Here is a 60948-nt window from a genome sequence, read left to right on the forward strand (position 1 = left end):
AAATGAAATGCACGAAGGTGTGTGAGGTATTATATGTGGGATTCTGCAGAGATTACTGAGCAGTTTCTTAATGCTGTTGTTTTACCTGCTTCACAGATACCAGGCTCATTCCAGCCCAGGCATCTTCAACTTTTCTCACATGCTTTGCATTTGAAAGACATAATACGTGGAAAATGAGTTGTGAAAAATTAAACAATGGAATACAGAGGCTGCTGTGGGGGGGGCATGTGTGATGCAATTGAAGGTACCACGCATATGAGTACTGAGATCACATGCCTCTCAACGGTGTCTATTACTGATTTTGTATTCACTAATCAAAAATGCAATTCACAACACCTGGATTCCCAATTCACCATGTGGCTACCATGGACAACAGTAATGTAAACAATCCTGAATGACGCCAATGATGGTTGTAGAAATATATATATATATATATATATATATATATATATATATATATATATATATATATATATATATATAGAAACACAGCAGGGAGGGGGTTAATATCCTCCCCTCATAAAACATGTGCATATTCACATTTTGGTTAATTGTGTAATTATTTTGTTAATTGTTTTATTAGTAATTATCCCCTGCACCTGGTGATCATTGTAAATTAGAGCCAGGTGCAGGGTATATAAAGGAAGCAGCCAGTCTGTTCACGGTTGCTGGTGTGTTTAGAAGCCTGTTTGACAGTGTGCTGAAGCGTACAAAGAAAAGGTAGTGTAAAAACCTTTTTTGTGTTAAACCTGTGTGGTTTGGTGTGTTTGTTTGGCAGGTAAACGGCTTAGCCATCCTGCGAGCTAGTCAGGGACCTGCCTGTATAGTCAGTGTTCCAACAAGGAGCTAGATGTTTATTTTTCTTTGTGTTTTATTTGTTTATTAAAAATAGCGCAACCGCGCTTACAACTCCATTTCCAGGCTTTAAACTTGCTCTACAGCTCAGGTTCTATTCCAGAGTCTACATTCTGAGACATGTATACATCAAAGCTTTGCAAGGGAGGAGAATGTCAGTGCGACCCACTGCTCGATCTTCCTGACAGCGATGGAGACATCGAAACACTTAGAAGCAAGGTGAATCATCTACTTGGTAAACAGGAAAACAACAAGCAAATGATAAGGGGCAGGTGAAATGACTGCTTCCTTCGGTAACCCAACCCAGGCAGGGGGTACCGGACCCTGATCCCCATTGGGGTGTCTCTGCCTTATTAGACACACCTGAGAGATTCCACACCGATCAAGGTGTGGTTTATATATATATAAAACATTTTGTTCCAGTACAAAATGTGCCTAATAAAAATGTCAAAATGAATAAAAGCACTGGGGAGTCTAAACATGGAAGAGAGGGCTGCTCTAAACTAGACATGGAAGAGAGAGCAGCTCTAAACTAGACATGGAAGAGAGGGCTGCTCTAAACTAAACATGGAAGAGATAGCTGCTCTAAACTAAACATGGAAGAGATGGCTGCTCTAAACTAGACATGGAAGAGGGCTCCTCTAAACTAGACATGGCACAGAGGAATGTTCTAAACTAGACATCGCAGAAAGGGCTGCTCTAAACTAGACATGGAAGAGAGGGCTGCTCTAAACTAAACATGGAAGAGGGGGCTGCTCTAAACTAAACATGGAAGAGGGCTGCTCTAAACTAGACATGGAAGAGAGGGCTGCTCTAAACTAAACATGGCACAGAGGAATGTTCTAAACGAGACATGGAAGAGAGGGCTGTTCTAAACTAAAGAAACAGTTTGGTATCAGTGAGGTTCTGGACAATGCAAAATGTATTCTGGTTTATTGGATCAGGCACACAGTATATATACTGTAGGTAAATGCATGACGAAAACTTTGTGTCAAAATGTTTGTTTACCTAAGGATACAGTACAACGAGAAGCAGTGTTCTTTGAGTCATAGAGCAAATATTCAACATGTATTGAATGCATGAATGCATAATTCATCTATGTTTAAATGAATGAATTAAAACAAAATTGTAATTCATTCAGTTGAATACATTAAAACACAAGCATATTTTACACAAAACTTCCACTTCCACTCCTAAGAATCACCCCTTTGTGTGTGTGGTTTTAATTTATTAATTAATGAAAGACAACACCTGTTTGTTAAATAGTTCAAATGAAGACCAAGTTTTGTTCAAAGGTTGCCTTTTGATATTGTCAAAAATGACTTTGCTATTTTAAAAATCGTATGGGGAACGACACAATGCATACCCTCCTGTACAACAATCTAAAAATACACCTGGACAAATACAAACACGTTTTGCACTGCTGCTAACCCCAGCTCAAGCTGGCAATGGATTCCTTATCCTAAGAGTGTGTGTGGGTGTGTGTGTGGGGGAGGATTTTCCATGAATTTCAGGTACAGATTGATGCCATTCACCTGCCAAGAACTGCAAGCAAATAAGGAATAATTGTTTGGAACTGTAACAGAACAGTCTATTTCACTAAGCCCTCAAGTGGGGGCCAGTGCAGTGTCTAAACGAATCTGAGCTAACGTCAATTCACTCAAACCTACCTAGACATCTTTATTACGCTAAGACTTCATTGTGTTGCTCTGCAACGGGACCCGTTGGGTGAAATCACCGATCCTTCCTCCTTCACTGATGATCAATTCATTGTTTATATTTTTCTGCAGAGTTTACACACACACACAGGTTATATAAGTTGTGTATTGCTGATTTTATTTTGACTGTTCTCTTAACAAGCATGCATGCACAATTCAGTTAGATTCCTGGTATGGTATACTGTGTACATTAGCAAAATAAATTAAAATTACAGCTAATTGAGAGTGCATTTGTGATACAGTGAATTAATCAAGCTGTTGTCAGCCAGTGTAAGGGTACAATGGCGTATGAACAACTGGCACTGTGGAGGAGTTTTACACATCCTATTGTGTAATAAGTATACGCTTTTGGTTACCCATGTAAAACTATAACAAAGTGAAGTAAACCACCTCTACAGCATAGCAAAGCACATGCGATGGAGTTAAAGCACAGAGAGGTATAGGCAAAGCATATTAATAACCATGGCAAACCAGGAGCTCTCCAGTAACAGCACCATTTCTGCACAAGGAGGGGATGGTTGAGGTCAACGAATGTCTGATGCTTAATGTGCTTATCTACTAAAACAGTCACAAACAAACATAAAGGTATACCGTGGGTGATCTCGTATAGATGCCCACAAGAAAAATACGGGCTCTCGAGTATGTATCATTACACAGAACAAGATGCCTATTACTTGCTATTTTGAAAGAGTTTGCAGGTCCGCAGCTTCAGAAATGTCTAATTAACTGAAGATCTATAATTAAATGCAGTCGAAACAGCTGAGCAAAGGTTAACTGCCATCTAAATAAAGAACATCAGCCTTCTCTCTGTAGGAATGGCAGTAATAAACTGGGCCCATGGCTAAAGTCAATGAGTCTCCTTGCCCTTGTCTTACTGAGAAAGCACACTTCAAGGCATGTCTACTGGCACCAGAATTGAATGTTACTGGCACTATATGAGGTACTAGAATCTAGCGCCATAGCGCCAAATTTGCACCCCTAGGTGGAGCGGTAGGCTTGTATCCCTGGACCTGAAACCCCCTTAACAAACTGAACTGTCAACAAGGCATGCATTTTTATAGATATTCTGTTGAAGTAAATCTATATTAAGTTTTAGTTAAGCCAGTGTAGAGAAGACAGTCATTCAATGGAAGCACTGCATACATAACTTTAACTAACTTCACTGCAAGGTTTTCTTGGAATGTCTCAGATCATTTTCCTAAGGTTTCCTGCAGTATGGGAGAGGCAGCGTGGTAACTTCCGGTGTTTCCAAGGATCTTGTGTTGCAACAGGATTGTTTCCAAAAACATCACGTTATCATTGTAATTTAGTGCTTATTCAGTGATAGTTTTCGCCTCTGTGTAATTAAAAACTACACTGATAACCAATATTGGGAGAAACACAGGGAAAACGTTTCTTCCTTATTGTGTTTAGAAAGAACTTGTTTTGATAAGCCTTTACACAATGTCCAACAGAAAAATATCTCACACAGACCGTTTTTTAAAACTGTCGATTCTGCCAAATCCATGTCAGGGAAGCAGAACTCTCCACTTTGGGTTTATAAACAGTCACATACCAGGTGTAGCTGATGAAAATAATTACAGTCTAAATAGAGCTTGTTAGCCACACCTAGAATGAGTCTGTCCTAAAACACGGAGTGGAGTTCCATGCTTCCCTGACATGGAGTCTACAAGCAACATGGCAAAATCATAGATGAAGAAAAAAAATAGCAAATATTATTATTATTATTATTATTATTTATTTCTTAGCAGACGCCCTTATCCAGGGCGACTTACAATCGTAAGCAAATACATTTCAATATTTACTAAATACTAAATGATTACTTTTCACAGGTTTTTACAAAGGAGGACACGGACAACATGCTCGACATGTCGACCTGTTCCTATCCAATTTTAAATAACTTTAGCATAACAGAGGCAGAAGTGTTAAAGGGACTAGGAGCTCTTAAAATAAACAAATCCCCTGGGCCAGATGAGATCCTCCCAATAGTACTCAAAGAAATGAAAGAAGTTATTTACAAACCGCTAACCAAGATCATGCAACAGTCTCTTGACACAGGGGTTGTACCGACAGACTGGAAAATAGCAAACGTAATACCGATCCACAAAAAGGGAGACAAAACCGAACCAGGTAACTACAGACCAATAAGCCTGACTTCTATTATATGTAAACTTATGGAAACTATAATAAGATCCAAAATGGAAAATTACCTATATGGTAACACTATCCTGGGAGACAGCCAGCATGGTTTTAGGAAAGGGAGATCGTGTCTAACTAATCTACTTGACTTTTTTGAGGATGCAACATTGAAAATGGATAACTGCAAAGCATACGACATGGTTTATTTAGATTTCCAGAAAGCTTTTGACAAAGTCCCGCATAAAAGATTAATTCTCAAACTGAACGTAGTAGGGATTCAAGGAAATGCATGCACATGGATTAGGGAGTGGTTAACATGTAGGAAACAGAAAGTACTGATTAGAGGAGAAACCTCAAAATGGAGCGAGGTAACCAGTGGTGTACCACAGGGATCAGTATTAGGTCCTCTGCTATTCCTAATCTACATTAATGACTTAGATTCTGGTATAGTAAGCAAACTTGTTAAATTTGCAGACGACACAAAAATAGGAGGAGTGGCAAACACTGTTGAAGCAGCAAAGGTCATTCAAAATGATCTAGACAGCATTCAGAATTGGGCAGACACATGGCAAATGAAATTTAATCGAGAAAAGTGTAAAGTATTGCATGCAGGCAATAAAAATGTGCATTATAAATATCATATGGGAGATACTGAAATTGAAGAAGGGAACTATGAAAAAGACCTAGGAGTTTATGTTGACTCAGAAATGTCTTCATCTAGACAATGTGGGGAAGCTATAAAAAAGGCCAACAAGATGCTCGGATATATTGTGAGAAGTGTTGAATTTAAATCAAGGGAAGTAATGTTAAAACTCTACAATGCATTTGTAAGGCCTCACCTAGAATATTGTGTTCAGTTCTGGTCACCTCGTTACAAAAAGGATATTGCTGCTCTAGAAAGAGTGCAAAGAAGAGCAACCAGAATTATCCCGGGTTTAAAAGGCATGTCGTATGCAGACAGGCTAAAAGAATTGAATCTATTCAGTCTTGAACAAAGAAGACTACACGGCAATCTGATTCAAACATTCAAAATCCTAAAAGGTATAGACAGTGTCGACCCAGGGGACTTCTTTGACCTGAAAAAAGAAACAAGGACCAGGGGTCACAAATGGAGATTAGATAAAGAACAGAAAATAGGAGGCACTTTTTTACACAGAGAATTGTGAGGGTCTGGAACCAACTCCCCAGTAATGTTGTTGAAGCTGACACCCTGGGATCCTTCAAGAAGCTGCTTGATGAGATTCTGGGATCAATAAGCTACTAACAACCAAACGAGCAAGATGGGCTGAATGGCCTCCTCTCGTTTGTAAACTTTCTTATGTTCTTATGTTGTTCTTATGTTCTTAACATAGTTAACCTGGTGGATACACAGCAAGGACCATTCTAGCTCAGATACTTACGAACCAATTAAACCTGTATTCAGGTATTAATCATTCAATTGTCCAATTGATAAAAAAAAAAATTAAAAAAAACCTGATGTGGAATGGAGTTGTATGCCCCTGAGTTTACCCCACAGCAGCTGAAGTGAATGACCCGCCCTGATGCTGTGACCTTACACTGAACCGAGAGCTTGATATCTCACAGGTGTGCCTCTGGCTATTCAGTGTCAGTGTGTGTTTCAGACAGGGAGGGATCTGCAGTCTCTCAGGACCACCTTGCTCCACTGCCTCCCAGTACAACACCATTAGAAAGCCCCTTGTCACTCAGAATGCAGATGTCTTGCTGCCTGTCCAGCTTTCGTAAGGTGACACCGAACATCTCCCCTCGCCGAGCTTAACTGTTCTCACAGCATGTGAACATTACAAAGTAACAATGCGTGTTCAGGCTGAATTGTTTTTACAGGTTAAAGCCTTTAATCGAATGTGTTTGTACAGTAAGGGGCTGTTGTAGGAGGATTTCTGCATTAACCTAATAGAAGACCTGACACATAAAATAAAATACAGTCATAAAAGTAAAAAAAAAAAAAAAACGATCCCATGATAAACAAGTACACATTTACTGCATTCCTCTTCTGCATCCAGCTAAGTGAATGTTATTTGTTATGTTGTCTGGTAGGCTAAAAGGTGCGTGAAATAGCTTATATATTATTCATGTAATAGCTTATTTAGTCGGGCTCTTAGTTTGATAAATTTCGCCTGTGAATAGACAGGGAATGCACTTGCGGTAATTCGCTTTACAAAGAAGGATTTATAGCCTTGAGATCCGTGGAGTTCTGGATTAGGATAAAGTATAAAGAGAAGCTACAGAATCTCCTATTCATGGAGTTCTTATGTTTTACTGTTTATGATAAAGCTTGTCAAAGGAAAACATGAGGCCATTCTACATGCAAGCTATATAACATTTTACTGTCACGTCTGCAAGAAAACAGACTCATTTTTACAATGAAGATTTAACTCAGGGTTGAAAATAAGACTCCGATTGCATAGCAGTTTGTTCCATTCCTCGTTTTACTGTACATTAAGACACACCTGAGCTTGTTACCTACACACTGTGGCTAATCAAGCTCATATTAAAACATGGAATGGGGGAAACTGCTATGCAATAGGAGTCTTATGTCCATCCCTGTAACACAAGAGGTATTTAAAGACTAGTCTGGAATGGGTTCACCAATATCAAATTGTATTTAATACAGAGGAACAGACAAATAATTTGTAAATAGTGTACAATATTTCATTAAAAGAAACTAATACTTTTTCAAATATTTTTTTCTTTTTCATAAAAAAAAACTGAAACTGATAGAATTTTGAAAAGGGGAAGAAATTTAAAATAAGGGTCATTACCTGAAGCGTTCATGGAAATTTAAAACAAAGGTCGTTACCGGAAGCGTTCATAGAAATTTAAAACAAGGGTCGTTACCGGAAGCGTTCGTGGAAGTGGTAAATAAAGAATAGCACAGAGACCAGGCACGGAGCTTTGATGGGCTCACAGTAAATAACTCCTGAGATTTTATTTTTTAATGGAGATAATTATAAGCAATAAATCGACCTAATAAATTAAGCTTTTTACACCTGTTATATATGAGTGGGGGGTTGAATTCAGTTGTCTTTCGTTCATGATCACACTGTATGTTTGGGGTTGTGTTCCTCTTCAAAGCACTTTTTCAATGTTCTTGTACCGGTTAGTATTATTCTCCGATGATGATTATACTAAATAACCACTATCGTTTTCAACCCCAGTGTGCGTCTTCTAGTTACACTGGCACAGTACTCCGTGCACACACAGAAAGATACGTACAGAGACACACTGTGCACAGGCTTATACTCTTTCGGTTTTGTAAATATATATTACTTTGTTGTTTTAGTATAGCTTATTGCTACCGGTATGAAAAATAAATAAATCGAATGCATTTTCGAAAAGAATGCATCAGTTTAAATCCAATTTAATAGAATTACATCTCTATTGAAGTACAAAAAAAAAGTATTGAATTACCTTTGCAATTAATGTCTTTATTCAATTATGTATAGTACAGTAAATAGATGCCATTGCCATTCCCAGAAAACAGATCTCCGCTTCAGACCAAATGCAATGTCATGTTTACGTGCTCATCGGACCAGGGGGCTGGTGCAACAATTTGCAACTTATAAGAGGTTAGCTGAAAAGTCCTTTAACTTATGAAAACGTACAATTTGTAGAAAAGTGGCGACGCATTTTAAAGTTCCTTCTTTTTTTAACGATTGCAGTTTGTTGATTAATGTCACTCTTACAGCAAGCACTACTGCTGCTCACTGTTCAAAGTCTCAGAGTGCACGTTTTAATCAAATATTCAGCAATAGTCTCTGTAAATCGCCTTGGATAAAGACGTCCGCAGAATAATAATAATAATAATAATCATAATAATAATAATAATAATAATAATAATAATAATAATGCGGGTCCTTCAGGACCAGGGTTGAAATATCTTGTCCTGATCAGGTCAGTTCAGTATTTCATTGAGCCAAGATGTTCAGTAGAGTAATTAAAGACCTGCTGGGAACCAGATCCTTGGTTTGTAATTGATTGAAAGAGTCACAAGTGAGGGACCTCTGATCTGGAGCAGGGACGGGCAATTCTGTAGCTTTCCAGACCAGCTATTTGCTCCAGTCGTGTTCCTAACTGTTTAACTGAACCAACTCAATGCCCATCCGGATCCCACCGCTGTTAACGGTCTGGTTATTCCTGCTGTCGAATGGGCAGCAGTTTTATAAGTGTATGGACACAGGGGGACGGCAGTTTCACTTTCGCTTTATTTTATCCATGTATTGAAACACTTTCTAGAACATTAATAAAAGGCATACTTTATATAATCTTCTGAACAGTATTATAATTTCATATCATACTTGTTCTATTAACGGGGTGTGTTCTATACGATTCTGTATTGCTGTTTCTGCTTACCGGGCTTACTAAATAGCAAAAAAAAAAAAAAAGAAAAAAAAAGAATTTTATTGTAAAATAGCAAAAACGGAGCCTTTTAAAAGCTCCTAAAAGGCTGTAAAATGACTAGGGTGTGTCTGTTCCCTCTGAATCGGTGATATTGTGCAGAGGTTTTCCATCTACTAACTCCCAGTTATCACAGGATATACAAGGAAGCCAATTAGGACAAGGTACACAGTTTCCCTTAACTGAGTGTAAGTTAACAGGACATAACCAAAATAATCTTCATTTTAGGATTCATAAACGAAGATTATTATTATTATTATTATTATTATTATTATTATTATTATTATTATTATTATTACTACTTCTAATTCCAACAGTAAGATCAACAGACATGTCATGTCATACCATCGCTGAGTATCGGTTGTTTTTCTTGAAAGAACAGATTGTACACTTTTGTGACGATCCCTTACATACTGTCACAGTCGGTTTTCATGGTGCCTGTAACGTTATGAGAATCCCTCCACTTACACGTCTGATTGGTTGAAAAACGTGAAGACCAATTGTAGCTTTCTGGTAACTGGGAGTTTGCCATATCAATCTGGGAACTGCAGACCGCGAGACGCATCGATTCGCCCCCGTTTGACAAGTGCAGAGAGTTAACCAAAGACTTAAGCCCCTACGTGTTATGAACATATAATTAAGACCGTTTTGAGTGTTATTTAAAACCACCCTGTCTTCAGAACATAACGAGTTTAAGTTAAGGCAAGAAATACAACATTTTATTCCTTAAAAAAATAATTCGATCAAAAGTAATTCAACTTAGTGATGGCTGTAACTTTAAAAACATTTAGGTACCTACAGTAATACCACTTCAGAACTCTGCAGACACACTAGCAATACAGACACTGCAAATAATAAACAGCTGAAACATTGAAAACGTGGATGCTTAGTTAATAAAACTAAAGAATAAGTGAATATGATAGCAAAACGTTTAGAAAATAAGATTATATATATATATATATATATATATATATATATATATATATATATATATATATATATATATATATATATATATAATCAGACATTTTATAACATAAAAACGTTTAGTTTATAGGTCGAAATAGTAATTACCACCGTCTTATATAACAGTAATTGTAATGTCTGTGTATTGGCGTAAAACATTTCCTTTTAATAAAAACGAAATGGTAATAAAGTACAAAAACTGCTGTTGTGTTGGACTTTTTTTTTAATTAAATAAACTGTATATATATACCGCCACTGTCTGCCTCGCTAAGCGCGTAACCAGATATTCAAAAACAATACGTAATCCCACAATGCACTGCTCACCCAGCTAACTGCATTACCTCATCCCATCAGCCAGCGCGCGAGCAAGAATCTTCTGGGTGGTCGTCTAGGCAACGCACCTTATCTGACAACAACGGAACGCCCATCGAATCGTCTTCAGCCAATGGGAGAGCCCAGGCATGACATCATTTCTATGTTTAGTGAGGCAGCACCAGCAGATAAGCTTTGCCTGCACGCTGTGGAAGCTCAGAGTGTAACCGTTTATGGTGGAGAGAAGAGTCTCTTAGTTTGAAAGGCACTCACTACTCATTGAAACGTGAAACTCGCACATTTCTTGAAAAAAAAGAAGAGAAAGACGACACGTTTACATTTGAAAAAGCCTAAAAGGACCTCGCTTCAAAGCTGTCATATGTGACTGAACACAATAATTTGAAACAAGTGCCATAGAAGAATACAAAGTCTTTCGACTCGGGAGGGACTGAGGAGTTGCAGAGGCAACTTGTACAGAAACTGTCTGACGTCTCGTCAAGTAAGAGTTTCTAAAGGATTTGTATTTTCCTTTTACATATTTACATCGGACACTTTGTTTCACTTCATAAGCCGGTCTGTCTGCACAGTTAAACTAATCTGTGTTTATCGCAATCCTCAGAACTGGACTCTCGTTCTAACAGCTGAATTAAAAACGCACACACACACACACGCGTTCTGGTTACTGTTCTATGTCTACCAAGATGGAAACTACTTTCTACGACGATACACTCAATGCCTTCTCACAGCCAGAGTCCTCCGGCTATGGATACAACCCCAAAGCCCTGAAGCAGAACTTGACTTTAAACCTGTTGGACCCCTCGCTGAACTTGAAACCGCACCTGCGGGCCAGGGCAAGCGACCTCCTCACATCCCCCGATGTCGGGCTTCTCAAACTGGCCTCCCCCGAACTGGAGCGGCTTATCATCCAGTCCAGCAACGGCATGATCACCACGACACCGACCCCGACCCAGTTCCTCTGCCCGAGAAACGTTACCGACGAGCAGGAGGGTTTTGCTGATGGGTTCGTGCGGGCACTGGCGGAGCTGCACTACCAGCACAACGGCTCCACCAGCGTAACTTCTGCGACGGAGACTTCTTCGGCCACCGGCATGACACCCATCTCTTCTATGATTGTCAACAGTGTTTTCAGCGCAAACATGCAGCCGGAACCACCGGTGTATACCAGCCTGAACACATTCAATCCAACTAACATCAGCACCTCATCGGCGACGGCGCCAGCACCCAGCTTCAGCAATGCAAACAACATGAACTACCAGCCTCAGCATCACATGAACACCCAGGTGCAGATTCAGCACCCGCGGCTGCAGGCGTTGAAAGAGGAGCCCCAGACGGTGCCCGAGATGCCCGGCGAGACCCCGCCGCTCTCCCCGATCGACATGGAGAACCAGGAGAGGATCAAAGCCGAGAGGAAGCGCATGAGAAACAGAGTCGCAGCTTCCAAGTGCCGGAAGAGGAAACTGGAGAGGATCTCCAGGCTGGAAGACAAAGTGAAAAACTTGAAGTCGCAGAACTCCGAGCTGGCATCCTCCGCCAACTTACTGCGGGAGCAGGTGGCGCAGCTGAAGCAGAAAGTCATGAACCACGTCAACAGCGGCTGCCAACTCATGCTGACCCAGCAGCTGCAAACGTTCTGAGAGCACAACCCCGCGACCGCTGCTCCTCCGAAAAAAGAGACTGTCCGAAAACGGGACGAAGTTTACAAAGTAACGAATGAATGAAGACAATGAAACTAAGTGTCACAGCTGTGAGACTACAGAGGCGAGCCCCTTGGCTACACGCAGGGGTATATATAGAGAGAGAGACTTGTCTTGAGAATGATGAGAAGAGCTGTCTCAAGCTGGGTTATTGACAACAACAATGAAAGCAAAAAGACACAAGCACTTTCTTATTCAAGTGCTGTTTTCTGCTTTTGTGTTTTTTTTAAAAGAGAGACACTATCATTGCGTTAACGTTGACCAAGTTGTGCATGGACCCCGTGACATTCGAAGATCATTCAGTATTCAAACAAAGTTTAAAAAAAAAAAAAAAAAAAAAAACCTCCAATAGATTCTTTAGTTTGCTTGTGTTGTAGCGACGTCATGGGAAGGCGTAGAAAATAAAAAGCCAGGTTGAAAAAGCTGCCTGGCTTGATTGTATGTGTAAATATTGTTCATTATATATATATATATATATATATATATATATATATATATATATATATATATATATATATTAATCATGTCAATGCAGGAAACGTCTCACTCCTTTGTAAGTTATTACGTTTTGTATTTTGCTCTTTGGCGATTAAGCCCAATATTATTTGTAAATAAGAGGAATTTGGACGACTCATAAGTTTGCCATTTGTAATAAAATATATAATTTTTTTATGTTTGTTTTCTGAAGGTTCAGAAACAAAGCGATTATATTTAAAACATGTATAAATAAAGCATCTAAAACGAATGCTCTGGGGTTCTGGTGTGTTTTAATAGATGAACAATTATCTGGGCTTCACACTGACACGCCTGTAAATCGATCACATTTCATTAAAAATTACACTGGAGTACAGTACATTCCGTTTTGGGATTTCCAAAATAGAGCTTTATAAATATAAACATGCTTATTAAGGTTCATTTGTTGTCAACAGTATCACATGTACATTAACCGTTAGTATTGTCACACTTAGAACAGCATATACATGTTTATATTTGGCAGTACTGTAATATCATTATTAACAATGGTTATTATGGTTCCTTCATGCTGGGCTGCACATACAGATATTGCAGTATGGTAGTATTAATGAAATCAGATATAGACATAACAACAGTGCTTTATATACCAGTTTGAGGCAGCGTGATATCTGACGCATCAGGTCTCCAGTGAGAGCTGTTTATTTGATTTCAGAGTATCGGTTTAGGAGCTCTGTAAGGAATACCCTGAGATTGCTCTTCTATTTAGGATTCCAGAAGCCACGTGTCTTCCAAACTCCATTCCAGATCTCTCGTCTGCCCTCTGCTTAGTGTACCGTAGCTGTCCTCAAAACCAAGCGCTTGTGAAATTTGTTCCAGTTATGCGAAAGGGAAATAAAATCAGCAATGTTACAAAACGGTGAGAAGCAGCTGGTATTGCCCATTTCCGATTCTGAAGTCCACCTTGTAGTTGTCTCTCACGAGTTTTGTAACATCACTGGAGTATTTTCCTTTCACTGCAAGGTGCAGGTAAACAGCCCTTGATAACTTAACACCAGTATTGAGTCTAGCATCACAACTATAAACATCAAAACATGTTTTTTTTTTACTTTTCAAACTTAAATGGAAACATACAATAATGATGGTGACATTTCTCTTCACGTGTAATAACACAAACACAACACAGCATTTGTTTCAGGTTGTTTCTAATGACCATGTGTACTCTCAAGGGTTTGTAAAAGACAACAAAACATTTCTCACACAAGAGCAGCTAGTGGCAGTGACGCATTCCCACCACAAGGGAGAGTCATTACTAACTACTAAACCACCGCTCTTGATCAAAGCTGTGCCTTGCAGTTTCTTCTCTCCATGGTCCCTTATGAAGATAATGCTGCATAGCAACTTTTTAAATCTCGGCTAACTATCACTGGGTAGCTTATTAGTTATTTAAGGTAATATAGGTTGCCTCAGTGTATGTGTTTGTGTATGTATGTGTATACAGGATGTACCGTTTGTACAGTGTATGTGTTATTGTGGCTGTATAGTAATTATTTGGAATTTTGTTTTTCTCGTTGCATGCTTATTGTATTGAGTACAGTCTGTGTTGGTCTCTCTTTGTGTTAGTGCTGCACTATTGAGATGTGCCTGTGCTGGCCCTGCCTGCGGGCACACACTGAATAAACTGAATAAACTTAACTAGTATTGTTCTTTTGTCCTGTACAAACAGTAAAAAGAAGTGCTTCCTCTTAAAACAACACCACTATTTATACACTCTCCTGCTTATAAACTTACTAGGGACACAGTGAGTACTATACAACACTGTCCTGTTATAAACTTACTAGGGACACAGTGAGTACTATACAACACTGTCCTGTTATAAACCTTCTAGGGACACAGTGAGTACTATACAACACTGTCCTGTTATAAACTTACTAGGGACACAGTGAGTACTATACAACACTGTCCTGTTATAAACTTACTAGGGACACAGTGAGTACTATACAACACTGTCCTGTTATAAACTTACTAGGGACACAGTGAGTACTATACAACACTGTCCTGTTATAAACTTACTAGGGACACAGTGAGTACTATACAACACTGTCCTGTTATAAACTTACTAGGGACACAGTGAGTACTATACAACACTGTCCTGTTATAAACCTTCTAGGGACACAGTGAGTACTATACAACACTGTCCTGTTATAAACTTACTAGGGACACAGTGAGTACTATACAACACTGTCCTGTTATAAACTTACTAGGGACACAGTGAGTACTATACAACACTGTCCTGTTATAAACTTACTAGGGACACAGTGAGTACTATACAACACTGTCCTGTTATAAACCTTCTAGGGACACAGTGAGTACTATACAACACTGTCCTGTTATAAACTTACTAGGGACACAGTGAGTACTATACAACACTGTCCTGTTATAAACTTACTAGGGACACAGTGAGTACTATACAACACTGTCCTGTTATAAACTTACTAGGGACACAGTGAGTACTATACAACACTGTCCTGTTATAAACTTACTAGGGACACAGTGAGTACTATACAATACTGTCCTGTTATAAACCTTCTTGGGACACAGTGAGTACTATACAACACTGTCCTGTTATAAACTTACTAGGGACACAGTGAGTACTATACAACACTGTCCTGTTATAAACCTTCTAGGGACACAGTGAGTACTATACAACACTGTCCTGTTATAAACTTACTAGGGACACAGTGAGTACTATACAACACTGTCCTGTTATAAACCTTCTAGGGACACAGTGAGTACTATACAACACTGTCCTGTTATAAACTTTCTAGGGACACAGTGAGTACTATACAACACTGTCCTGTTATAAACTTACTAGGGACACAGTGAGTACTATACAACACTGTCCTGTTATAAACTTACTAGGGACACAGTGAGTACTATACAACACTGTCCTGTTATAAACTTACTAGGGACACAGTGAGTACTATACAACACTGTCCTGTTATAAACTTACTAGGGACACAGTGAGTACTATACAATACTGTCCTGTTATAAACCTTCTTGGGACACAGTGAGTACTATACAACACTGTCCTGTTATAAACCTTCTAGGGACACAGTGAGTACTATACAATACTGTCCTGTTATAAACCTTCTAGGGACACATTGAGTACAATACTGTCCTATATATGTATATATATATATATATATATATATATATATATATATATATATATATATATATATATATATATATTCCACAGGTCAATTTTATATTTAAGCCATGATTTATGCTTATAATATAATAAAACATATATTTAATAGCACATATTTGAGAGAGATAATTGCAACATTTCATTAATTTACACTGCCAACAGTAAACATGTTTCCTTACAATATAAGTAAATGGAGAGTAGTTTACTTCAACAAACTTAAAATATTACTACTAAGAGTAAAGCCTGTGTGTTTTAATCTAACCGTTCCCATTTATATCAAGACGCATTGCTGATGTTGTCTTCTGTATCTCTGGGCACTGAAGTTGAAGCTGATGTTGATTAATATCGGTCAAAGCGCTCCCCTTAAACAATAACAAGCGACGGACTTTGCGTCTAATAAATTGCTGTAAATAGAAAGAGGGGCGGTGACATAATGCCGGAAATTGAACACCTTCTTGACCATATACGGGTAACAGCACAGTCGGAAGAGAAACGTCATCAGGAGAGAAAGTGGGCGTGTATTACGAGAATTGAACCTCGCAAAGCACCTTAGCTTGCTATACAGAGAAGCCAGTCAGCCGGGTCAGGAAATGCTTTAGAGGGTTTTTTTTGTATGCGTGTGTGCATTGAACAAATACTGATGGCTCCTAAAACTAGAAAATGCAGTGTACAGATAAATAGGTAACCACAGAAACGCCTTTTGAAGTTAAATAATTGGAATGAACGCTGGGTTGTATAGTTAACCCAATAAACCTGACCTTGCAGCTGAGCTGACGCGTGTATAGAGTTGTAAAATAAAAAGAAATGCAACACACACACACTTATTTGATTTGATTTATTTATTTAAGTGAATTGCTAATGCTAAATGACTAATGTGTTGTTTTTCTTTGTGTGGCACTTAAACCATATGTGTAATACCTGTAATCTGACCTTCCAGTTACCCCCTTAATTCAATTAAGAAAGAAGTTACGTCCTCTCTTTGCACTCTCAGTCACTCAAGCGCTGACTTGTCTTGGATATTCGCAACGTTTGCAATGAACAAATAATGGAAAAAAGCTATCAATCATTAATTCACATAGATAGACAGATAGATAGTAATATCATGAAACAGGGCTCTTCTCATCAATCTACACATTTGAGTATTGCCTTATTGACTTATTTTGTTTATAATATTTAAAGTAGATTAAAGTATTTAGTATGCAGTATTAATATTGTGTATACATTCTTAGCTTTATAAAAGGCCTGCGTGCATATTTTCCACCCCAAACCATTTTACCGTTAAGTAAGACAATAGGAACCAGAAACGCCTTACGCATTTTCCACACTCACAAAGAATATTCACACCGAAAATAGCTGCTTACTCTAACTGCTATTGTGATTGTAATTCTAACAGTATCCATTGCACCTCTGTTTGCTAGTCTGTTAAAAGAAATCTGTAAAATTGCCTAACAATGCAGAGGTGTTACTATAACAGACTTTAAAATCTCAAAATAACTCATTTCAATCAGTTACATAGTTAATAGAATGAATTCAGGAGCAAGCCCACAGTTGATTACGACTAAACTGAAGCTAGGGTTCTACAACGCTAAGTGTCCTGCCACAACTGCCACTCCTCTGCTGTTAATCCCACAACACAAACCAGCTCCAACTAGGATACCTACTTTAAACTCTGCTTTCTAAGGAACGAAGGACAGGAATGGAGAGCAGCAGGTACACCCTGGGAGTGGGGTGGAATTCTCAGAGAGCACTGAGGGAGAGAGGGCTTGAAAACTCAGCTATGAGTCTCTCTCTGTGCTAAAAATCCAGTGCACGTAAATGCTTGGCCTTTTGTGAGTGTGTCAGTAGCAGGTCATATCGATCAGCTACAGTGTGATCCAGGAATCAGCTTCATACCTGAGCTGCAGAAACTGTGCCAGATCGCAGCCTGGACTCCACTCAGCCCGTCAGAGCGCACAGGCTGCAGGAAAAGTGCAACACAAAGAGCAACCTTGATACAAATCTAAGCAGCGCAATGTTACAGCATCACAGACGGTAACCAGCACGCCGTCAGAAGTGGGGTTTGATCTAATCTCAGGTTGTTATTTCATCATTATAAAGTATGAGGAACCATACCCACTTCCCTATTACTCGGGATATTGACTGAAATGCTTTCTTTAACTCTAGCTCGAAGGGTTAAGAGGAAATACAAAGGAACCACATTTTAAACTAATTTTACCAAACCGGATCAGCTGGTGTACAGAAAGTATTATTGTAAATGTATGATAGCGGCGGGAGATACTACGATAATTTGGCAATTTGCTGTAAATTGTGAGGTAAAGTTTACAAAAATGCTGATCTGTCCTGCCAGATATCAAAGCCAGTGCACAGTGGGTAGCCAGGTGAATCTGCAGCATCTCAAACCCTGGTAATGGGGTGCTGGGAAGGGACGTGCCTCGATGGGTCTCACAGCGTCTGCTCATTCCCAGTATTCTACCCCTCAGTCCTTATGTGTTATGAGAAGCTCTTTTTCATATTTGTTTCCTGTCTTTCAGTTATTCATCTGATCTACACTGAAGAGAGACTCGTCCCCTGTTAGGGTTTTATTTTCATTCTCTTGGTATGTTCCTATTTGAATTATTTAAGCTGTGGAGGTATTTCTATAGACCACGAGAGCCCAGCGTATCTTTATCTTTGCAGTGGTGTGTTATGTATTACAACGGCATGGCTTCAGGTTCACTGGCCGAGGCCGTAATGAAATCAAAGCTTATTACAGCGCCATAGTTATACTGGTTATGGTGCTGCCAGCATTCTGATTAATTTCAGGCCTGAGTAACACATTGTGGAGCGCCCTGGTTTTCTGCACTGACGGAGTAGCGCTGAGTAATGACATTGCACAGTGAGTTGGCCTGAGGACATTCTCATTTATTTATAAGCTAGTGAGGCCATCTAATGGTAAAACACAGCATGGCTTTTGTGTACAGTGTACAGTATTACATACAAACAAGCATTCTCACCATTACCCAGTATCTTATTTAAAACACAGCATGGCTTTTGTGTACAGTGTACAGTGTTACATACAAACAAGCATTCTCACCATTACCCAGTATCTTATTTAAAACACAGCATGGCTTTTGTGTACAGTGTACAGTGTTACATACAAACAAGCATTCTCACCATTACCCAGTATCTTATTTAAAACACAGCATGGCTTTTGTGTACAGTGTACAGTGTTACATACAAACAAGCATTCTCACCATTACCCAGTATCTTATTTAAAACACAGCATGGCTTTTGTGTACAGTGTACAGTGTTACATACAAACAAGCATTCTCACCATTACCCAGTATCTTATTTAAAACACAGCATGGCTTTTGTGTACAGTGTACAGTGTTACATACAAACAAGCATTCTCACCATTACCCAGTATCTTATTTAAAACACAGCATGGCTTTTGTGTACAGTGTACAGTGTTACATACAAACAAGCATTCTCACCATTACCCAGTATCTTATTTAAAACACAGCATGGCTTTTGTGTACAGTGTACAGTGTTACATACAAACAAGCATTCTCACCATTACCCAGTATCTTATTTAAAACACAGCATGGCTTTTGTGTACAGTGTACAGTGTTACATACAAACAAGCATTCTCACCATTACCCAGTATCTTATTTAAAACACAGCATGGCTTTTGTGTACAGTGTACAGTGTTACATACAAACAAGCATTCTCACCATTACCCAGTATCTTATTTATAATCCCAGATTAGAACAGCACTACAAAATATCCTTCACTTTTAGCATTTTCTGCTGAGCCTTTACTGAAACTGTGGGACAGGCAGGTGTTGAATATCTCACCCAAAATACTTTATACAGCAGTGTATAAAGTTTTGAGGAGACTCTAATACCTGCAGACCAATGTACTTATTAGGAACAAAAGGTTTGAATGCCATTTTCCTCATGAAACTACTTGTATTTGTGCTGCTTTGGGACGGCGGGCACCTGGCAACTTGGCAAGCACATTTACTCAAATTAAAAATCATGAAGCCATTCTCTACCAATTACGGTACAGTAGACAACCGACTGAAGACATGAATGACCGAACTGCTCAGCCTGGCTCTGCGGTTCTTAAGCCCACCCAGAATGCTCATGAGAAGACACTGCTATACCATGAGAGACAGAGTGGGTAAACTGTACATACGAAATGACAGTGCGTTCTACATGCAGTATCGCAGTCTGAACGCTGCCTGCAGGGTCTGGACAATATCACAACACCTTTCCTGCTGAAATGAAACAGCAACACTGTCCAATTAGATATTGTAATAAGCTGCTGGCTGGCTCGAGTCTGCATGGCAATTTTGGAGTTTCCAATTTCCTTGGCTGGCTCCAGACTACCCTTGGTGCCAGAACCCTGCTCCCCTTCACAAACCCTGGAGCCACACAGCTTCCTTCTTGTCTAATGTTCTCTAATGTTTATGTGGCTCTATGAATCTTGCATCATGCTTTGCCTCCCTTATCCGGCTGTTCCTATTGGAGTCAGAACTTAGTTTAAGGTTTGCAGGATTTGTGGAGAAGTTCTTGTGAAAGTCGGAGCTGATGTTGTCAGTGTTTTATGAACAGGAAGCAAGCCCCTTTATCTTGGTTCATTCTGATGAACCAGCCCTTGATTATTAGTTCTGCACAAGAAGTAATAATCAGTTGTGGTTCTTGTTCACTGAGGTCTATCAAGCCTGTTGTGATATTCACACACCCTAATAAAATACAGCTTGATATTGGGGAAATTATTGAAGGCTGGCTTTTTATACAAAAATCTAGAGATTATGAATGTCACACCAGGACAGTACTAAGTTACAGTGGATACATATTTGACAGCCAGTGATTTAAAGACATTATAGTAATGTAATAATCACTTAACTACTACAGTGATTTAATAAACCTGACCATTTTGTCCTCCTTTCACAAAATGTACATGGGAATAAAACATTTCTGACAGTTCTCTTGGTTTCTAGGAGTCTGTGTGTCATTGATCCTTTAGCATTCTGGTTCATCTATCTGTGGTGTGGTCAACCTGATTCATTTATTCATGCATGTCTATTTATCCTGGAGTAGCTATGCATCTCATGTTCTCAATATAAACACAAAACCTCACTCAAAGTGGAAAGGTACGCTGCTGGCGTGATTATAGCTGGGGTGAATACCTCACGGCACACACTACCACAGAGACACCTGCAGGGCTGTGCTGGAAACCTGTGAGACACACCTAAAACGGACGCATGCGTATGAGTGAATAATGTTCCTGTCAGACAGCAAACAGACTGTCCTGGAGCTTTCCTTGTATTCTAGTGCATACTAATATAGTACTCACCCAGCTAATACACCAGTGAACATCCCCTAGACAATCATGTCTTCAATGTTTAACTCTAAATGCAGTGTTGCTGTAATGTTGTATCAATTAAGATACAGTAGCAGTGTGGAGTAGTGGTTAGGGCTCTGGACTTTTGACCGGAGGGTTGTGGGTTCAATCCCTGGTGGGGGACACTGCTGCTGTACCCTTGAGCAAGGTACTTTACCAAGATTGCTCCAGTAAAAACCCAACTGTATAAATGGGTAATTGTATGTAAAAAATAATGTGCTATCTGGACCATCTCTTTGGCCAAGGCATCTTGCCACTGGAAAAAAAAAAAAACAAGTTCTAGTTATTGAGTATTTGCTCAGCAAAGGTGCCAAGCTGGACATGAGAGACAAGAATGGGAGCTCACCATTGCACCAGGCGGTTGAAAGAGGTCATGCCCCGGCTGTAAAGGTGCTCTTAGAGGCAGGAGCTAACATCTATGCCACGGACAAAAAATCCAAGAGACCGTTTCACTTGGCTGCCCAAAACAACCACCTCAGTATAGTAACGATGTCGGTGGAGGAAGAGACTAAGGAGGCTGTGTGGTCCAGTGGTTAAAGAAAAGGGCTTGTAACCAGGAGGTCCCCGGTTCAAATCCCACCTCAGCCACTGACTCATTGCGTGACCCTGAGCAAGTCACTTAACCTCCTTGTGCTCCGTCTTTCGGGTGAGACGTAATTGTAAGTGACTCTGCAGCTGATGCATAATTCACACACCCTAGTCTCTGTAAGTCGCCTTGGATAAAGGCATCTGCTAAATAAACTAATAAATAAATAAACTATAAAATCCTGAAGAATGTCCTGCACCTGGTGGCCCTCAAGGATGAGAGCAGCCTAGCGCAGATTCTTCTAAAGAAGGGCACCTCAGTGGACGCCAAAGACGAGAAAAAGAAAACCGCCCTGTTTCACGCCGTTTCTCTGGGGTTGGAGAAGACTGTGAAGGTCCAGCTTGAAGCTGGTGCCCAAATTGACTCTTCTGTTATCGACACAGCATTTAATATCAGCGTCGATACAGAGATTGTTATATTGTTATATTTTCTTAGCATTCCTGTTCTGTCATGTACAGTACTAATACATGTTTGTGTATGTCATACAACTAGTGCATGTGATCTCCCTCAGATTGTATTGATAGTTATCTGGTAAATAGCAAAGTTACACAAGACTGGTTGTCTCTGCCACACAGAATGTTTTCTATCATATTTTAAATTCAGAATATATGTTTTAATTGATGTTTGTAAAATATGTCAAAGCAACTTCGATGTAGAGCTGCTGCAGTCTTGAAAATACAAGATTAGTAATAATAATAATAATAATAATAATAATAATAATAATAATAATAATAATAATAACAGTAAGGTGTTAGAAATGAGTCGAGCGAGTGGGAATGCAGTGAAGTGTCTCCTATTTGATATACAGTATTTCTCATATGCCGATGCATATTTATTTATCCTGAAATGCATTGAACCATATTCATAAAACTATGTGACTCGGACACATCAATAAACAGTGACATACTCAAAAGTGTAAGTGCATTGCATCAGGAACTATTTAAATCAGCCTCCAATAAAAGATGAACACAACAAGGGCCTGGCCCAATGGAAAAGCTTGGTGACTATCACCATCAATCCATTTTTGGTCATTGTTTTTTAAAACGGCATTGCTGTCCAGAAAATATGGATGATATATTACACAAGGCTGATTAGACATGCCTCGGTTACTGTTCAATCAATATCTCTATGGATCCTATGAGTCAACAAAACATAAGCCTGTTGATTACACAACCAAAGTGTATCACTCTCAGGAGAATGGCTGCTGATACACTATCCTGCAGTATCAAATTCAGCAGCGGCTTCAAACGCTTCCATCAGAATCGGAGTAATAATGATATCGCAATGATGTACTTACTAATCAACAAGACACTCCGTGTTGCTAAGGCACAAGGGCTATTAAACAGCAGCTCGCTGGTTCACCTGCTGAAACAAGCGTCATCTCAAAGATAGTGTAGAGAGCGCACTCTGGTGGAATGTAAAGGGATTACGCACGAAATACATTTGGGGTGTAAAAACAAGGTTCATACGACTGTTTAGCAGCAGTCAGAATTGTTGGTTTTGTATGTATAGCGCTTATCTGTTTCCTATCTAGACAGATTACGCGCCTCAGCAAACCCAAGTCACGTGGTACTACACACTGGCTTCCTAGAGCATTTCTGTGAGTTAGTCATGTGACCAACTGTTTACTGCCGTGGTAAAAAAAAATGGCTCGGAACCATGAGAAACAGCTGGGCAGATTGAACCGGGTTTGGCTGCAGAGGGAGAGAGAAGGTGATAGCATTGATATTTAAATTAATTATGTCTATCGTACGAATACCGCTGTTGCAAGATTTACTTAAACAAACGAGTAACACAAGAAAGCAATACTGTAATGCAACAAGAGGCGAACTTACTGCTAATTATTCAAACACAAAAACAACACAGCCCTGTATATGTGTTCATTTGGAACGTATCAGTTTGTATTTCGCTAAATCCAACTTTTTCGAAATAAAATAAATACCGTAATAATGTACATATTGATAATACACTGCAATGTAAAATAAGCGTCTGTTGGAGTTGAGTCTGTTCTTTTTTCTATTTATGCTGCCAGAGGGACGACTGAAAGATGTACACCAAAACAGACCCAAATTGGTGAGAGAGAGAAAGAGACAAGCAACACTGTGTAAATGTATTTTAACTACGGCAAGACCCAAGTAGTATTTTTATTTTTGTTTTTTATGAATGAATCATTTGTCATTTTATTAGTGGGGTCGGTTTTATTTACCTTTCAGAAAAAAAAAAAAGAAAAATTGAAAATATTTTATCTGCATAAATATACAGCCCGTATTTAAATGTTAAGTTTTTACAATTCAAAAGTACCTTACACGATGCATTCGAATAGCAAGCTTGTTTTGCTGGTATGTTGTCCACATACAAATTATTTAATTTTTTTAATTGATTTTTTATCTAGTCTTCTCTAAATTCAGCAGCAGATGTGAAGAGGTGGATTCCAAGCATCAAGAATGAGATTGAATATTACTTGCAGGTATGTGTTTGTTTGTGTATTTAGTAAAGCAGTGCCTTGCATCGTACCCAACTGTAAGGTATCCCATAAGTCTGGCGTCACAGGCATAATTATTTTAAAAAATGGTTTCTCTGTATTCTTTTCCAGGTGTAAAATGTTTTTAAGCAATGAGGTACAAATTGAGATCATTTTGATGTGTGGTACAGTTAGTCAGCGAGGTGTGAACATCCTAATCACCATAATGTGTGATATTGCCTATGATGCTTGACTGACGGGACACACTGTAGATAAGCAGCTTATCTGAACGTGTGGGGCAGGGTGAAGTGTTCCCTGTGAAGTTCTAGTGTCTGGTGGATATGCTTGTGGCCCCACACTGGGTTAGAGAGTCGTTTGACTGAATTGTCTTGGTCTTCCAGCAATCCCAGCTGTCCCACTATCCCGAGAGGAAGATCGCAGAGTTCCAGCAGCACATTGAGGATCTGAGAAGGGAGTATCAGGGTCACATCCGGAAACTGAGGACTTTAGAGCCCTCTAACAAGGAACACCCGTGGAAACTGCGAGGATACACAAGGAAGAGACAGGCACCTGTCAGCACACAGTCTGAGAGCCAAGCAGGTAACACGACAGTGATGCTCATTGGAAGTCACGTCCCCATTGGCACCACCCAGCAGCAACTGCGCTTACAATTTCACACAGTGTAGATCTCGCACTCAGAATATCAATGACAAAGCATTCAAAATGTTTAAACCACAACAGGTTCTATATAAACAGATTATATACTTCAATATCAGCTTTTTGTCTGTTTTTTATTTAGATTTAATGACTTGTAATATGTTTTAGAAGTGTATGAAGGCTACCTCTACTCCAAGTTGAGAGTGTATGTTCTCTTGCACTATTTGTAGGACAACTTGATTAGAGGCAGCTAGCGAACACTTCTATACACTTTTAAATAACACCCTATGATGGTCTAAACTTTGATTTAATCAATGTATGGATGCTGAAGTTATGTATTTATTTATAATCGATTGATTGAGTTTCAACAATCTGACCATTTAGTTATGTACAATCACAACATGCAGTAAAATGTAATCAGCTATGACGGTGGACAGATGGCATTTGTTCTCTATTTTTCTGTCAGACCCTGGCTCTGTGAAGAAGCTGTGCACCCCAGTGCTGTCCATGCCTGTATACCAAGGCAGGGATGAGTCTGATTCTGATGAAGAACAGGAGAGTAACTGGAAAGTAGACCTTCTCAGTTCAGATCGCTCTGCTCCTGTCTACAACTGCCCCTCCGTTGACTGTGAAGTCCAGGACAGGCCTCTTTCCTTTAATCCTCGAAAGATTCCCCTGAAGTTTACTGGCTGTGCAGTGTCTGGCTGTGAAGCAGGGGATCACCACGGTACTAACAAGTTAACACAAATTCTGCTTTCAGGGCTCCCTAACCTTCACAATGACCCCTCGGTAAACCCCAGCCGGACTGCAGCAGCTCGGATCAGCAGGGAAGCAGGGGCTGCTAAAATAAGCGAGGTCCAGGAACCTTCAGGAGAAACCAGAGATCTCCTTGGCCTGGGCTGTTACTCCTCATCTGAGGAGGAGGCGTAACCAGATCATAAGAACATTTGTGAACGAGAGGAGACTATTCGGCCCATCAGTGTTTGTCTGGATCCCAGTAGCTGATTGATCTCAAAACTTTGTCACGTTGTGTGTTAGGGGATTCCAATGATTCAGCATCAAAAACACAGCTTGGTAACCCATTCCACACCCTCACCACAATTCTCCTACCTTCTGTCCTAAATCTGTCTGCACTTAATTTCCAGCAGTGTCCTCTGCTCCTGTTTTCTGTTAACCGTATTGGCTACGGTTAACTTTGTCAACTCTTTTAAAGATTTTAAAGACTTAAGTCTCCACTAAATCATGTGTAAAGCTGATTATTCTGTTCATTTTCCAAAAGGAGTTTTTTTTTTTAAATTAACATCATCACTGGTCCCCTTTTATTGTGATGAAAATCATTTTCTTTGTCATCATCCCAGGAGTTAGTTGTTTCATTATTCAAGCTTTATAAAGTAGACTTGTTAACTATGACATTCTCCATACATGGCCAGTACATGTTTTGTTACTGTAGAATAGAAATCTTGATCTCTAGTGTATGTAATGGAATGTAGTGGGTTGATATGAAGTCCATAGTTTACACTCATTGAAACTGATATTTCAAGATTATTATTATTATTATTATATTTATTTCTTAGCAGACGCTAAGATGTTATTTATTTATTGTTTTCTCCAAAATAATTCATTTTTGGTTTGTAAAAAATAGCTATGTTATATATATATTTTCTTCTTCTAACACTCTACACTGAAATGGGGCAGCAGTGTGGAGTAGTGGTTAGGGTTCTGGAGTCTTGACTGGAAGGTTGTGGGTTCAATCCCAGGTGGGGGACACTGCAGCTGTACCCTTGAGCAAGGTACTTTACCTAGATTGCTCCAGTAAAAACCCAACTGTATAAATGGATAATTGTATGTAAAAATAATGTGCTATCTTGTAACAATTGTAAGTCGCCCTGGATAAGGGCGTCTGCTAAGAAATAAATAATAAATAATGCAAATGAAGATTCATCATTCATCAAAAGGTGGGTGACAGTTGTTCCGATACAGCCAGACCACTGTGTCACACGTATGTACGGAATGACAAATGAGTCAGACGACAACCACTGGTCAGTCTATATGGGTGGAAGAGACTGGTAACTGAAGGCATGAGGGTGACTGTACATGACAATGTAATCCTAGTTCAGGCGCAATTATGAAAGTGTCAGTCAACAGTAATACCCATGGTTAGTTTATTGGAACATCCCCTTCCCTTCGTTAGATATTTCAAAACTGTTAATATTTGATAAACCATTTGAGATGCCATCTTCATATTTTCATAACAAAATAAAAATAAAATATTTAGGTTGCGACCATTTCACCAACCCACATACCAGAAAAAAAAGGCCTGTAAAACGCATACACTTCTTTTTAAAACATGGTTCAGATTAATTATGTTATGTTAAGCAACATTGCGTTAGTAATCAATACAAGAACAATTGAAATCACCGTGGTCATGGGGGTCAGTCTTCCGGTCCAGCAGGTGGCGCTTCAATAAAAGAAGCGCGCCTCTTGTCATGTATTAATTGCATCTGGTACAGTGGCAAGATGGCAGCAGAGGAGGTAGACGTTGATATAGAAGGTGGTGAATCTGAATTGAATTTGAGGTGAGGAATGTTTTGATTGGCACTCGGGGCAGGGTGAAGACATGTCTGCACGATTCATATGCAGATGCGCTGTCTTGTAATTTTGAATGTGCAGCATGTAGTGCTGAGTGCTTTCTGACTACTGTACCTACCTGTCACATTCATGTACGCGATGTACGTACTGCGGCACAACGTGAAAACAGGTGCCCGTTACTTGGAACAATACAACTGTGTTGTATCTTTTAAACCGATTTGAACGCAAAGGGCAGCGTCAATAAACTTTGTTCGTAGAACGCTTGGCAAGATTATCTGTGAAGCTTGCAATCCATTCACAGGGATTTGCTGTGATCCTACTGCTTGCCACTAGTTAACATCAAGCCTGAAGAAAAATAATGATATTCTGTTGGCCTTATGAGAAAGGAAAAGTGTCAGCTATGTTAGAAATGTGTGTTTGCGGAGCGTCTTGCAGCAGAGGAAATGCTGTTGGTAGGACGGTAAGTGACATCTGCCGATAAAGCGCCACAATGGGGTCACAATTTTGCTAACAGTGACATCATTATAATATTTTATAAACACCAAAAACAGATTGGTTTTTATAGTACAGGTTACTGTACAGTTGAGTCACAGTTTGCCAGTGATGCAGGGTCTGGATAAACTGCATTGGATATAGCCTTTTATTGATGCCACTCGTCAAATGATTGTTATTATCAACATTATTTAATTTTTTTTTTGAAGTGACATTAATGGTGGAACCTCCGGATTCCTGCAGGATCACTATTTACAGTCAACATGGAGACCTAGCCCTGGTGTAATAGTAAGTATGACGAGCATCTCATTATTCTGTTAATAAAGTAGTTCTTTTATGAAGTTCTTGTGTGTAGAGTGTGTGTATTACTCTGAGCTTCTCTTGTGTGTAGGGGGTGTGTATTACTCTGAGCTCCTCTTGTGTGTAGGGTATATGGGTATTACTCTGAGCTCCTCTTGTGTGTAGGTTATATGGGTATTACTGTGAGCTCCTCTTGTGTGTAGGGTATATGGGTATTACTCTGAGCTTCTCTTGTGTGTAGGGTATATGGGTATTACTGTGAGCTCCTCTTGTGTGTAGGGTATATGGGTATTACTGTGAGCTCCTCTTGTGTGTAGGGTGTGGGTATTACTCTGAGCTCCTCTTGTGTGTAGGGTATATGGGTATTACTCTGAGCTTCTCTTGTGTGTAGGGTATATGGGTATTACTGTGAGCTCCTCTTGTGTGTAGGGTATATGGGTATTACTCTGAGCTCCTCTTGTGTGTAGGGTATATGGGTATTACTGTGAGCTCCTCTTGTGTGTAGGGTATATGGGTATTACTGTAAGCTCCTCTTGTGTGTAGGGTATATGGGTATTACTGTGAGCTCCTCTTGTGTGTAGGGTATATGGGTATTACTGTGAGCTCCTCTTGTGTGTAGGGTATATGGGTATTACTCTGAGCTTCTCTTGTGTGTAGGGTATATGGGTATTACTCTGAGCTCCTCTTGTGTGTGGGGTATATGGGTATTACTCTGAGCCTCCTGTGGCCAGGTTGCCAGTTTTCCTGCCTTAGGCACATGTTTGGTTTTGTATTTAGAATAAGCATTGTCCTGCACTCTGTGTTCCCCTCTCCTGTAGCCCTGGACGTTAGATAGCTCCATCAGCGATGAGAACCGGGTGGTCATTGAGAACATGCTGCTTGAAGAAGAGTATCCTTTTCCCAAGGGCTGTTTCTGGCATCCCCACAGTTTGTAGACAGCCCTTGAGAGCAAAAGAGGGTCAGGAAAGTGTAGAGTTGGTTAGACTGACAGATGATCAATATCAAACTTATAATGGGAAAACCAAGATTTCTTTTGTTTGCTGATGGCTGTATGTTAATATGCAGTAGTTTGACCCTCAATATTAAGAACTTTTCCAATGAACAAGTGTTACATTTTCATGGAATGCCCACAGAAGTACCATTCTTCAGCTGTATTATAACATTTTATTCCCACTTTATTTATCTAGTTATCTGGTTAGGACTGGTGTGGCAATGCACTGCTTTATATTGAAATGCTGTCGCAACCCCCTCCAATCTTCAGCAAAATACTGTTGTATTTGTTAACAAGTTGATAGATATTATCTAACAGGTAAGCAGCTGCCCCAGAACTTGTGGACCAGTGATAAGCAAGGAACTGAAAAAGTAAAGAGGTGAGTAGTTTGCTTTAATGAAATTCTGCTACTGAGCAGTTGTTTCTGTCAATGTAGTCGTCTTTGATTGAGTCCTATACTTCAGTATAAGTCCAGAGGGCTTTGACAAGGGCACGACGGGTCTACAGGTTTAACATAATACCCAACAGCAGTAATACATTACACTGTATTAATTAGTTTGCATGATTGCATTCAAATGTTCAGTCAATCAATGCCACTTTCATGCAAGATCAAAATAAAAGAACAGTTGTTTTAAGTGATCCAATCTCAACTGAAGAGCAAATCTCAAAAGTATCTATTCCATAGTGTGTGTGTGTGGGGGGGGGGGGGGGGGGGGGACAGTGTTGTTGTCATTGCCATTTGAAGATCTGCAATAGGAATATTAAATAATGTAATTGGATCTAGTAAGAGGTACAGTTTTGCACAATAGCACACAAAGTGAACACTGAATATCTCAGGATTTTGTCTAACAATCCATGTGCTGTACAGGTCACCAGTGAAATCATCCACCTTCCCGATTCGCTGGACACAAGAGGAAAAGGACGTTTTTGAAAAAGGACTGGTAAATACATTTTATACTTGTGTCAGAGCTTGACCAGGTATCCAAAAACTGTAAAAACAAAGACTCAGGTAGACATTTCAGACTTGGTATCCTCAATAAAGTGCCGATCGAGATTGAATTTACAGATTGCAGTCTGTGATTATGTGGACTCTCGGTATGTGTGTGCACTAGAGTGTAACAGTGCAGTAATATCACAATACGATTTGCATAGCAATACATGTGATGGTCCTAATGGGCTACTTGTATGATGCATTTTAAGATCAAATGATCACAAATGAAACGAGATAGGAAGAGCATGCATTCATATCAGTTATAAAGCACACACCTGTCCTTCATTCAACAACTGCAATGAGCTGTGTTGTGTTTTTGGTCTTGTTTCACAACACAAGCGATACACACATCTATACGATATAACATGTAAAGAAAGCATCCCAGTGACTCTATCAACCCACTCCTCAATGCTCCTTAGGCTCAGTTTGGCCGGAGGTGGACTAAGATTGCCAAGCTGATCGGTAGCCGCTCTGTCCTGCAGGTGAAGGGCTATGCTAGGCAGTTCTTTAAAACCAAGGTGAGTGCGCCAGCCCTTTGCTCTTTAAACACTGTTCCACTGAAACAAAAACAAAGTTAAAGTTACAGCTTTACCCAGTGTAAAGCCGTTGCATTAGATGGCACTTTCCAATGTGTTTTCAGTGTGTGTAGTCAAAAAGAGGGTCAGTTAACCACTCCTTGCCTGATTAATAGAACAGCGGTATTTAGATCTGCCACTAGACAATTCAAATAGAGCCGTATAGTTATAGCATAATGTAACCGCCCAGTTTCCTTGGGGTGTAACAGTAAAACATATTGAAGTGTCACCTGTATGGGTAAGATAGTAGAAGCTGCTGCTGCTGACTGTGGCATCGGGCTGATCTGCTCTGTGTGTTTGCATTCTCTGCAGGCTAAGACAGACAACCCCTCTAAAGACAGAAGCAGCCAAGAGATCCCGTGTGTCTCTTCCGGTGATGGGTCAGGGAGCGAGTCTCGCCCCGCTTCGTTCTGTGAAGCTCAGGCTGACACCCACCTCAACACAGTGAGGATTGAGAGGCTGTCGGACGACGAAGACGTTGATATCACCGACGATGCTGATGGAGGTGCACGTCTTCAGCTCTCCGATGTGGAAGGAGAGACCCCGGAGGAGGGAAGCACACACACTGCGAGCTGTGTGGAAGCAGAGGAGGTCCAGCCTAGCTCAGTGACAGTACCCACCTCCGCTGTGGAGCCTGAAACCTCCTCTACTTATTATGAAGTTCATGATGCAGTTGGAGGTCAGCTTTCTGGGTTAACCCCAACAGCAGCTTGCGAAGGACAAGCAACCCTGTCAGTAGAACTCGACTCCGGCCCCAGTTCTGATTGCATATCCAGCAAGGAAGGTGCTGATCCGCTGGTATTGAACCCTGTGACGCCTGATGAGGAAAATGAGGCAGACAGAGTCTTTGTACAGTCGCTACCTGAGCATGAATTGAGCGAGGGGACAGGTACTGCACAGTGTCATTTAACCCTTCCGTTGAGAATTTTGATACGCCTGTCATGTTATCGAAACCTAATATTTGTGCAGAATCAATGCAAGGAAATACTAAATGTGGCAGAATTATGTATGTTCATCACAAGTTAGAGAATGTTTGGGTTTAAAAATGTATTTCCATCATTGCAACTACCTGTATAATTGGGATAAAACTTGGTAGAGACATTCTATACCACAAATCCTGGAGGTTGCTGTCAGATCTCACTGTGGCCTGCTAACGCATGAGCCCTAGTTAATGATTTCTTCTACCTGTATGGTTTCAGCTCAGTCAGAGCAGGTTCCAGGTACTGATTATGAGAGCCCTGAGGAGGAGGAGGAGGAGCAGGAGGAGGAAGAGATGCTAAAACCACCCGAAGAGGAAGTAGAAATGGACAGAAGCGCCATCATTGAAGAGGAGAAGCAAGCCATCTCAGAGTTCTTCGAGGGGAGATCTTCAAAAACACCAGAGCGCTACCTCAAAATCAGGAACTACATCCTGGACCTGTGGTGAGACGTGGGATTGCTTATTGGCCGACATCTAGAGCAGACCTGATATAGCTGTGCAGAATTGTAATTGCAGTGTAATTCCACACCTTTCCAAGCTTCAGCGATCGGAGCGATCATTATTCTTGTATCATTCAAACACTTTTTGTGACCCCATCTGTTTGAAAAAAATGAAACTCATACAGTATGTTTCTGTATTTATACCTGTGATTATTGCATGGCTACTTAGAATAAATTGAGTGAACGTGTTCATGTGTTGTAGTTGTTTATATTACTTTTTAGTATAGTTGTAATTACTGCAGCATGATTGTAACTGTAATTTTAATTTCAGCAAACAATTCTGCTGTTGTAATTGTAATTCACACCAGAGCTGATATGGATACATGTTTCGGAAGCTCAGCTCTTAAAGCTCTAGACAAAAAAATGGTCATCGGTTTATAGAAATTAAAAAATACTTCTGTAGGGGAAAGTATAGCTAGATATAGACACCTGCATACTTTCTACTGGTTATTGTAAATGTAGAGTCTGCACTCTCATGACCCCTGGTGGTACAGATTGGAAATGCACCCTATTGTATTGTGTCCTCATCTCCGTAACAACCATTACTAATAAGGATTTGTGTGACAGGGAGAAGTGCAAACCCAAGTACCTGAATAAAACCTCAGTCAGGCCTGGTCTGAAGAACTGTGGAGATGTTAACTGCATCGGGAGGATCCACACATACCTGGAGCTGATAGGAGCGATAAACTTCGGCTGTGGTAAGAGGAGGAGATGTATGAGGAACGCACATCATGCTAGGTCAGACCTGGTTCATAGCTTTGATATGAGGAATGCACATCACGCTGGATCAGACCTGGTTCATAGCTTTGATATGAGGAATGCACATCACGCTGGATGAGACCTGGTTCATAGCTTTGATATGAGGAATGCACATCACGCTGGATCAGACCTGATTCATAGCTTTGATATGAGGAATGCACATCATGCTGGATGAGACCTGGTGTGACATTAGTGTATCGTTACACCTCTAATTAATCCCTCCTGACCCAGGATAGCTCAGCAAAGTGAAGTATTTATCATGTGCAGATTACTGTATTACCATCTGGGCTAATTGCTCAGTATTGTGTGCTTTATGTAGCCTGTGATTAACTTACTGTATATTAACTTTATTTTTTCAAATCAGAACAGGCAATCTATAACAGACCTAGACTGGTGGATAAAACACGCTTTAAAGAAGGAAAGGACACAATGGAAGCCTACCAGCTGGCTCAGAGACTGCAGTCAATGGTAAGAGTCACTGGAACTGGGTGTTATAAAAACAAAAAAGTTCACAAGCATGATGAAGATTCAGACCAATGTATTTTTTAAATTTTTGTTTATTTTTTGGAAGCGCACCAGAAAGCGTCGCGTTCGGGACGTGTGGGGTAACTGGCGTGATGCCAGAGATCTAGAAGGACAAACGTACGAGGTATTTGTCTCGGTTGTAGTTCAGTTTTGAATTGTCCGCTGTGCAAGATCTGATTGTAAAGTTTGCTAGTATACATGAGCTATAGTCATAGTCTTTTTATTTCTGGCATGATTAACAGATCTTGTCTGTTATTTAATGCTAACAGCCCTGCATAACCAGCTCATCACAGTTATTATTTGTTTTGTTATGTGTTACTTTTTAAAAGGCGCCATAAGGATAGCAGCACCGTGATTCAGATTTCTAACCATAACTTCATTGCCCACCAGTCATTCAGTTAATTGCATGTATGCATACTGTTCTTCAGCCGGGTTACTGTGTACTGTTCTCTGCTTTGTCTGTTAGCACCTTACTGCCGAGGAGCTGGCCAAAAGAAGAGAAGAGGACAAGAAAAGACTTCCAAAACCCCCAAAGGTCCTGCGCCAGGCCAAAAAGTAAGAGCCTTTCTGTCCTGTTTGTGTTTAAAGACAGAGTCCAGAGCCTACCAGCACATTCCTAAGGCTGGAAAAAACACTACATTGGGGACATTCCTATGAACAGCCTATGAATGGTTGACAGTGTTCATAATCATTGATACACCTGCAGCCATTATGACTTAATTTGAACTAGAGTTTAAAAGCCCCGGCCTGTAGTGTGTGTCAGACAGAGGCAGACTGCTTCTCGAGTGCGTGTCAGAGGCAGACTGCTTCTCGAGTGCGTGTCAGAGGCAGACAGCTTCTCGAGTGCGTGTCAGAGGCAGACTGCTTCTCGAGTGCGTGTCAGAGGCAGACTGCTTCTCGAGTGCGTGACAGAGGCAGACTGCTTCTCGAGTGCGTGTCGGAGGCAGACTGCTTCTCGAGTGCGTGTCAGAGGCAGACTGCTTCTCGAGGGTGTGTCAGAGGCAGACTGCTTCTCGAGTGCGTGTCAGAGGCAGACTGCTTCTCGAGGGTGTGTCAGACAGAGGCAGACTGCTTCTCGAGTGCGTGTCAGAGGCAGACTGCTTCTCGAGTGCGTGTCAGAGGCAGACTGCTTCTCGAGTGCGTGTCAGAGGCAGACTGCTTCTCGAGTGCGTGTCAGAGGCAGACTGCTTCTCGAGTGCGTGTCAGAGGCAGACTGCTTCTCGAGTGCGTGTCAGAGGCAGACTGCTTCTCGAGTGCGTGTCAGAGGCAGACTGCTTCTCGAGTGCGTGTCAGAGGCAGACTGCTTCTCGAGTGCGTGTCAGAGGCAGACTGCTTCTCGAGTGCGTGTCAGACAGAGGCAGACTGCTTCTCGAGTGCGTGTCAGAGGCAGACTGCTTCTCGAGGGTGTGTCAGACAGAGGCAGACTGCTTCTCGAAAGCGCAGTGATAGTGTTTCATCCATATTAATATATTTGTTCTTTGACACTTCATTAATATGCTTTACTGCCAGAAATGTGTATTGATACACCCATACAGTGATGCCCCTTGTAATGCATCTTATTGCAGTTTGTACTGTTCCAGTCTTCAGTGTTTCATTTAGCTGTGATTTATGTTTACATCAGTATGGCCTGTGCAATGCAGTGCTGGGTTCACAATGGGGCCCTGGTCTTTTATCTTCTTCTTCTTCAGTTCATTTGACCCTTTCCAGCTGATCCCATGCCAGGCCTTCGGAGACGAGAAACAGGTATGATTGATTTCATGAGTAAGAATACAGTCTGCTTACTTCTCTCCCCCATTGGTTTGACATTACCTTTTTTTTTTTTTTTCAGGAACCATTCCAAGTGCGGGTGTCAGGAGAAGCCCTTGTTGTAATGGATATGGTGAGTGAAGCTGTACAGATTTATGAAGTGTCTGCACTTGTCAGGAGTCTTTGGGACTGGCATCAGACCTGTCTCTCTGAGACTGGGTATAGAAGCTAATAAATGAGCTAGTTTTAGCAGCTGACAGATCTCTGGGGTCTGACTTGAAGAGGTTGTTCTGAAAATGCATTTACTTTGTAATAGAGATGAGCTGCTGAGTTTTGAGTTTTGAGATTTGTTTTGCTTTTCTTTTTGATATTGCGGTGCATGCATGTGATTCTCGGTTTGCTTGTTTAGCATGCACACGTGTCCATGGCAGAGGTGATCGGCCTGTTGGGAGGAGGGTATTCAGAAGGAGAGAGAGTCTTGGAGGTAAGCAGCTGGGTATTTTTAGATCAAAATGTTTGTCTTGTATTTTTCGCTGTTGATGAATGAATTGAGTGCCATTTGCTTTCAATTTTCCCAAGGTGTAAACCAGCTCAGAGAACCTAACCTAGTAATTGAAGCGAATACATTTCAGTAATCTTCAAAGTGGACCAGAGTCTTGATGCATGAAGTGCTGCACATTAGGGTTGGACCATAATGAAATATTCATTATCAATTTGTTGGCTAAAAAAGTAATCATGATAATCACGATTATCTTTAATGATTTTTCAACTCTTCATTCATTTTATGGACAAATGGGTTGTCTACAGGAAGAGAGAGGAACAAATCACACTGGCTAGCTGTGGCACTGATCCTTCTAACTTGTAGATGATAACTTTGAGTACAATAATCAAGGCTAAATACATTACTGATCACATCACGATTGCTGAATGATGCCCCAACCCTCCTGCACATCTGAACAGTGTCCCTCGTTTGCAGATCTGCGTGGCGGAGCCCTGCAACAGCCTGAGCACCGGGCTGCAGTGTGAGATGGATCCAGTGTCCCAAACCCAGGCTTCTGAAGCCCTGGCTGGGAGGGGGTACAGTGTGGTGGGGTGGTACCACTCCCACCCTGCCTTCGACCCCAATCCTTCACTACGAGATATCGACACCCAAGCAAAGTTTCAGGTCTGTCAAAATAAATGCTTTCAATCATATAACTGACATCTTAAAAAAAAGCTTTTTTTTTATACATGGGATACTTTTGAAGTCTACAAACGTGATTGAAAGAGTCAACACAAAGCTTACTTTTGGAAAATAAAACAACAAAAAAATAGAGTGGAAGCAGGTTGTAGAACATTAGGATTCTTTGCACCAAAGATATATTTAAAAAATGTTTTATTCTACACTGAATACTGTACTGTATTTTAAATAATTGTAAAAAAAGATATGAAATAACTGTTTAAGTGTTTGAGTAAAGAATCACATGTGAAGATAGTAACCCTGATTTGTCTTGCGGTGTTTCTGTTGTTAGAGTTATTTTTCTCGAGGAGGTGCCCAGTTCATTGGAATGATCGTCAGTCCGTACAATCCCACAAACGCCTCTCCGCATTCCCAGGTCACCTGCCTCATTGTCAGCCAGGATCTCGGCTCAGCTGGAGCGCATGGTAACTTTACAATCGGGTATATGTAACCTACATCCGTGCATCTCTCCCGCTGGGATCATGTCAGAGGCACAGTACTGTTTGGAAAACTATTTCAAATGGGAATAAAATATTATCTATTAACCTTTGAAATATTTACTAGTGTATGACTGTTCTCTTTGTTGATGCTCTTTAAATAAAATCTTGTTTAGGTTGGTGCCGAGTTTAGAAGCCCCTTTGAGACTAAACTGCAAGGGTTAGCTTAGCCTGTAAGGAAAAGTAAAAGTGACGATTTAAAGATATTTGTTGTCACGCGTGTGGGATCAAAGCAGACTTGAGTGTTTTATTAACGTATTCTTTCTTTTTTACTGTTATCATAACATAGGTCTTCCATTTAAGTTTGAAATACAGCAGTCCCCGCAGGAACCACAGTGGCCCCTTGTTTTCAAGAAGGCGGAGTGGATAATTGACAAATACAGGCTGTCCCGTGGGTGAGTGATGATGTCTCACTGTGCACTGAACCGGCAACAGTTTCTTAAGCGCGACTCTGTGTTTGAGGGCAAGGTCATATGTACAACTGCACTTCACTGGGTAAACACTGAAGCGTACACTTAAAAAACAAACACAGACAGTTGCAACGTGGAAGATGCTTTTGTCCCAAGAGAGGGAGGGGGTATGGGGGTATTCATGTTCAAGTAATTCATTAAGTTGTGCTGCTATTATGTAGTTTTTTGCAATGTGTCCACCTGATGACCCTAAGATATATGTAATTTTTTTTTTTTTTTTACAGCAGCGTGCCAATGGACCGAATTTTCCGCAGAGATTCCAACCTTTCCTGCTTAGAAAAAGTAAGCACATAACAGGTTCTAAAGAAAGGGACTACATAAAGACAAAAAGCTTTAGCATTTTACTAATCCAGAGAAAGGCATTGTAATTGCAGTGTGTGAGTGATGAGGGCCATACACACAAAACTTGGACTGTTTTAAAATGTGTATATAAAATCTTCATTGGGTTAACAATGCTTTAAACACAGACCGTAAATGTCTCGCCTTGTAATACAATTAAAAGGGGCTGCTTGTTTTTTTTCCCCCCAGAGGAAATGTTTAGGTTTATTCTTTTAGCAATAATGATTAGCATGCTCCTCAACACAATTCACTTAAATCCCATTAATGCTAGGCAATCATATCCTTTGAACAGATGCTGGCGTCGATGAGGAACTCCTTGGGAAGCCTCTGCAACGGCACAGCCACCGAGGGATTCTTAGCCCAGATTGAAACCCTGTTCCTGGACACATTTGCTGCTGAAAATAGGAACAGTGCTGTACTCGGTGCAGAAGAATCTAAAACCATGTGTCCTTTTGAACAGACATCCGTCTAGTTCCAGGGATGTACTGTATTGTTATATGTGTCTGTTTCTTTCACGGTTTCTTCCTGTATTAACAAAAACAAGTAATCTGTATGTACTGGAGATTTCAATCCTCAGTGTTTACTAGCTGTGTTTTATTTACGAAGGCACTGGTTCCATTTGCAGTGTTACCCAGTAGAAAGACGCAGATTTCTTTCCTGTATTTTGTATATAAAGTTTGATTTATATATTCAAAATATAACCAATAAAACATTTTAAAGCATATAGGACTGCATTGATCTCTTGTTACAGTGCAATTTTCGGAGATGGCTGTGAATTGCATGGGGGTATTGATATGAAACTGCAGGGATGGAAACTATTGCATAGCAGTCCAAGCCATTCCAGGCTTCACTTTGAGCTTAGACACATGATTGTGTGACCTCTAAGACATGGAGTACTCCAACTGCTATGCAATGGTAAAGGTATTTCCAGAGGACAGAAAACCAAGCAGTCCTTAATCCAGGCTTAATGTACGAGACCATGACACTGTCATCTAGTGAAAGCTGAGGGAAGTACATTTGACGCCTATCAACTCTACTAGAGCATAGGGTTTACTCACAAAGGTAATAAAATTAACCATGTACAGTACAATAAGCACTTAAGAGTTTAATATAACTTGAGTAATCGCCTCATATCTTTTAACAAAAGTAACAAAAACAAGTATCCGTGTCAACAGTTTTATGTTTGTTTCATAATATATAACTATAATACTGAAGTGGAAAACTATTTTCCAGTAGATCTGACAAATGATTGAACATCCTGTATTGCAGGGTGTGGAAACTCATCTCTATATTCTAGAGGGGCACATAATAGATACTCAATTTAATAGTATTTGTTTTCTACAGGTATTAACAGCATGCGTGGTAGTGGTGCATTTTGTGCATTTTAAGTAACTTAGTTTCATTATACCTGCTTTACCTAACCAATAACCCCTATGGCAACTGCCATTATTATTATAATTTAATTATTTGGCAGATGCCTTTATTCTAGGAGTTAAAGGGTACACAAGGACCTTTTTATTTTATTGTGTTACATGTTCCCATGTGTTGCTACAACTGTTTACGTAAGGTGTGTGTATATAATTTTTACATTTTGACCACTTTTTTAAACTTTTAAATTGCATTCCTTGCCTCAATGTACCCGCATGGACCACATTTCCCATCATCCTCCTGCTCACTGGTAAATCCATCTCAGTTACATATGTGAGCAACACATGGGAACATGTAACAATAAAATAAAAAGGTCTTTATGTACCCTTTAAGGGTTACAATGCAAAACCAATACTGTAGACAAGAAGTGTAGAATATAGTACTTACTGTAGACTTTCCCTTTATCAATTTGCTTGAAAAACACAGGTTTAAATGTCAATTTATCAAGGGGGAAAACTAACAAACAAGCTATCTGTTTTGTAGCCAGTCTGTCAGTTTACAGACATATCTAATAATAAAGAGTTTCCACACCCCCAATCACAAGGCAGTGTAGCTATGCCAGGTTACTGGTAGCGTTTACTTTTCCATGTGAAGTGGATGTGTTTTCTGGCAAGCCAGTCTGTTTTACAACTTTGTTACATCAACATATAGTGATGAACGACCAACAAATCCCTACGGAAACAACTACCTTCATAGGGATGTTTTGCACGGAACTCACAAAGGCACCATATTGTTATGTTCGTGGATTGTAGAACATGGACTGGAAACTCAAATAGTTTAGTATTAATGTATATAATACTGTTAGTTTCGTAACAGCATGTGCCCCACGTTCAACTGAGAGTAGTTTAGGTGACTGTCAACAGCAGCAGTCTACTTCAGAGATTTATGTTCTTTATTGTACACAGAAGTTGCCTTCTTTGCAGCTTCCAGGATCTCTCTAGGATACTGGACCTCAAAGCATTCTCTATCTTCATTCATTTTTATGGATAAAAGTCCAATCAAAGCTTTAAGGGTGAGACAGTGGCGCACTTCTGCTTTCACTTTTTGGACGATGCTGAAAGCACGCTGGGGTTCGGCATGCGAGTGAGGCAGACACAGCAAGACCAGCATCAGCTTCTTGAAGATGGGCAGCTCTCCTTCGCTTCCGCACATCTGTTTAAGAACAGTGCCCCAGTACTTGACAACACATGCATTGGTGTCATTTACATGAGGATTGCTTTCCGTTTTCACGTCTATAGTATCTGAAAGCTGGTACACCGAGAACTCATCCAGCAGCTGATATTCTTCCTCTTCAGTCAGGCACATTCCCACCTGAGATGCCAGGTCCACTGCCAGTTTTCCAGACAGCTTCAGTTTCGATTCAGGGTTCAAAAACACTCCTGCATTCTTCAGCAGAGAATAGTGCTCTGCGGAACTCTGCAACATCTTTTTCAACACGGCTGTGCAGAAGAGAGCTGCTTTTTTGTAGATTTTCTTCTCGGTGTCCGCGCTGGAGATGCTACTAGCATGAACTCTCAGGTACTCTCTGACTTCAGACCCAAGACGTATCTCCTCGTTCTGCAGCATGCTGTCCACGTCATCCAACAGGGAAAGATCTCTTTCCGTAATAAACTTAGCGGCCGCTTCAGGCTTCAGGAGCCTCCCGGCATACAGCTGGATGATTCGGTTTACATCTTCGTGCAGAGTCACAACCCGGCTGTCTGTGTTCTGCAGTTTGCTGTGGAATTGACAGAGGGGCTGCAAAGCAAACTGGAGGTACAGAAACACCAATCGGAGCTCCTGGTTCTGCAGTCGCTCGCTGATCAGTTCCACTTTGGAGGCCCGAGACTCACAGTTTATAAAATAGGGCAGGAGAGTGGGCCACAAGTCTGACACATGTTTAATCACTTTGCTCAGGTGCAGCCATCGAACAGGAACGCGCTTTATTGTTTTAAGCAACTCCAGATCAACAAGAACACCAAGGGTCTTTAGCCTGTGTTGCTTGTGTGCGCTGGAAGAAAAATAACTGTGAATGTCAGAAACAAGTTCAGCTAATGGTGCAGACAAAGCCTCGACCCCAACGTTGCTGCAAATCTCTGCCAGGTGACAGACCCCTCCTAGGTTCACAATGCCTGGGCTTAACGACTTCAGTCTTGACAGCACAGAGTCCTCGGAACCTGTCATCAAAGCGTCATTTTCCGACGAGAAGGCTACCAGATTTCCAGCAGGCACGTTGAACTTCCTCATCGTTTCCATCAAGCAGTCAAACACGGTCTGGCTGGTCTCTGAAACGCACCTGGGCATGTCCAGAAAGCGGATGACGTTCTTCTCAAGGTCTACGTCAAAAAACCCCACGAGGATCACCAGCAGCTTCTCCTCGCCCCAGTCCATGTTCTTGTCCAGGTAGACGCAGAACGGCAGCTTTCTGCACATGGCCACGACGTCGTTTTGATACTTTGGTCCCATTACATCCCTGGCTATGCAGGCGGCCTTGGTGCCCCCACAACTGATTTTCTTCACCACTTCCGGATCTGCGCAGTGCTTTTTAATGAACTTGAGGATGTGCTCCCCGCAGGTAAAAGACAAGTTGTGTTCGGCGATCATGGAGACGAACGCAGTCTCCGCTGCAGTGACCTTTGTAGCACAGCTATTTTGCTCGTCATGGCCCTGCGTGGACCTAACGTATAAGACGTGTTTACTGTTCTGCCGGTGCTTCTCGGAGGAGGCGTGCCGCTGTATGTCGTGCCGTCCTCCGTGGCTGATGGTGAAATCACAGCCGCAGATCTTGCAGGTCACATGCTGGGGCCCACGCCTGCTCTCTGCGATCCAATCGAAGGATGACTTCCAGCTGCTCTGGAAGGAGGTGAATCTCCTTTTCTTCTCCGGGCTCTTAAATGGATTTTCATCCTCTACCACCGAACCCTCGCCGTCCATCGCCAAAAAGCCTGCAAGATAAAACTGCATGTTACTTCTAGCAAAAAGAAAAGACTACAGGGAAAATGAACCCCTGTACTCTGTTGTCACGATATGCCCACATCCTGCCTTTTTTCCCCCTATGGCTCTGTCCTGTTAATTAGAGAAGGTGTATTTAGAATATTTGATTGTCAATGGTCTAGAACAACCAAACATTTACACTGAACTGGATTACCTGACCAGTTGGAAATTACCTGACACCTGCAAAGCCACTACATTTCCTTAGAAAGTATGGATATGAATAAAACTGGCATCATTTTTTTTTCTGTATTGATTATGAACTTTCCACAATTGTTTACGTGCATCTACGCATACCGAAAAACAAAACCTCACTACCAACATACGGTCAAGCAAAACATTCTAAACAAAATTAATCCACAGCTTTAAAAACCGTAGCTAGTACAATTATTATTATTATTATTATTATTATTAATAATAATAATAATAACAATAATAATAATAATAATAATAATAATAATAAACTACCTGCTAGCAATTACCTGCTACTTTAAAACTGTAACACCGGTAAAACCACAGAACTGTCACTGCATTATAATATAAGTATTACAATGATATTGAAGTAAATAAATTACCTTTTAGAATCCAACGCTAACACGCGAGTTTCTGAGCTACTTTGTTGCAGCTCACAGATGTGAACCAACGCCGTGTGCGGTTCAAAGGAGCAATATCCGGGAATTTCTTTGCATGATGGGATACAGTTGTTACCCCAGCAACCATTCCGGTGCGGTGTTCCAAAATTCCCTGTGTCTTTCATTGCGACCAATCACAGAGCTTCAAACACCCCACCCCCTACTTTTCCTTGCAACTTTCTTATCAATGGGATTTGTTGTTTACAAACTACCGGTTTGAAAGGTTATCCAAAGGTGTGTGTGTGATTATGGAATTGCGCGGCTCTCTTACAAGCAGAAAAGCTAAAACAACAACAAACAAACAAAAAAAAAGTTTATACTGTGAGGTCTGGAAGTAGAATGAACTACTTTGTTACACTAACATTTCATAGTCAGTTTTTCGTAATCAACAATTCTGTTTTTGATATATAAAAAAATAATAATATTGAGAATTGTTGATATCAAAAATTGTTGTTAAAAGGGGTTGCCAGACAAACACGCCAACATCAATCTGTTTTGATGCACGTGTCTTCATTGCTCATCAGCTTTGGATGTTTTGTAAGTTTTACTCAGGGGTTTTCCTTGGGTGTTTAATGCTAAGTTATGGCAACTAAAAGATCGATTTCTGTGCACTTTCAGGGCCACTGCGTTTTGAGGGGGGCGGTTTTCACGGTTACACAGAAACATGTCTACCAGTGTTACACAGAGTAATGTGAAGCCAGCAACAATATAAGCAACAGCAGCAACTTCTGGTAAAACTTATTTCCGCATCTTACTCCGCAAGTGGCATTTTTTTTCCCCCAGATGAGAGTGTCTCGTTACTCTCATACAGCGGTTGTCTCTAACTACTGTCAATCTGAGTTAACGGCTGAAGGAGAAAGAAGCAGTAAACAGAACAGCACACTTACCAATTGGAAGAGAAAGAACAGCACAAAAATAGCAATATTTCAAGTCTACAATAAATAGTCCGTACAAGGTAATAACATATTTTATGTCGCATAGCGCTGCTGCCGTGTAGGACACAGAGGATACATATTTTAGAAAAATATTTCTGTTGGTTTTGTTTCATGTTTTTTTTTTTTTTTTAAAGAATCGTTTGTGAAGACGGTGCTGTTGACTTCCACAATGAGACGAAAAAAATGTAAAATACATGAAGTTGGGTATTTTGTACTCCGTCTCAGGCAAGTACAACAACAACTAACGGTACAGTTGATATTTTGGGTAAGTTTGGAAACTAATCTAGAGATAATGAGTTATTAATTTTTAAACTTCTGTTATTATTTGTTAGCATTGCTATGAACGGAGTTGTTTAGAATACGTTACCGGTAGTCGGTATGGATGGTCCTGTTCATCGAGTGGGGATCTTTGAGTTGGGTAATTTATGCAAGTCAAGTTGGTTCTAATGTGGATTGACTGCTTATTTTACTTGGTGGCCTTTTGAAATTTCTAGTTCAATTAAGCAAAGTGAATGTTGGTCAGCTAACAGCAGCAGGAGCGAATGTTTTCTGTGAAGTGTACATTTACTGATTTGCTTCTGGTCTAATTTATATTAAAATATGCCCAGGGCTTACTTTACATATCAGTGTTTCTCAATTTGCAGACAACTCCACTGCAAACCATGATTAAATTGATCTGGCTAAACTGCTGGGCTCTGTGAGTAGATTTGCAAGTGCTGGATTGTGTGCATTTCTAAAGAGAATTGCCCGGAGGCCTCCATCAACCATCGACACACTTCAGAAAGACAAATATTGAAAGATTTGAAGGTATAGATCCGCCTTTAGGCAATCTAGCCATATTTCATAGTTGATTGTTGCACCCACACAGCATCCGCACCCACACAGCTTCCACACAGCAAGCTCAGACAGAGTCTATATAAGTTAGAACTAGAGATTAATTCATTGTGTTTCCTCACAACCAAAAGCAATATCTGAATTTGTCAGGGGAATTCGTCCAGACGTGGTAAATATGACTTTCATTCTGTATTAAAAGCTATCAACTTATAAACTAATATGTCTAGAAGTTGTTGCACGTTTATATACACATATATCAGTCCTACAATTTAAACTATGATTAATGTTCATTATTGGTCAAAGGATATGAACCTTACACTGTGTGATGGTCTATTTCTTTTTGGTATAATGATATTAATTATCTCAGAATAATGTTATAACTGTAAACTGATATGTTGTGGTAGAATATAATCTGAGGCAGGTTGAATTACTGTTTACCATACTTTTAGTTGTACTATGCGTTGCATATCAATTTAAATAAATACATATATCAAAATTAAATAATTATTACAGAGAATAAGAACTAATTATCGTATCAATAAAAATCCAACCATCTCAGCCTAATTTCACCCCATCCACTTTTGTGATTTTTAATAAGCAAAAAAAAAAATGTAAATAAAAAATAACTAAAAGAAACATTAAAAACTTGAGCGTGTTTGTAAAGCACTTGGAGAGCGTGTTTGGGTGAAAGGCGCTATACATCCCTTGCTCTCTGCTTCCCCCTAGGCTTGTGTTGACGTCAGGGCCGGGCCTGTGTTCTGGCAGCAGATGATGGTCACAGAGACGCTGACAGGGGAGCCCAGTGTGCCAGAGTGGCTTTCAATTCACCCGTCTCATGAGAACCGTGCAGAGCAGCTGGACCGGCTAATAACCCAGGTAGATAGGAATCCTTTAACCCTACCAAACACAATACACCAGGTCATGAGGGCCATTCCACTGCAGGTTCAACAGCTAACATGATAGGATGAACTACTTCACGGTCTGGATGGAGGTGTAATTGGTTCAATTAAACAATTTAGAACAGGGCTGGAACTAAAACCAGGACTGGAAACGCCAACTCTGGCCACCATGTTTATACAGTGAGCTAGACAAAATAAAAATACAGCTCCCACGTTGTTTGACTTTTCTAATGCATTTGTCTTGATGAGCGTCTTTAAACTGTACACTTACTTAATAAACACTGTATTAAAAAAACAAAGGTTCAGCCAGTGCATTCAATATTCATACATATCTGCTTTTAAATCATACAATATGCAGTAGTTTTGATTCCAATAAATGCTTTATAAAGCTTTAATTGAACATATGGTCTTGCATGCATATTGCATATACTAAATGCACGGGGGTGGCTTGCTGTAGCGCACGTTAGGAACAACAATGTGGGCATGAAACTTTAATAAAGCAAAGTGTTTTGCACTCTCTGCATGTTAAAAATGAATTCAGCAGATGGAAGGAATGTGTTGTGGGACGCTGCTGATATAGTGCTTGCATTTAACTGATTTGAATTGTGTGAATGGAAGTAGCCGTTTCTGTGATGGGAAGAGCAGTTCAGTGTCTCTGGGATATTTTCCAAGGATTTTTTCTGATTGGTAAGAAACTGTTTGTGTTTCGAGGTCAAACAGTGTCATGCAATAATGATACAAAAAGAAGAAATAGAGATTATTTATGTATTTTATTTTTTTCTGCATGAACTTGATACAACAGTCCAAGCTGTTCCTTATACGTTATCTCCTGAAGCTGTTTCAATCAAAACAGCTATAAACGATTTACACATGATTTATAGAATTGTGATATTTGGTTTCTACAGCTGACATCAGCTTGCACGTCATTGGAATGGTTTGGCAAGAGTCGATCGTAATTCAAATTTATTCAAAACAGTGAGTCTGCTTATCTGATCTGCCACATCTGGTATGTGACTAATAGAATACTGAAAGTAGAACACTCCTGACACACGCCCTGTGTGTGTGTGTGTGTGTGTGTGAGAGTGTGTTAATAGAATACTCAAAGTAGAACACTCCTGACACACGCCCTGTGTGTGTGTGTGTGTGTGTGAGAGTGTGTTAATAGAATACTCAAAGTAGAACACTCCTGACACACGCCCTGTGTGTGTGTGTGTGTGAGAGAGAGTGTGTTAATAGAATACTCAAAGTAGAACACTCCTGACACACGCCCTGTGTGTGTGTGTGTGTGTGTGTGTGAGAGTGTGTTAATAGAATACTCAAAGTAGAACACTCCTGACACACGCCCTGTGTGTGTGTGTGTGTGTGTGTGTGAGAGTGTGTTAATAGAATACTCAAAGTAGAACACTCCTGACACACGCCCTGTGTGTGTGTGTGTGTGTGTGTGTGAGAGTGTGTTAATAGAATACTCAAAGTAGAACACTCCTGACACACGCCCTGTGTGTGTGTGTGTGTGTGAGAGAGTGTGTGTTAGAATGCTCTAACTCATTCTGCACTTTGCTTGGTAAATGCAGGCTCTGAAACTCCGGGACAGCTGTAATTGCCCTGCTCTGCCTGCGGAAGACCCCCGTTCTGTGTTCCTGCAGCGCGTCAAGCTCCTGTTGCCACAGGTCCCAGTGGAAGAGAAGGAGGCATTTATCGATACAGCATTTACACCACGGCGAGACACGAGACACAAGCACACTCGGTGTCCGAACCACAGTACCTGTCGTGGTCGTCCTGACTCAGTCACTTAGCGTTTTTTTTTTTTATGCATGTAACTGTTTTTTTTAGAATTTATGTGCCCTTAACAATGTCTGATAAGAGCAGTGGACTCAAAACAAAACCTAAGCTGTAAACTTAAGCTGTGACATGATGAGGGGCTTAATTTCAGGGGATCGTATGTCCGGCTAAGAGTACCGCATACGCGCCCTGAAATAAATGGCCTGAGTGTAAAGAGTTAAGTAAATGTTTGCATGAGTACAATATAACAGGCAATTTTTATAAAAAATATATTATCTGGCCAAAGTGTCAGGAACGTAACCCCAATTTATAACATTGTTCCTATGAGAACATGTGCTTTGACTTACGACGCTCCAATTTACAACTGGACTTTCGGGAACCAACTGTGTTGTAAGTGCGAGGACTGCCTGTATATATGATTGGGTACATTGGGATTATTTGGCTGTGTAACCATATTAAAAAAGAGCTATTTTATTTTATTCTGTATGTGTTTTTGTTTAAAGGAAATACATTTATTACAAATTGAATAATACAACATACGCACACATACAGCTGCAGGAACATAATTACATTGTAGGGAAACTAGTCAAAAGGCATGGTTTGTATTTTTTAAATGAAACAAGCTGCTTGTATCATGACTCGTGCTACTCTGCACATTTTAAATAATATTTTGTAATCCGTGCCAGTCTGTAAACCCATTATCATTTTTTTAAATGAGATTCAGCTTGTTTGCTGTGCGGAAGTTGGTTTTCATAATACCTGTTGCTGTGTAGTTAAATCAGTTGGTGCCTGTTTATTCATTCTTCTTTCATTTTGCTGAATATTAGCTGTTGAGACACCTTGTTGGCAGTGCATTTTGTTTACATGCTTCCTTGGCAGTTTGAGCTGTAGGGGGAATTCTATTTGCCGCTGTGTCGCATGGCAAACTAAAAATGAGAACTTACGGTTATGATGTTGTATTGAGCAACAAATCTAGAAGTGACTTTGAATCCTAACTTGTTGAAATTAGATTGCAGGAAACGCGCTGACCTTGAAAAAAGTAAAAATAGCCTACATTTATTTTAGATCATAGAATTTGAGTGAAACTGGAATAAAAATGTGTTTTTGGGTCAGTTGATGGTAGGCATTGCGATCCCTCCTCTGTGAGTAGAAACACATTGCCTTAACTGTTAGCAAGGGAGAATAGTGTGGCTCTGACTGCACCAGCACCATGGCTAGGGCTGTGTGACTGTCAATGGAGCATTTATTCAGTATAGCAAACAAGCCAGAATAGTAAGCTTATAGAAAAGCTTAGAAAAATATATATATAAAATCAATGCAGTAAAGCAAAAGTTTTTACTTTGAGGAGATGCAACAACAGCTTTGAGTGAATGATCAGTATTGGTGCTTCCACAGCAATGCTGTCTGCACTGGAACCTGAATTGACAGGCGTTTTGCACTCTTCAGAAAATCAGCCGTACGCAGCTGCCATGCATGAAGGATACCCTCAGACCGCTAGCTTGGTTAGTACAGTAGTTGGTTGGTGCTGGTGCTACTCATTTAAATACCTCTTAATTGTGCAGTGTGGAGTAGTGGTTAGGGCTCTGAACTCTTGACCGGAGGGTCGTGGGTTCAATCCCCAGTGGGGGACACTGCTGCTGTACCCTTGAGCAAGGTACTTTACCTAGATTGCTCCAGTAAAAACCCAACTGTATAAATGGGTAATTGTATGTAAAAATAATGTGATATCTTGTAACAACTGTAAGTCGCCCTGGATAAGGGCGTCTGCTAAGTAATAAATAATAATAATAATAATTAATAAAACTCTTAATTGGAATCGTTGTTTGCACCCTCCTGCAAGATTAATATCAGCGTTCATTGCAAAAGGGGGTTCCTACAAATAATTTGCCAAAATAATTCAATCTGAGGCTGGCTTAATTGCACCTAATTGCATCTTGAGCAGTCATGAGAGCAGATTTACCTCCCCCTACATATCTGTTTCTTGGAGGTTTTCCCAGTAGCACGAGAGCAGGCAGTATGAGATGAAAATAACCCCCTGCAAATTAAAGCACACAAGATGTACAGTGCATTGCAACAGGCTGTATGAGAAGCATGGTAATATATTTTGTTCTGCACTGGGATGTGCTTCTGTTCTTTTCAGTAGTATACCGTGCTTATTTGTATTTTCATACCTGTGCTTCACTGCTTTCACCACTGGTTTACTGCACTCTGCTCTGCTTCTACCATGGTGTTCTGCAGTATCAGGTTCTCACACTAATTACACTGAAAAATGTACAGATTTAACTATTTACAATACTAAACAAAAGCAACCGCTTCCAGTCTTTGTACAGTACATATGCAATTATGATGTGGGAGCTTTTCTCATCTCGTTACGCACTGATACTGTCTGAGGCATTGGGCAGTGGCGTGGCCATCATGCAGTCTGGAGATGGTAGAGCTAGGCTTTCATTCGAACAAATGCTAATCTGCCAAAACGTCCTGATTAGCAGCAACTCATGGGGGAAGTGGATAAAGAATCTGTGGCCATCGGCCTCGTAGAGAGAGAGGCTGTGCAAGTATTCTAGAGAGTGAGACATTTCTCAAAACAATAAATGAACTCAATTCTCCTCAAATGTATGCCTGTATCTACTGCAGTGTTATTAGTAGCAGTAGCAGAGCTTGTTTTTATCCAGTATCCTTTACTGCACTCGGTTTGTGCTTGACACGGAGTGGAGTTGTTTTGAGCTTCTGCTTATTTTACCTGGGTAATTAAATGTGCTGTGGAGCCTCCAGGGTAAGCGCTTGACCTAGTTAGTAAAAATAGTTCAATTGCTGCCTGTTGTACTGAAGAAATCTTTCTTTCAGTGAAAAGGGAACTTGTTGGGTTTTTTTTCTCTTTTCTGCAGAACATAAAAATATTAAGTGCATTTATCTGTGGCCTTTTCTTAACGGTATAGTAGGTATGTAAGACATTGATCAAAATGCCAAAGAATCAATCTTTTAGCATAATAAACTGGAGACTAACAGAGGTAGCTGCACCCTCCAAGGTACTTAATAGATTCAATTCTTAATCTTGCTTTGGTTCCGCATTAATGGAATCAAGGTATTTCCAAGATAACACAGTCTGGGAGAATGTATTAAAAAATAATCAAGATGCTGAACAAATACATGTGCTGTACATTCACATCTTGACCACTAGAGGGCAGCAGTGTCTTTGAACAGGAAATAGCTGGGTAAGGTCTGATCAATAGTGCAGTTTTAGCACACTTGAGGTATTGAAAACAATACTGTCCTCTATGTAGTTTACAAATGATAACATATGGAACTTTTTATTTTTCTTTTGAGACCTTGTTGGGTTATGCCATGTGCATGATTTCAAAATATGTTTCCAGGGCCTAGTTTAAAAATACAATGTCAACAGAGACCACATGGTTTTTGTACTCGTTTGACAAATGAGCTGGCTCCATGTACTCCCCCAGTGTCCAGGATTTAGACAGGCACAATGAAGAGCAGACTCCCTTCCACCCTCATCAGTACTCACAGGGTTTCATTCTGGCGAGATGCAGACCCTACCAAACTGGGAGCCCCAAATACCGTGCAATCCTACATAAGAGAATATGGTAACACTTTACATTGTGTCTCTAATTACTGTCTATTTACATAGCAGTTACTTGGTAAATACATGTGTACTTACACATAATTGCAGTGTTATTATGCATGGTTATAATGTACTTAAATCTAAACCTAACCCTACCGATACAATTGTGTATTTGAATATATTCTGCAAAAATATTTACGCGTTAAGTACATTGTAACTATGCATAATAGCACTGTAATTGTGTGTAAGCACACATGAATTTACTAAGTAACTACTAGGTAAATAATTAGAGATGTATAGTGTTACTGAGAATACTTTAGCGATCTCGGTTAACGCAGACAGGCGCATCACACAGAGCGAGGCAATCCACACACAGACGGAGGGCGGGCACAAACCCGGGTCCTCTCGCCCTAAAGCATAGCGCTGATACTGCTGTACAAAAGAGCCGGCTCCTTTGCAAGGAGCGTAAATCAGGCTTTTGTCCCTGTGTGTGATTACCTCACCTACCAGCCCTGCTGCTGCTTACCCCCGTGCAAGCTACAATACTATTGAAATCATAAAGGTGTTTTTTCTGCTTGGGATTTAGGGAAGACTGGTATTCTATGTATGGTTTTCTGCACAAACAGTTTAGTAAGCAAAACTATTGAGCTTCCACGAATACTTTTACAGTATTTTGTCAATAATAGGTAAAGTACGAAGTTCACAGTGAGAAGCAGTCATTTCACGCTGTGTTATTTGCACTACCAATGATCCCGTAATGAATTATTAAAATACACATTGAAAGACGCTCAGCAAACCCCTTTAACACACAGCTCAACACCTCCAAACACATCCTCGTTGCTATGGTTTTCATCATTTTAAGGTACTTTTTTATTTCAAGGACAAAGCAATGACAAATATTATTTCTAGGAGTTTTGCTTTTTTGTTTAAAGTACATTATTTCATGTTCTCACAGGAATCTTTGCCTCGCACAAAAGCATTTACAGAAGCATTCAGAATAACTGAGAATGCATGCATACCAAACTAGTGAGAAGGATGACAAACATCACAAAAAAGATATAGAAATCCACTACAAGTGAAATTCAGAGCTACTACTAGTATTATTACTGCCTGCTTCCCTGAAAGCACCTAAACTGCAGTGCTACAGAAGTTACCTGTCTCTATGATTAAATATAAATACAAGCGTAATCCCCTTTGTCACGCACAGAAATAGCTCTCCATATATCCAAAAGCACGTTGCTGGATGGGGAGCGTCGTGTTAAATGGTAGGAATCTGTATCAGTTGGCAGTGCTGAGCATTTTGATTTCCCCCATGAACCACGAAAGCTGGAGACTCTGCGAGCAGTCTGAATGCTGCCATGCGTAACTCTGAGATAGGAACAATCCCGCTCCCTTCACCCGACAGCCAGGTCACCAGAGGCAGGCAGACAGCATGCGCCAGCGATTCTGACTGTCTCCTCACAGCGACCGCAGAATAATCGCACCTGGGAACCAAACTCCAAATTAACTGTTGCGTCAGTTCGGTTGTTTTCTAAAATGTTTACATCCCTGCATGCCTCTCCAGTTTTAACTTAGTGGAATAGGGTATGCATGCCACGCCACAGTACCCATGTACCCATTAACATATACACCCCCTTAGCAGAACTAGCAACTGTGGCTTATAGCGTGTAGCACAGTGTTCCAGATATGATCTTGTAGTCCTGCAAAGGATAACCAGTGAGTGTTGGTTCACTGACACTGGCATTGTCAAACTAAGTTATAATGTTGGCACTGTGGTACCATTCTTACAATGACAATAGCTACAGCACCACTGCTCCTTAGAGTACCAATCCCTTGTGTTTCCATTGAGAATATCTGCTGAGGGATTAAAATTCAAACTCCTTTCAATTGCAATCCAAGAAGGTCCCGCTTTGTACTTCTGATGGGTTTGTTAAACGTCTGAGCCTTTAAGGGGCGTTCACACCGGACGCGGTGCACATGACGCCTCCTTGCGCGTCGCTCTGTAGTTGCCGCAGACCACTTTTCACGCTGAATGTGGCAGGGGAGCGGCAGGGGAGAGTCAGTGGGCAGTCTGTTGTTACGTCACGGCTGCATGTACAGTGACTCTTGGTTGCCAAGCAACAAACAGTAAGTGCCAGCGGGAAGGGAAAACTCTTTTCATTTTTTTATAAAACCTAATTTTACCCCCCCCCCCCCACACACACACCATCATACTCCCCCCACAATTACCCAAAATATCAGGCGATTGTGTTGTTTAAAATAAAATAAAACCATGTTGCTTTTAAAAATTGAGATATTTTCTTTCTTTGTGAGTTTTGTCTGGTTTGCTGGGTATAGGCATAGAGAGTGTGAGTTAAAGACATCATTATACATCGATATTATTGAGCATTATCATATACACATGATTAAAAAATGCAACTACTGTAAGATCACTGTGGGTCCATGAAATCCTCAAGAAAAGATAAAGGTACAGCGAATATCATGGGCTGATACAGGAGCTCCGCGCCGCGTCCGGTGTGAATGCCCCTTTAGATCTGAGTGCCATGGTATTCTCATTTAACAATATATCCAGATCTGGATCTTCCTGTGAGATGTGACATCTCACTTCCAGGGAGACCGTACCACTGTTTGAGTGTTTGAGGGGGGTTATGGATGGGAGGACTGCTTCAAATGAGATCCGGCAGGACTGGTCAACTTGTTCTGACCTAAACCAGAATTGGGTCAGACATCAAGGTTAATACGCTTGCTCTTCATCAATGGAACAGTGCCATGGGACCAGAAAGCAGACAAAGATGTGGCAGAGGCGTGACCTGCAGGGTAATATTAAAACAATAAACATCAAACCCGTGAGTAATATGAAATAATAACGTGCAAATGTAAAGATACTGAAAACAATGCAAACCTGACACACAGGTATGTAATCTGCAGCACTCTCCCGATTTCCCAAGGGCCCCTTGGGGAAACATCATGTATATTAAAATATAGGTTGGTAAGACTTTATTTAAAAAATAAACTACAATCTAGATTAGACTAGATGAATGATTGATTGATTGATTGATTAATTTATTACGAGGCCCATTATTTACAAAGCATTTGTCAGTGGCCAGTGAAGATCATCTCCGTAAGATATTACCTCTTCTCCCTTCACGGTCTAATTAGAAATCCACAGTTATGATCTCTTAATACTCAGCGGTTTGAAACCACAGCCGATTGTAAACCATACTGTATGACTGGAAATTATACTCACTTGACTTAAATCAGCCTTTTTAAATGAATGATGAATCTGCTCCCTATATGGAAAACAACACTGGAGAGATCTGTACAAATGACACCAAAGACACCAAAAATGTCTCACACTGGAGTTTTTAATACTGCAGTGTACAGTAGACATGCTGCATACTGTCCTTGACAAGAAGATTCTTCCATCTCAGTCATTGATAGACTGTTGCAGAGCTATGCATCATAAAATCAACATTGCATTCGGCCCAATTGGCAGAGTTAGTTTATAAGTGCTGCTCCGTGTGCTGTTTGTTCCAGATGCATTAAGCATTAGCAGGTTGTTTTGTTTCTATTTCTTTATAAGATATAATGGGTTGTTACTGTATGTTGCTGCTGTAGGTTGCTGCTGGTTTTGGATGGTCAGAAAGCAGAGCTATTGCTATGGATTTATTGTAGATGTATCCTGAAGATTCGTGGTGCCTGGGTGGATCAGTGGGTTCATGGACCTTTCTATGAAACCCGGGTTTGATTCTGCATAGAATCATGCCTCCCACAGGCACGTTCTGAGAGCTAAAGCCTTGAAACCACACTGCCCTAACTAACAGTATGGCATTATTGTTACTTAAACTGGTATTATTTTTATTAGTTTATTTAGCAGACACCTTTATCCAAGGCAACTTACAGAGACTAGGGTGTGTGAACTATGCATCAGCTGCAGAGTCACTTACAATAATGTCTCACCCGAAAGACGGAGCACAAGGAGGTTAAGTGACTTGCTCAGGGTCACACAGTGAGTGAGCCAGGATTTGAACCAGGGTCCTCCTGATTACAAGTCATTTTCTTTAACCACTGGACCACACGTTATTATACGTGGAATATGCATGCCTCAGTCTTTTTTTTTTTAAATATAATATTGTAATAACCACATTATTACAGGGGTATTGTAAATAATAGCCTACATATAATAATAACCATCATACTGAATGATCTTACCTGTTATATCCTGAATGATCCTGAATGAAATGAACATACAGTAAGATGTTGTACAGGGGAGGCACCCTTTAATGGGAGGAGCTATAACAGAATCATAAAAACACAAACTCATGCACAGTTCATACAGAGAGTCACAGCTCTGTAGAACACTGGGGCGTGTACTGTATGCAAGTGGAATGAGTTCTGTTTGTCCTACTGTGCCCACAGCTGAGTGGATTTCTACCCTATCAAATCTGCAGCAACAAATCCCAGCAATAATGACAGTAGTCCAAGAAGAGACCACAGCAAAGATGTTGCGGTCCAGCGTGAAAGCTACACTGAACCAATGCAATTCCCATTGAGATGGATATCTCACCAGAATGGATTATTTGAATGGTGAACACTGGATTGGTTTATTTGCACAGTCAAATAATCAAATATTTGTTTTATCTTGTTTATTGTTTTATTTTAGTGCGTGTGTAAAATAAGAAATCTTTAAGAGTGTCATGTTTGGATTACGGTGGGGTCGAATCTCTCATCCCTTAAAGAAAGCGAATACATGAGATGACATGCTGTATGAAGAGTAAGCAGCCTTGCTTTGTGGTTCGATGGGGCTAAATCAGAAAACTACACAGGTAATAAAAGCCTTTAGTCTCTGCATTGACCCTGCTTGAAGGTCTGGCCCGGGTATATCATACAAGGATAATTGTATTCTATTACCACATATCAGAATGACACTGGGTCAATAACACAATGTGACCTAAGTTGTACTTGCGGTCTGTGTGGCTCTCTAAACAGCAGACTGCATACCCAGAGGCAGGGCTTATCAGACTGTGAGGCTCACTTTCATTGAAATCTATTGCTGCTGTGGAACCGTTTACTAGGGATGAGAGTGTATCCTCACTCCAGACGAGGAGTTACTCATACCTGCAGCAGCTTTGAAACAAAGCCTTACCAACAGCAACCTTTCCATTTTACAATAAGGAGATACAGTAACGCGGCAATGTATTCTGTTCTGTAGCTGACACAGTTTCAGTTTTTTATGACAGCTTTTCCAATACTTTAAACACTGGGTCCTGAGTCCAAATCTGTGGGAGAATATGCAAGAAAGAAAACGCAGAAATGTAAAATCTGTGAAGTGTTCTGCAGAGACACGTCTCTGTGGAAATGTGAAGTGGATATCTCTGTTCTGTGGAGACACGTCTCTGTGGAAATGTGAAGTGGATATCTGTGAAGTGTTCTGCAGAGACACGTCTCTGTGGAAATGTGAAGTGGATATCTCTGTTCTGCGGAGACACGTCTCTGTGGAAATGTGAAGTGGATATCTGTGAAGTGTTCTGCGGAGACACGTCTCTGTGGAAATGTGAAGTGGATATCTGTGAAGTGTTCTGCAGAGACACGTCTCTGTGGAAATGTGAAGTGGATATCTCTGTTCTGCGGAGACACGTCTCTGTGGAAATGTGAAGTGGATATCTGTGAAGTGTTCTGCGGAGACACGTCTCTGTGGAAATGTGAAGTGGATATCTGTGAAGTGTTCTGCGGAGACACATCTCTGTGGAAATGTGAAGTGGATATCTCTGTTCTGCGGAGACACGTCTCTGTGGAAATGTGAAGTGGATATCTGTGAAGTGTTCTGCGGAGACACATCTCTGTGGAAATGTGAAGTGGATATCTCTGTTCTGCGGAGACACGTCTCTGTGGAAATGTGAAGTGGATATCTGTGAAGTGTTCTGCGGAGACACGTCTCTGTGGAAATGTGAAGTGGATATCTGTGAAGTGTTCTGCGGAGACACATCTCTGTGGAAATGTGAAGTGGATATCTCTGTTCTGCGGAGACACGTCTCTGTGGAAATGTGAAGTGGATATCTGTGAAGTGTTCTGCGGAGACACGTCTCTGTGGAAATGTGAAGTGGATATCTCTGTTCTGCGGAGACACGTCTCTGTGGAAATGTGAAGTGGATATCTGTGAAGTGTTCTGCGGAGACACATCTCTGTGGAAATGTGAAGTGGATATCTCTGTTCTGCAGAGACACGTCTCTGTGGAAATGTGAAGTGGACATCTGTGAAGTGTTCTGCGGAGACATGTCTGTGGAAATGTGAAGTGGATATCTGTGAATTGTTCTGCGGAGACACATCTCTGTGGAACTGTGAAGTTGTTTATTATTTTTAGTTTTACTGAATTTTGTTAAGTACATTGTAACTATGCATAATAACATTGTGATTATGTGTAAGCACATATGTATTTACTAAGTAGCTCCAATGTAAATACACAGGAATTAGAGACACTTCATGTGATCTGTTACCACATATCCAGTATACTCACTAGTTTGAAAACAAGTACTGTATATTCAATTAGAATAACATTGTTTCCATTTCTGTGTAACTTGTCCCCAGGACATTATAATAGCTATTTTCCTTTTTATTAAGAAATAACTATTATTTTTTTCTCGTGGATTTCCTATTGCATCTTTTAACCAATCAATAGTTATTTTCGCATATCATATCTCAAGGCAGAGCAAGCAGATGAACACAGTTTCTATCTAATAGCATTTAATCAGTTTGTAAGACTTTATCAATATACAAGTCATGTCGTTTAGCAGCATACTGCTGGAGTACAGTGCCCTAAATACAAGACGGTTCTCGTGGAAAATGTGTCAGACATCAATCCCCTAAAGTGTGGCGAGGAATCCCAGGGATCAGGAGTTCCTTTCACAAAGCAATTCTCAGAAGCAGGCTGCTAAATCCAATTCACTTTCAATACAAAAAGAAATAACACATTTACCCATTAATCATATAGACTTGATGAGTGAATTTCTATAAACGTTTAGTTTATAAAGTGTCTCTAATTCCTGTGTATTTACATAGTAGTTATAAAGTATGCTACATAATAGTAAATACATGTATACTTACAAAGCTGGAGGATGTGATCTTTGAGACATGTATTGTAGCTGTAATAGTTGCAGTCCACTGTGAAAGACTGAAACTGGAGCAAAACTTGAAATGATTCATCTTCCCTGAGGTGTTTGAGAATGGGAGCTGTAGTACCTATGTATGTCTGACAGTTTTTTTTTTTTTTTTTTATGACTTATGATTTATTTCTTCGCAGACGCCCTTATCCAGGGCGACTTACAATTGTTACAAGTTATCACATTATACATTATTTCACATTATACAGATAACACATTTTTTTTTTTTTTTTTTTACATACAATTACCCATTTATACAGTTGGGTTTTTACTGGAGCACTCTAGGTAAAGTACCTTGCTCAAGGGTACAACAGCAGTGTCCCCCACTGGGGATTGAACCCACAACCTTCTGGTCAAGGGGCCAGAGCCCTAACCACTACTCCACACTGCTGTCCTTTTTGACGGTGGATTGCTTTCCAATGTGTTGATTCAATGCAGTGTGCCTCTGGGTGTACGTGGAGTGGTTGTGCTCCAGGCACCTATCACTTTGGGGAAAAAGGCAGGACAGGCTTGTACAGCTAATGTAATTCACTATCAATAACTTATTTTGCACTCTAGACAGAAGGACAGGACTGGTATACCCATAGAAAAAAAATTCAGGATACATCTGCAATACATTTTAAAGATAATACATTTAGAAATGTGTTTCAGTCAATACTAGATTGTTACTACTCCAGCTAGTGTTATTACTACTAAAATTATGACCAATACTATGACCAATATTAATTTAGCCACAGTGTTTTAAGATAGTAACTGGCATAGGGAAAACTAGATTGGCCCAGCATCAATGTTGAAGCTTTCGACAAAACTAGACTTGCCCAAATTAATGGCATGGGCGAACCAAATTTGCCCAGGATCGATTTTGAAGTGTTGGATGAAACTAGACTCGCCTGGACTAGCCCCGAAATTCAGTGAAAACTGTTGAAAAAACGGGTTTCTCCCAGTCGTCTGTTTCATGTTCTGGGCCAATCTAGATTCGCCTGATTGGACGCGGGCGAGTGCCAAGAAAAAAATAGTAACTTCGGGATTCGCCCAGAAGCCCTTGGCAAAACTAAATTGGGCCGGGCAAAACTAGACTCGCCAGACCTCTGGGTTTCACCCTTAACATATGTTTACAGTATATGTCTACTTTTAATGTGGGTCACCTAGTGGAGTAACTTTGCATTTGCCGCTGTCATTCTGAAACCCCATTTCCCAGGAGAAACACATTGACATTTAGGTGAGCTTTGACACTTCACAGTCAGTGCTTCTTTCTCATCTGTAAAGGCAGTCACTGTTAAATGTAATTAAATCTCTCTCTCTCTCTCTCTCTCTCTCTCTCTCTCTCTCTCTCTCTCTCTCTCTCTCTCTCTCTCTCTCTCTCCTCTCACTCCTCCCTCACTCATTCCTCAACCTTGATTCCTATTGGACACCAAGCTGTGGAAGCTTCAGAAATGCCCCTTTGTAATCTGGTGGATGAAGTCAATTGAGCTCTCAATAGCTTTGAAAGCAAAGTAACTGATGAGCTCCTCAAACATACAGGTTTCCACTGCACCCATACTGACATATTTGTGTTGATTAACAACATGTTCATAATATGAGGTGTTGAAGCCCCAAAATAGACACATGTTTTTCAAAGATGTTTGTTTTATATGGCACATATTTTTTTACACATTCAAACAATATTTTTTCATGTCTAACATTAGTTGACATCAGATATCAGACAATTAGACATTATTAGATATTAGATATATATGTTTGGCTGAAAGAATTCTGAACTTTTGTATATATATATATATATATATATATATATATATATATATATATATATAGTAAGACAGCAGGGATGGGGTTAAAGCCTCCCGGAAGAAAAACGTGTGAAAGGCACGTTTGTTTAGTTTAATTGTATTTGTTATTGTTTAATTGTTTTATTGCTTAAAGGGTATAAAAGAGGAGCAGTCAGATTGCTCAGGGCTGTGGAGGAGAAGGAGGCAGAAGAGGTGCTCTGCTTCCTAGCAGTCCTGAGGTAAAGAGTGTGCTGTATTAAACCTGTGTGGTTTTTGTTTGTTGTGTTTGGCGGGGAAATGGCTTAGCTGTCCTGCGAGTTAGTCAGGGAATAACCTGTGTAGTCAGCTCTCCAAAACCGGAGTTAGGTGTTTATTTCGTGTTTGTTTTATTTTGTGTGAATTAAAAATAGTGCATTGGCGCATAAAAATCCATTCCAGTGTGTTGGGTCGTATTTTTAAAGGGGCAACGAACCCGCGTGGCAGCGATCTTTTTACATTTGGATTTTTATGCGCCGATGTGCCTTCTCCTCCACAGCCCTGAGCAATCTGACTGCTCCTCTTTTATACCCTGCACCTGGTTCTAATTTAATAATGATCTCCAGGTGCAGGGAATAATTAAGCAATAAAACAATTAAACAATAACAAATGCAATTAAACTAAACAAATGTGCCTTTCACACATGTTTTTCTTCCGGGAGGCTTTAACATTTTATATAATGTGTGTGTGTGTGTGTGTGCAATTGTTGCCACACGATTAATCATTTTTATATAAATAATACGTACATATAACATACTTGGTTTTTTTTTACAGCAATCAAGCACCTACTATTATGTAAATAAACCATTTGCACACATCACAACATACAATCTTCAATTGGGAAAATCAAGGTGAAAATATAACATAATAATAGCCATCCAAATGAAATCTATGCCGTCCAAATTCCTATGGGAACACCATGCACCCCAACAGGAAGCAGGTAGTGTTGAAACTTTAAACTCATTTATTATTCTCTGCATAACAAGGTGGTGTCTTCTCCTCCTTCTGAACATGTTCTCAACTTCCAGTTGTGCTCTCCAGCCCTATCCGCTCTGTGCGGAA

At 40.3% G+C, this 60948-nt stretch overlaps 5 protein-coding genes across 8 annotated transcripts; 4 read left to right on the top strand and 1 right to left on the bottom strand.

The window, feature by feature from the left end:
- The first annotated feature begins 10603 nt into the window (after positions 1-10603).
- Positions 10604-14002, top strand: LOC117401403 (transcription factor Jun). The gene has a single exon (XM_034002072.3). The coding sequence runs from the start codon at positions 11096-11098 to the stop codon at positions 12059-12061; it is 966 nt and encodes a 321-aa protein (XP_033857963.3). The 5' UTR covers positions 10604-11095; the 3' UTR covers positions 12062-14002.
- Positions 14003-23260: 9258 nt separating this feature from the next.
- si:dkey-86e18.1 (uncharacterized protein LOC557342 homolog) lies at positions 23261-26141 on the top strand. The gene is made up of 5 exons (XM_034022440.3): positions 23261-23496; positions 23816-23856; positions 24176-24250; positions 24646-24844; positions 25368-26141. The coding sequence occupies exons 1-5, from the start codon at positions 23430-23432 to the stop codon at positions 25829-25831; spliced, it is 846 nt and encodes a 281-aa protein (XP_033878331.2). The 5' UTR covers positions 23261-23429; the 3' UTR covers positions 25832-26141.
- Positions 26142-27376: 1235 nt separating this feature from the next.
- LOC117402523 (histone H2A deubiquitinase MYSM1-like) lies at positions 27377-38597 on the top strand. Of its 3 annotated transcripts, none has more exons than XM_059031482.1 (20): positions 27377-27477; positions 28192-28270; positions 29101-29171; positions 29578-29652; positions 30142-30214; positions 30684-30782; positions 31152-31728; positions 32039-32261; positions 32886-33016; positions 33442-33545; positions 33649-33726; positions 34069-34157; positions 35291-35345; positions 35431-35481; positions 35758-35832; positions 36325-36513; positions 36860-36992; positions 37354-37459; positions 37759-37816; positions 38166-38597. In XM_059031482.1, the coding sequence occupies exons 1-20, from the start codon at positions 27419-27421 to the stop codon at positions 38343-38345; spliced, it is 2505 nt and encodes an 834-aa protein (XP_058887465.1). In that variant the 5' UTR covers positions 27377-27418; the 3' UTR covers positions 38346-38597. The 3 variants fall into 3 exon arrangements, with proteins under 3 accessions (XP_058887465.1, XP_058887466.1, XP_058887467.1); XM_059031483.1 differs by having other exon boundaries at positions 37762-37816; XM_059031484.1 differs by lacking the exon at positions 33649-33726.
- Positions 38598-38965: 368 nt separating this feature from the next.
- LOC117405933 (uncharacterized) lies at positions 38966-42983 on the bottom strand. Its single transcript, XM_034009475.3, has 2 exons — positions 42847-42983; positions 38966-42225 (listed from the first exon to the last, which is right to left on the bottom strand). The coding sequence occupies exon 2, from the start codon at positions 42212-42214 to the stop codon at positions 40172-40174; it is 2043 nt and encodes a 680-aa protein (XP_033865366.3). The 5' UTR covers positions 42215-42225; positions 42847-42983; the 3' UTR covers positions 38966-40171.
- A 52-nt stretch (positions 42984-43035) lies between these two features.
- Positions 43036-49113, top strand: LOC117405975 (metalloendopeptidase OMA1, mitochondrial-like). 2 transcript variants are annotated; one of them, XR_009329631.1, is made up of 5 exons: positions 43036-43858; positions 43973-44103; positions 44483-44645; positions 45399-45548; positions 47143-49113. XR_009329631.1 is itself a non-coding variant. In XM_059031485.1 (4 exons), exons 2-4 carry the CDS (start codon positions 44008-44010, stop codon positions 47362-47364), a joined length of 468 nt encoding a protein of 155 aa, XP_058887468.1. In that variant the 5' UTR covers positions 43062-43858; positions 43973-44007; the 3' UTR covers positions 47365-49112. The 2 variants fall into 2 exon arrangements, 1 of the variants encoding a protein (XP_058887468.1); XM_059031485.1 differs by lacking the exon at positions 44483-44645 and having other exon boundaries at positions 43062-43858; positions 47143-49112.
- Positions 49114-60948: the final 11835 nt, after the last annotated feature.

This window comes from Acipenser ruthenus, chromosome 10, assembly GCF_902713425.1.
Source record: "Acipenser ruthenus chromosome 10, fAciRut3.2 maternal haplotype, whole genome shotgun sequence".
NCBI classification, from domain to species: domain Eukaryota; kingdom Metazoa; phylum Chordata; class Actinopteri; order Acipenseriformes; family Acipenseridae; genus Acipenser; species Acipenser ruthenus.

Excerpts from the sequence above, each read along its gene's own strand:
- si:dkey-86e18.1 (XM_034022440.3), top strand. The coding sequence starts at position 23,430 with ATGGCTCGGAACCATGAGAAACAGCTGGGCAGATTGAACCGGGTTTGG. Across the intron at positions 23,857-24,175 it reads ACCAAAACAGACCCAAATTG|TCTTCTCTAAATTCAGCAGC; the intron begins GTGAGAGAGAGA and ends TTTTTTATCTAG. Across the intron at positions 24,845-25,367 it reads ACAGTCTGAGAGCCAAGCAG|ACCCTGGCTCTGTGAAGAAG; the intron begins GTAACACGACAG and ends TTTTTCTGTCAG.
- LOC117405975 (XM_059031485.1), top strand. The coding sequence starts at position 44,008 with ATGAGACGAAAAAAATGTAAAATACATGAAGTTGGGTATTTTGTACTC. Across the intron at positions 44,104-45,398 it reads CGGTACAGTTGATATTTTGG|GCTTGTGTTGACGTCAGGGC; the intron begins GTAAGTTTGGAA and ends GCTTCCCCCTAG. Across the intron at positions 45,549-47,142 it reads TGGACCGGCTAATAACCCAG|GCTCTGAAACTCCGGGACAG; the intron begins GTAGATAGGAAT and ends TGGTAAATGCAG.
- LOC117405933 (XM_034009475.3), bottom strand. The coding sequence starts at position 42,214 with ATGGACGGCGAGGGTTCGGTGGTAGAGGATGAAAATCCATTTAAGAGC.
- LOC117402523 (XM_059031482.1), top strand. The coding sequence starts at position 27,419 with ATGGCAGCAGAGGAGGTAGACGTTGATATAGAAGGTGGTGAATCTGAA. Across the intron at positions 33,727-34,068 it reads TAGAAGGACAAACGTACGAG|CACCTTACTGCCGAGGAGCT; the intron begins GTATTTGTCTCG and ends TTTGTCTGTTAG. Across the intron at positions 35,346-35,430 it reads CCTTCGGAGACGAGAAACAG|GAACCATTCCAAGTGCGGGT; the intron begins GTATGATTGATT and ends TTTTTTTTTCAG.
- LOC117401403 (XM_034002072.3), top strand. The coding sequence starts at position 11,096 with ATGTCTACCAAGATGGAAACTACTTTCTACGACGATACACTCAATGCC.